At 40.9% G+C, this 67,286-nt stretch overlaps 2 protein-coding genes and 3 pseudogenes across 3 annotated transcripts in view; 2 read left to right on the forward strand and 3 right to left on the reverse strand.

Moving 5' to 3' along the window:
- Positions 1-19,185: 19,185 nt before the first annotated feature.
- On the forward strand, positions 19,186-20,060 carry LOC119058503 (tubulin alpha-1B chain-like; annotated as a pseudogene).
- Positions 20,061-36,478: 16,418 nt separating this feature from the next.
- Positions 36,479-36,578, reverse strand: LOC119058564 (uncharacterized; annotated as a pseudogene).
- A 500-nt stretch (positions 36,579-37,078) lies between these two features.
- Positions 37,079-37,887, reverse strand: LOC119058426 (transmembrane protein 243-like; annotated as a pseudogene).
- A 13,946-nt stretch (positions 37,888-51,833) lies between these two features.
- SAP18 (Sin3A associated protein 18) lies at positions 51,834-58,328 on the forward strand. Its single transcript, XM_037157740.2, has 4 exons — positions 51,834-51,983; positions 52,096-52,205; positions 57,443-57,565; positions 57,929-58,328. The coding sequence occupies exons 1-4, from the start codon at positions 51,912-51,914 to the stop codon at positions 58,083-58,085; spliced, it is 462 nt and encodes a 153-aa protein (XP_037013635.1). The 5' UTR covers positions 51,834-51,911; the 3' UTR covers positions 58,086-58,328.
- Positions 58,329-63,781: 5,453 nt separating this feature from the next.
- The window catches only part of SKA3 (spindle and kinetochore associated complex subunit 3), a 16,865-nt gene continuing 13,360 nt past the window's right edge, over positions 63,782-67,286 (reverse strand). For both annotated transcript variants that reach the window (XM_053663502.1, XM_037157753.2), the window contains 3 exons: positions 67,037-67,240; positions 65,476-65,603; positions 63,782-64,522 (listed from right to left, as the gene is read on the reverse strand). In XM_053663502.1, coding sequence (XP_053519477.1) covers positions 65,499-65,603; positions 67,037-67,240 — 309 coding nt within the window. In that variant the 3' untranslated portion in view covers positions 63,782-64,522; positions 65,476-65,498. The remainder of the gene's footprint in view (positions 64,523-65,475; positions 65,604-67,036; positions 67,241-67,286) is intronic.

The raw sequence follows: 67,286 nt of genomic DNA on the forward strand, positions 1-67,286 counted from the left end.
CATCATCAGTCCCCGTTACTCCCTTCTCCCTGGCTCCAAACTTGGCCACTGCTATTTAACATATCTATGAAACCAGTTAAAGGTTATAGATATGTTAAATAACCATTCCAGAGGTTAGCTGCAAAACTGTTGCTATGCAAAACAGCTCTCAATGGCCTGGCTCCATTCATTCCTTTCCCTTGGGGGGGGGGTGAGGACATCTTATATGTCTCTCCAATATTCCTATACACTTTGAATTCTGGACACCATTCCAAATCTTTTTTGGGGGGACCCCCTGGCTGCACCCTGTATCACTAGCTCAAATAATCCTTCTGCTGGTAAGTGTAGGGAGGTATTTTGAAGACATATTCAGCCCTATTTACATCTCCTCAGCCTCTTCATAAGAAGGGACGCCAGCACCTTGGTTTTCCTGAAAGATAATGACCTCCCCCATCAGACCGTTCCTGAGTGGAGGAATCCTGCAGTTCTTAAACTCCAGTATCATGATCATTACTGATTCTTACTTAGTACCTTCATTACAAAAAGCATTTTAGCCACTCAAATTTTTCTCTGAAAATAGCTAAAATGATTCAAGTGCCTTTCACCATGTATGGATATATAGACACTCCATTCATATTGCTGAATTAAATTAAAATTGCTAAATTTTCAATGTGGCCCATATTGAAATTAAATAAGAGAGGAAATTGAGATACAGTGTGTGTAATCAATAAGGCAGAAAAGAAACCATTCCCTCTGTGAAAATTTTTCCAACAAAGAGTGAACACAGGCTAAAATGTGTTCACTCTTAGAGGACACTCCGAGCTAAGATCATGTCTGGAGTCAGGACATATGGGCAAGCCAGCTGGCTCTGAGGGCTTAAGGAATCAGGAAATGAAGTAGGAATGTTTTTAAAATAGTAACCGCGTTTTTATTTTTTGTTTACTTATATTTCCTGATTTTTTTCTGTTGCCTTTGTTAATCAGAAAATATCAACAACAATAGCAATAAACTCTCATTTTGAGAAACTGGAAATGGACATAAGAAGCTGGAGGTTCAGGCTGCAAGGGCCACATGGGCCCTGGTCCTGAAAGCTCTGGGCTCCAGTTCATCCTCTGCCTTCTTAGTATGTTCACAGACTGCAGTGGCAGAAAAGGGTTGGGGAACTGCAAAGTCACGTGAGTGGAACCCTTTGTGTTTAATGAGGTAAAAAAAAATATGTAAATGGAGCCTCTTTAATGTGGAAACAGAGCTGCCATCCCAGAGCTGCACATCTTATGCCTCAACCCTTTGGAATGTCAAAACAGGGAAAAATAACCTTTGGACTGGGCCCAGGGCAACTTTGTGTCTCAGAGAACTGTTTGCAAAGATAAGAAAGCAGATATTATGACTACTGGACTGATGATTACCGACTGAAAATTAAAACCATTTTTTAGAATTAGCATCACTGCCTTGGCTGCTGTCACTCAGTTGGTTAGAGCATAGTCCTGTAAACCAAACGGCTGGGGCTTCGATTCCTGGTCAGGGCCCATACCTAGGTTTTGTGTTCAGTCCCCAGTTGGGGCAGGTATGGGAGACAACCCATCAATTGATGTTTCTCACATTGGTGTTTTTTTCTCTCTCTCTCCCTAATCAATAAGCATATTTAAAAAATATTTTTGTAGAATTAGGGTCACTATGTTAGCTTTTCTGCACCATAGCGATGCCTTGCTTCTATGGATGAAATTGTTCCCACCTTTGCCTTTGTGTCCTAATTGAACACTATTTGGGCAACTGCTTGAATCGGTTGGTCCCAAATAGCTATTTTTTAAAAAAATTAGTTCATTATTTTTTATCTTCAGGACATTTTTTTCATTGCTTCTAGAGACAGAGGAAGGGAGAAAGAAACATTGAGGCAAAGGCTGTCAATGTAACAAAAAAGTGTCCGGTGGATCCCCAGGCCCAGGGGAGTGACAGGAAAGGCCAAGCAGATGCCTCCCACTGTGTCAACTTCCTCAGCAAGTGATCTGAGTTCACACTCAAGTCAGACTAGCCAGCCACAGGAAGTGGGATTCCAAACCCTCCTAAATTTCAGAAAAAAGTTGCAGTGGAACATGTCTCCATCGTGCTAAGCAGGATTTTAAAATCACTTTCAAGCCATGAATCGCTTTAACAATCAGGAGACACCTGTGGACCTCTTCCCAGGATGTTTTCTAATGCTGAATAAAATACATATGACTGCAATGGAAACCAGTTTTATTAAAATAGTTATATGTTATTTTGAAAATCTGGTGCTATAGTAATACAGTATGTTTCTTTATTTGTGCATTAATATCTAATGGCAGCTCTGCCAGTTTCCTCAGTCTGTTGGAACATTATCTCATGCACCTAAAGGTTGTTGGTTCCATCCTGGCAGGGCACATACCTAGGTTGTGGGTTCGATTCCAAGTATAGGGAGGCAACCAATGGGTGTTTCTCTTTCACATTCATGTTTCTCTCTCTCTCTCCCTCCCTCTCTCTCCCTCTCTCCTCCACCCCACCTGGCTCCTCTCTCTCTAAAATCAATAAATATAACTTCAGGTGAGGATTTTAAAAAAAAGATCTAATGGCGGAACTAACAACTTCCATAGTTTTGAAGTAGGGGCACCCATAAACTGTGTTTCAAGAATAACTATAAGAATTGTAGAGAGATTTGAAAATACCTGTGATTTCTCTTGGAGACAGTGTCACAGGGATTGCTGCCTATGTTTAAAATGAAAGGAAATGTTAATTTCAGTTATGTTAGGGAAAGTGAAGAGGTAACTTTCCCCACCCAAGTTCACAAGCCCCTTGAGTTTTATCCACAGACTTGTGCGGGGATCTCTGATCCTTAGGTGATGCACCCTGGACTAGTACTCCCTACCCTCAAGGGCAGCCTGGTCAAAGGCTTAGTATAGAATTCAATACATCACATCTTTAGCTTTCCTTCTCTATGGAATAAATTTTCTGGAATAGTCAGTAAATGTCTTTCAGCCAGTACATATTTTCAAATTGGGGAAAAAGAAATCTAGCTAACAAAAGAAGGTTGTAAGAAGGCCTAACCAGAAATTTTAAAAAGTCCAAAATCTATGATTTCTCCACTATAATGAGTAATGAAGGAGAATTTCAAAGTCCTGGTGGTAAACAGTTGGACTTCTGGTGAGGTGACCTTATGAATCTTCCTGAACAAGTTGGGTACCTAATCCTCTGCCCTCTGCTGTATGAGAGACCTGAGTTAATTTGATCATGCACAGCTCTTCAGTTGACTCTGGCAGGTCACAGTAGCTGCCACAGAATTTGGAACTGGTTAGGTTTAGCTATATTCCCATGTCTCACCACTGGGTTTATAACGAAAGTGAGCCTTACCCTGGCTGCTGTGGCTCAGTGGATTGAGCACTCTCCCGCAAACCAAAGGGTCACTGCTTTGATTCCCAGTCAGATCACATGCCTGGGTGGTGGGCTGGGTCCCCAGTGGGGGGTGTGCAAGAGGCAACCACACCATGGGTTAATGTTTCTCTTTCTCTCTTTCTTGTTCTCTTCCCCTCTCTCTAAAAATAAATATATAAAATCTTTTTTTAAGTACACAATATATTTTTTAAAAGAAAGTAAGCCTCAAACTGAATTCAAACACACACAAGCATTTATTAAACATTTATTAGCAGAGCAAGCACAAAACGGTTTATACAACCTATTCTGAAAGCTCAGAGAAGTTCCACCTCTCTGCCCAGACACCACAGATGCAACATTCCTGAGATGCTGAGGCTTGAAAGGGTGGAGAGGCCATCAAACTTCAGGCCCAACCTTAAGGTCATGGGCTAGAGTTCTCCAAATTCTTAAACCTTGGTCTTGCAAGGGTGAAAAATGCCTAAATTGTTTTAACCAATCCATACTTGAGTACCCTTAATTTTACCAACAGGAGTCCATTTTTGGAATTTATCATGCTAAATAACAAGACCCCATTTTTACCCACTTTCAATAGCCAGTATGATTAGAGAAGCCTAGGTTGCTGATAAAGACATAAATAGCAGAAGGGCCAGCAATAACCATCCTGACAGAGTGCTCATTGAACACTCCTAGACTCTCCACTGCAACATTGTCTTATGAAAATGTTCAAACATACAGAAAACTTCGGAGAATTGTGCAATGAACACTCACATACAACCATCTCTATCAATGGCTCCAAATATCTGTGTGCATCAGAATCTCCTCCAGGGCTTGTTTAAATACACATGGATGGGCTTCACTCTCCTAATTTCTGATTCCAGGTGTCTGGCCTGAAAATCTGCATTTCTAACAAGTTTCTAGGTGGTACTGATTCTGCTGGTTTCTGCACATCACTTTAAAACCACAGACCAACTTCTGCCCAAGATGGAGGTGTAGGTAGACACACTGTGCCTCCTCACACAACCAAAAGAAGGACAACAACAAATATAAAAATGAAAACCAACCAGAACTGACAGAAAATCGAACTGTATGTAACCTGACAACCAAGGAGTTAAAGAAGAAACATTCATCCAGACTGGTAGGAGGGATGGAGATGAATGGCCAGGGGGAGAGGACTCGAGGCAAGGCGGTGGCTGGTGGACCAGGTGAGGCAGTGGCTTGTGGATTGGGCAGTCCCACATTTGCCTGCAGATAAACCAGGAGGAACAACTAGGGAGCGAGATAGACCCTGCAACCCAGGGTTCCAGTACCAGGAAATGAAGTCTCAAAGCCTCTCACTAAAAACACCTGTGGGGGTTGAAACAGCAGTGGGAGAAACTCTCAGCCTCACAGGAGAGTTCATTGGAGAGACCAACAGGGTCTTAGAATATATACAAATCTACCCACCCAGGAATCAGCACCAGAAAGGCCCAATTTGATTGTGGGTAACAGAGGAAGAGACTGAAAAACCAGCAGATAGCAGAGCAAGCAGCACTGTTCCTTCTTGGACACCTCCCCCACATCAGCATCACAATGCAGTGATGTGGCTTGCCTCACCCTGGTGCACACCTAAGGCTCTGCTCAATACTATGTAACAGATGCGCAGAGGCAAAAAAGAAGAAAAAAATGGCCCAATGAAAGAACAGATCAAAGCTCCAGAGAAAAAAATATAACTGAGTGATGAAGAGATAGCCAACCTATCAGGTGCACATTTTAAAACACTGGTAATTAGGATACTCACAGAATTGGTTGAATATGGTTGCAAATTAGATGAAAAAATGAAGGCTATGATAAGTGAAATAAAGGAAAATGTACGGGAAACCAACAGTAAAGGGAAGGAAACCAGGACTCAAACCAGTGGTTCAGATTAGAAGGAAGAAATAAACAGCCAACCACAGCAGAATGAAGAAACTAGAGTTCAACAAAATGAGGAAAGAAAGGCTTAGGAACCTCCAGGACATCTTTAAAGGTTCCAACATCTGAATCATAGGGGTGCCAGAAGGACAAGAGGAAAAGCAAGATACTGAAAATTTATTTGAAAACATAATAAAGGAGACCTTCTCCAATCTAGCAAAGGAAATAGACTTTCAGGAAGCCAGGAAGCTCAAAGAGTCCCAAAGAAGTTGGACCTGAGGAACACACCAATGAACATCATAATTACATTACCCAAGAGTAAAGAGAAGGAGAGAATCCTAGAAGCAGAAAGAGAAAATAAGACAGTTACCTACAAAGGAGTACCCATTAGACTGTCAGCTGATTTCTCAAAAGAAACCTTGCAGGTAAGTAGGGGCTGGAAAGAAGTATTCCAAGTTATGAAAGGCAAGGACCTACATCCAAGATTGCTCTATCCAGCAAAGCTATAATTTAGAATGGAAAGGCATATAAAGTGCTTCCCAGATAAGGTCCAGTTAAAGGAGATCATCAATACCCAGCCCTTATCATGTGAAACATTAAAAAGACTTACCTAAGAAGAAGATCAAAAACTATGAACTGTAAAATGACAACACACTCACAGTTATTAACTAAACCTAAAAAACAAACAAACTAAGCAAACAACTAGAACAGGAATAGAATCACAGAAATGGAGATCACATGCAGGGTTATCAGTGGGGGAGTGGGAGGGGGAGAGAGGGGGAAAAGGAACAGAGAATAAGCAGCATAAATGGTAGGTAGAAAATAGACAGGGGGAGGGCAAGAATAGTATGGGAAATGTAGAAGCTAAAGAACTTATGACACATGGGAGGACTTCCGCCAAGATGGAGGCATAGGTGGAAATTCCTTGCGTCCACGCACAACCAAATCTAAAAATAATAAAGTTTTAACAATAATAAACGCAACCAAACCACATAGAAAATCGACAATACGGGGTCCGAAAACAAAGAAATGCTCAGCTAAACCAGTAAGAGGGGCGAGGCCAGCAGCGGAGCAGGTTGGCTAAAAAGATCCCCGACTGGGTGGTGCACAAGCAGCCAAAGGCGTGGATCCCAGGTGTGGGCTAGCTATGGGCAGACACAGAGAAGAGGCGTGGCTGGCTGTCTACCGTGGGTCACGCATTTGCATACAGATAAACCAGTGAAGAGGCGAGCCTTGAGACCGCATGGTGCAGGGCGGCTGGCTCGCACATTTCCACTCAGATAAACAGGTGGGGGCGAGTGATGGGACGGACTGGGAGAGCGGAGAGGACTGCCAGCGCTCCCTCTCTGATCCCGCCCCCACATACAGCGTCACAAATAAGCGACCTAGGGGGCCCCGTCCTGGTAAACAACTAAGGCTCTGCTCCTCAGACTTAACAGGCACGAACAGACCAAAAATGGCTCAAGAACAACTCAGAGCCCCAGAGCCAATAAATCTAAGTGATGAAGAAATAACCAAACTTTCAGATGCATAGTTCAAAACACTGCTGATCAGGATCCTCACAGAACTGGTTGATTTTAGTCACAAATTAGAGAAACATATGAAAGCTAAACTAATTGAAATGAAGGGAAATGCACAGGAAACCAATAGTAATGGAAAGGAGACTGGGACTCAAATCAGGGGAGTAGACCAGAAGGAAGGAAAAAAATGACCAAACAGAAAAGGATGAAGAAACAAGAATTAAAAAAAATGAGGAGAGGCTTCGGAACCTCCAGGACATCTTTAAACGTTCCAACATTCGAATTATAGGGTTACCAGAAGGGGAAGAGGAACAGTCACCAGTGGAAACCTTATTTGAACAAATAATAAAAGAGAACTTTCCCATTCTGGCAAAGGAAATAGACTTCCAGGAAATCCAGGAAGCTCAGAGCGTACCAAAGAAGTTGGACCCAAGAAGGAACACACCAAGGCACATCATCATTACATCAGCCAAGATTAAAACGAAGGAGAGAATCCTAGAAGCAGCAAGAGAGAAGGGGACAGTCACCTACAAAGGAGTTCCCATCAGACTGTCAGCTGATTTCTCAAAAGACACCTTACAGACAAGAAGGGGCTGGAAAGAGGTATTCCAAGTCATGAAAACCGAAGACCTACATCCAAGATTGCTCTATCCAGCAAAGTTTTCATTTAGAATGGAAGGACAGATAAAGTGCTTCTCAGATAAGATCCAATTCAAGGAGTTCATCATCACCAAGCCCTTATTATAAGAAATGTTAAAGGGACTTACCTAAGAAAAAGAAGATAAAAAAAGATGAACAGTGAAAGGACAGCAAACTCACAGTTATCAACAACCACACCTCAAACAAAAGCAAATTAAGAGGACAGCTAGATCAGGAGTGAACCATAGAAATGAAGATCACGTGGAGGATTAGCAACAGGGGAGTGGGAGATGGAGAAGGGGGGAGAAGGTACAGAAAATAAGTAGCATAGACAGTAGATAGAAAATAGATGGGGGGAGGGTAAGAATAGTAGGGGAAATACAGAATCTAAAGAACTTGAGACACGTGGTCATGAACTAAAGGGGGGGAATGGTGGGGGAGGGGTGTGCAGGGTGGAGGGGAATGGAGGGGGGAAATAGAACAAATATAATGGCATAATCAATAAAAAATGTTAAAAAAAAGAACTTATGACACATGGACATGAACTAAAGGGGAGGAATGTGGGTGGGAGAGGGTGTGCAGGATGGATGGGAATGGGGGGGTGAAATGGGACAACTGTAATAGAATAACCAATACAATATATTTTTAAAAAAAGAGAAAAGTGAAACCACAGACCTTGGTTCTACCATTAATATTTTTCTACATTCACTTTATCACATATCCATCCATCCATCTATTCACCCATATATGTGGCTAGTGACTACTGTGTTGGATATCACAGGTATAGAAGTAACCATTAAGTAGGACCCTGTGCTGCAAAGGGAAAGGGTGGAGCTATTGATGATGATGTTGATGTTGATGAGAGCATGTTTTGGTGTACAAAGACTTTCACAGATGTTATCTCATATGGTCCTATAACAGCACTATGAGATAATTATTTTCACTATCATAATTTTTATTTTATTTTATTTTTAATATTTTATTTATTTATCTTTAGAGGGGAAGGGAAGGAGAGAGGGAGAGAAATATCAATGTATGGTTGCCTCTCGTGGGTCCCCCACTGGGAACTGGCCTGCAACTAGGAATCGAACCACAATTCTCTGGGTCACGGGCCCACACTCAACCCACTGAGCTACACCAGCCAGAGCTCACTACCATAATTTTTAAATCAGAAAATGAAGTCTCTTTGAAGAAATGTGGCTTACCCAGGAATATTCAGTGAGTATGTGACAGTGCCTGGTCTTTCTCCCCTAAAATGACTTATCCCCACAGGACCTCCCAGGAAGCAGAAATCCTACAATCTCAGTGTCAGTGTCACTGAGGACGGTGAAAGCAAGCAGGGTTAATCCTTACTCATTCCTAACGATGAATCCCCAGGGAAGAAGGTTAAAATGATAAAAGTGCTATAACTCCCATAAAAACTTCCTGAAGAGGGTTATTTAAAATGAAGATAAAATGGCTGGGCACTCACTTGCTTAGAGCATTGTCCTCATACACCAAGGTTGTAGGTTCAATCCCTAGTCAGGGCATACACAAAAATCAACCAATAAATGCATAAATAAGTGGAACAATGAATGGATGTCTGTCTGTCTGTCTCTCCCTCTCCCTCCCTCCCTTCTTCTCTTATTCTAAAAATTAATACATTAAACAAAAAGATACCTATACCCCAAATCCTGACACTCTTATTCAGGACAACTGAAGTTGGAACTCAAGTATTTTTATCAAGAGTCCCAGATGCTGATATAGGTGATCCTATGGCCTAGGAGTTTCCATAGGTGACCTAGAAGGATGTAGAGGACCATGAAATAAGAGTCCCACTTAGAAACTGAAATTCATGTGAAAGTTGTCTGAACTCAGGCAATGACAGGGCAAAATTGAATACTGAAAAAATATTAGTTATTAGGACACAGAAAACAATGTTATGTTGGGATGCTTGTTATACATTGCGTGAAAAAGGAGATCACTAGATTTGTGCATTTTTCTGTAGAATGTTATACTTGTCGGAAAGTTTTTACAAAGGAGATTAGCAAACAAATGTTACAGTGTTATTCCATATCTCTATCTATCTATCTATACATTTATATAGATATATACACAGATATTTACTTATAAAATAAATGAAAAATACCCAGATAGGACAGTGGTAATCAGTGTCAGGGTTATAGATCATTTAAAATTTTTCTCCTCTCACTCTGATGTTTTCTCTGATTTTTCTTTCTTTTTTTTTAAAGATTTTATTTATTTTATTTTCAGAGAGGGAAAGGGAAGGAGAAAGAAAGGTAGAGAAACATCAGCATGTTGTTGCCTCTCACATGCCTCCTTCTGAACCTGGCATGCAACCCAGGCATGTGTCCTGACTGGGAATTGAACTGGCGAGCCTTTGATTTGCATGCTGGAACTCAGCCCACTGAGCCACACAAGCCTGGGCTTTTTTCTGAATTTTCTACAAATAATATGTGCTAGTTTAATAATAAATAAGAACAAAATTAAAGAAATATAAAGAGAGGGCTTAAAAAATAAGTCCAACTAGTAATTATTCTATACATGAGATCTTAGGAAAATATGACATTTAGTATTTTTTTTTAATTCATGTTTTCTCATTTGAGGTATAAATGAATACCATTTGCGCTCAGTACACAAGCATAATCACTGTAAATGGGAAAGTTATATTTTGTCAGGTCCTCTTTCAGGCTGGATGCTTTTTTAAGGATCCTCTGTTTATTGGGCACTGACTAGATGCCAGGCACCTTGCATCTTGATGCCATAACTAGTGAGGGAGGCTCTGAGTCTTCAGGGACTGGAGGTGAGGGAGTGAGTGGCTACCTCCAGTTTATCTGACATCAAAACCCAAGGGGGCCTCCTGTGGCTCTAAGTATATTTTAAACCTAAGAGGTAACTAACGTGTGGATCCTAGTTTTCTCTGTTTAAGATGGACAATGTTAATGTTCATATATGGGCAATTTCAAGGATGACATCTATGTGTGCGTGTGTGTGTGTGTGTGTGTGTGTATGCGTGTGTGTCTGCAGAACAGGCCCTAAATGGTTCTATCCTGTCTGACAAGATACTGAGTTGTTTTTCAGAGGCGACAGACCAAAGCCACAAGTCATGTAGCAGAAGTATGCTCATTGGAAAGAATTTTGACCTCCAGCTGTACCTGGAACCAAAGCGTCACCCCACTCCCCACAGACACAAAGAACTAAACATGACCGGAACTTGAACACCAGAACTCCTTCAGAAGCTAAGGGTCTGTTGTCCAGAAAGATTTGCTGCTACCGCCACTTTACCACCAGCACTTCTGCCCGTGTTTCCCTAACCCCTTATAAACCCGTGGCCTGGACCAGAGAGCAAAATGGGTTTGAGGCCCATTAGTTCTCCCATCTTATTGGCCAGCACCTTCTCAATCATAAACCCTTCCTTACTCCAAACTCTTACGCTTTTTAAAAAAATATTTTATTTATTTATTTTTAGAGAGAGGGGAAGGGAAGGAGAAAGAGTGGGAGAGAAACATCAATGTGTGGTTGCCTCTCTTGAGTCCCCTGCTGGGAACTGGCCTGCAACCCAGGCATGTGCCCTGACTGGGAATCGAACCGCGATACTCTGGTTCACAGGCCCACGCTCAATCCACTGAGCTACGCCAGCCAAGGCCCAAACTCTTACACTTTAAGTGTTGGCTTTTCAAAGCACTGGGAACATGAACCAGAGTTCAGTAACATATATAGTGTATTTTCTAGAAAGTGAATGAATCTTTTAAAGGCATAAGAAAAAAGTGTGTTTCAGGCAGCCTTGCAGCTCTGGTTAGTGCCTGATACACACACCTTTAGATGAGCACTTCTCTTGCTGAGCATTCTCCTGAAGCCTGGCTTGGGGAACCCTAGTGCCCGGGGAGAGGCTGCGTTAGGGCTAGAGGGGAACCCAGCTCAGGCTGCCTGGCAAGCTGCTAAGCCCAGCTTGACTGGTAAAGTGTTTGTAAGAGTTCCAAGAAGAGCTGTGTCCTGGACACAATGCCAGGCCCTGCTCTCTGCACTGTGCCCCAGCGAGAAGTGCAGTGAGCCTCCAATTCTAAAAAACAGTGTCTATGTACCTAGTAAGGTTTTTGTGGGCCTTCCACAAAATAATCCATGTAACATGCTGAGTATAACACCTGGCTTCAAGGAAACTCACTGTTGTGGGAATGATGCTGCTGCTGGAAAACTGACTGTTATCAGTGAATAAATGAATAAAATTGAGGTATTTGGACAAAGGACTCTGCCAGGATGGGAAGGGAAAAGTACGTGAGCAGGTAGCCCACACCTCCCAGTTGGTTCCTTGAAATATCCCACCTGCATCTCCTCTGAGCCTCTTCCAGAAAACATCACTTATTCTGCCAATCTCACTGGCAGGCTCTGGCACCCTCCCTAAGTTTAGATTTTCTCCCCTTTTATTCTAATTTGTGTCCCACTCCCACCCCAACACCCACCTCCTGGGAAGGATTTGCTTCTAGATCAGAATCCAAGATGATGGGCAGAGGGCTCAGATGACTACAGGCAGCATCAAGACCTGTCTGGCAGGCAGTGTGGACAAGTGGGATGTGCACATGCCAACAGTGCTGGGCACACAGAACAAGGCATTCCCCCTCTCCTGCCACGGGGGGAGAGCTGGCAGAGCCCACAGTGCATCTCACAAAAACCAAGTCCCAGAATTAGCACAGCACAAGGAAGCATAAAAAGCACGAGATAATGATGTGAAAGAGAACAGACCAAAATTCTAGCTTTTCTGATTAAAAAAAAAAACCTAAACTATTCCTTCCACTCTTAATGGAGGATGGGAGTGCATTTCATTTAACAACAGGATACAAAAATGAACTTTAAAGAAAAAAAAAGATACCTCAGAATTAATAATGAGGCTGAGAACAATTCCAAATGAAGCCCCTCCTCCTGCAGTGCTGGGAGGCAATGGCTGAGGTAGATTCTGTTTGTGGGATACCAAGTTATCATCACGGAAGAGGTTTATTTTTTTTCAATTTTTTAATTGATTATGCTGTTACAGTTGTTCTATTCCCCCTTTCATTCCCCTCCACCCTACCCCCCAATCCCCACCATTACCCCCCCTTTAGTTTATGACCATGTGTCTCAAGTCCTTTAGATTCTATATTTCCCATGCTATTCTTGCCCCCCCATCTATTTTCTATCTACTGTCTATGCTACTTATTTTCCGTACCTTCTCCCCCCTTCTCCTCCTCCCACTCCCCTATTGCTAACCCTCCTTGAGATCTTCCTTTCTATGTTTCCACTCCTGATCTGGCTGTCCTTTTAGTTTGCTTTTGTTTTAGGTGTGGTTCTTAATAACTGTGAGTTTGTTGTCCTTTCACTGTTCATGTTTCTTTAACTTCTTTTTCTTAGATAAGTCCCTTTGACATTTCATATAATAAGGGCTTGGTGATGATGAACTCCTTGAACTGGACCTTATCTGAGAAGCACCTTATCTGTCCTTCCATTCTAAATGAAAGTTTTGCTGGATAGAGCAATCTTGGTTGTAGGTCTTTGGATTTCATGACTTGGAATACCTCTTTCCAGCCCCTTCTTGTCTGTAAGGTGTCTTTTGAGAAATCCGCTGACAGTCTGATGGGGACTCCTTTGTCGGTGACTGTTCCCTTATCTCTTGCTGCTTCTAGGATTCTCTCCTTCATTTTAATTTTGGCTAATATAATTATGATGTGCCTTGGTGTGTTCCTTCTTAGGTCCAACTTCTTTGGTACTCTCTGAACTTCCTGGATTTCCTGGAAGTCTATTTTCTTTGCCAGATTGGGGAAATTCTCCTTTATTATTTGTTCAAATAAGTTTTCCACTGGTGGCTGTGCCTTTCCCCCTTCTGGTACCCCTATAATTCGGATGTTGGAGCGTTTAAAGATGTCCTGGAGGTTCCTAAGACTCTCCTCATTTCCTTGAATTCTTGCTTCTTGACTCTTTTCTGTTTGGCCATTATTTGCTTTCTTCTGGTTCACTCCATTGATTTGAGTCCCAGTTTCCTTTTCATTGCTATTGGTGTCTTGTGCAATTCCATTCATTTCAATTAGTTTTGCCTTCATATATTTGTCTAATTTGTGGCTATAATCAACCAGTTCTGTGAGGATCCTGATGACCAGTGTTTTAAACTGTGTGTCTGAGAGTTTTGCTATTTCTTCATCGCTTAGATGTATGGGCTCTGGGGCTTTGAGATCTTCTTGCGACATTTTTGATCTGTTCGCGCCTTTTAAGTGTGAGAAGCGGTGCCTTGGACTCCCAGGTTGCTGGGTTGTGACGCTGTATGGGGGGCGTGGTCAGAGCGGGGAAGTAGTGACCACCTCTGCTGTTTCTCACAGCTGGGTGAGGAACAGCGCCTTAGGTGGTTCACCTCGGCCAGGCCACTCAGAGTCGCTGGGTTATGACGCTGTATGTGGAGGTGGGGTCAGAGCAGGGAAGTGGCGGTGCCCTCCACTGCCGCTTGCCACGGGGACCCGCCCGGCCCCGGTCCAACCGCCCACTCCCTCGCCTGTCCGCCCGCGCACAAAGGCGCGACCATAGTCAACACGTAGCACCGCTCCTCCCCTGTCTCCCCCGCGGTCGCTCCCCTGGTCGCTCGCTCGGTCGCTCACTAGGTCCAACCCTGCGCCTGGATTCCGCGCATCTGGATTCTGCGCCTGAGTCCGTCCGACCGAGTCCTCCTGTGCAACCTTGCTTCACCAGTCGCTGGTTTCGCCCCTTACCGGTTAGGCTGAAGAATTTGTTGTTAACGGACTTCCGAAAAGTTCAATTTTCCGTGTTCTGGCTGTGTTTTCTGTTGCTAATATTTAGTTGTCCCTAAACTTGGTTGTGTGAGAAGGTACATGGCACATCCACCTATGCCTCCATCTTGCCGGAAGTCCCCAGGAGAGGAGGTTTAAAATTCCACATGTTTCTGACATTGTATTTCAGAAATTCATCATTTTTTCTTTGTTTAAGGAAATACTTCTGTTATGGGTTACTTGTCTTCCGAAAAAGATCTGTTGGAGACCTAACCCCCAGAACCTTAGAATATGACTAAATAAGAAAACAGGGTTGTTGGGAACTGCCCTGTCTGGTTTCAGAAGCTGTAATCTCCTATGACTAAGGCTGAGTAAAGGACCTTGGGACCATAAACCACTTAGGAGACAAAGCTTATTTTTCTTGTAGGGGCACTACCTCTGTCCCTTCTTTTCACCATGCTTGGCCCTGGGTGGATGACTGGTTAGCCAAAGACAGGTAAGATTTCTCAAAAGAGGGACAACCTAAGACAGGCAGGGTCACAAAGGGGCCCTCAGGGAAGGACTTGAGGGGCTATAGAAAAAGGGGGTGATGGACCCTGGCATCTCAGCTTTGACATAGCCTGAGTCCTCAGTCTGTCTGAAAGAAGTCTTCTAAACTCTTGGCTGCCTTACTTCCCCTGCCTAACTGAAGCCTGAAACAATACCTTAAGCCTGAAACAATGCCGGTGGTGAGTGCAGCCCTGTGGCTGGAAAGAGCAGGTTCCCTAGGGTTATCAGGCCTAAGAAAGAATATATAAAATCCTATAAAACCTGCTTTGCTAATACCCTCAATTTAAATGATAAGGGTCCAAGCATTAAATGAGTTTGTTCCCCAAAGCTTTATGGCCCTTTAACTATCTGACCCTGACTTAGAATAAGCCTTCAGAGTTCTTTGAATGTTGTCTATTGTTTAATCATTTTTGCCGGACAATGATTGATGAGCTATACGTATACACCCTGTATTCCTGTGCAAATTGAACCCAATAAAAGCTTGTCAAGGCAAGGATAGGGGCACTCTCCCCTTGAGAAACTGGCCATGACATCCCTTTTGCTCCACAGGACTTGGTAGTTCTTGTAAATTTGCCTAGTCTCATCCATAACATGGTAGACACTGTGGTCCGGTGTCTGCATCACAGGGTCTTTACAGAGTGGGTGCAGTTACAGTGAAGACACTAGGGTGGGCCCTAATCCAAGATGGCTGACACTCCTTATAAAAGGGGAAATTTGGACACAGACACACACAAGCGGAGAATGTGGGAATATGAAGACAGAGTTTGGGGTGATGTTGCTACAAGCCAAGAAACATCAAAGATGGCTGAAAACTACCAGACTCTTGGGGAGAGGCTGGAACAGAGTCTCCTCATAGCCTCAGAAGGAACCAACCTTCTGGACACCTTCATCTCAGATTTCCAGCCTTCAGGACTATGAGATGAGAAATGTCTGCTGTTTACTCAGTCTGTGATGGTGCTACTTTGTTATTGCAGCCTTAGGAAATTCATACAAACTTTGTTTAATGTTCTTGTTGTAATGGTATTATATGTCCATTGTAAAACATGTCAGAAAATGCAAAAAAGTAAAGGGAAAAAAATTAATGTTACCAGTGAGCCTGTGACCAGAGATTTTTTTCCCACATCTTCTTAACATTTATTCATTCAGGACATCATCACTGGTACAGCAGGTGCTGTGCTGTACCCAAGGGAAGGGTGCGGAGCAGACAGACAAAGCCTTGGCCCTTATTAATAGGCAAGCAGTAAAAACTCAGGAAGAGGTAAAAACTGGGAAGACAATGGAGCAGGTGAGGGAGCAATATCTTGGATATGGGCAGTAGGGTTTAGGGAAGTTGGGAAGGGTTTCTCTGAGGAGATAATACTTGAAGGAAGAAACTTGAAGGAAAGGAGAGGATGAGCCATGTGAACATTTGGGGGGAAAACATCTGCCTGGTGTGTTCAAGGAACAGCAAGAGGCTCTTGCCCTGGGAATAACAGAGGAAAAGTGAGAGAGGTAGGTGAGGTCACATATTATTCTATATGTGATGGGACATCATTGGAGGGTGAGAAAGGGATGGAGGGGTCCAAGCTGCCAAGGTTCTCTCTGGCTGCTAGGTGATAACAAGACTGGAGGGGCCAAGGGAGGCTCCAAGACGTGCCAGAAAGCTCCTGTGACAATCCAGGTCAGATGCCCACAGTGCTCACAAACACACAGAGTCTGACAACAAATTTAGTGGAGGGGAGGTGACACCCTTAATACCTTAATGTTTCTAAACAGTCTTCCAAAAGTATATATTTTTAAATGTATTTTTTTAAATAAAAATCGGTTTCTACCTATGTATAATTATGTTACATGGTTTCCTGATTAAAGGATTTATGAACCAGGGAGCACTTCATCTAGTAACTAGAAAGGTATTCCTAGGAATTGTACAAAATGGAAGGTTTTCATAGGTAGAAAGAGTGGGACTAAGAAATTAAGAATGAATTATTTCAGGCTAGGTCACCTTTTCATAGTAGAGGACAGAGGGTCTTTATCAGGCAGATGACCTCACTACTACTGACCAGGGAATTCCAGACTGGCTTAAAATTCCACTCCTGGGAGGAGCTGAAACTGCATTACATTAGGCATGGAGACTTGTTTTGGTGATTTGGCTGAACACATGACCTCATTTTGGTTGGTTGTTTCTTTCTCTCTTTTAAAATAACCGCTTAAACTTAAAAATATGTCATAAATGTGTCCCCATGTCAAGCAATGTAGATCTGCAAAATTACTTATATTTTTATTCTGTATTCCATTCCATTTTATGGAATGTTCCATAACATTTTAAACTAGTGTTAAGTGTAAATCTTTTCCAGTTTTTAGAGTTTATAAATAACCCTGTAGTGGCTGTTGTCATAGATATGTCTTATCTCATTTGTCCAATTATTCCCTATAGTATGTAGGGTTGCTGAATCAAGGGAATGTATAGTTTTTTTAAAAACAGAAATTTCTGCTGTTTACTCAGTCTATGATGGTGCTACTTTGTTATTGCAGCCTTAGGAAAGTAATACAAACTTTGTTTAATTTTCTTGTTAGGGTATTATATGTCCTAATGACTTCTCAGAAAGGTCATCTGAATTCACCCTCCTGATAGCTTTCTATGCTTGTGCCCACTTCCCCACACCTGTGCCAGCATGAGGTTCCAGAAGTCCATCTATACCAGTCTTATTTTCACTGGTACAGCTCAATAATTTTTATTTTATTTTTTTAAAAGAACCAAACATTTACTGCCCTGGCTGGTGTTGCTCAGTGGATTGAGCACGGGCCTGTGAAGCAAAGGGTCGTTGGTTCGATTCCCAGTCAGGGCATATAGCTGGGTTGCAGGCCAGGTCCCCAGTAGGGGACACATGAGGGGCAACCACACATTGATGTTTCTCTCCCACTCTTTCTCTTTCCCAACCCTGCTCTCTAAAAATAAGTAAAATATTTAAAAATTTTTATTTATTTTTAAAGGGTATTTATTTATTTAAAATTTTTTTCAAAGATTTTATTTATTTATGTTTTGAGGGAAAGGGAAGGAGAGAGAGAGAGAGAGAGAGAAACATCAATGTATGGTTGCCTCTCATAGGTCCCCTGCTGGGAACTGGCCTGCAACCCAGGCATGTGCCCTGACTGGGAATCAAACCGTGATCCTTTGGTTCACAGGCCCCCGCTCAATCCACTGAGCTACAGGAATATTTATTTTTAAAATATTTTAACTAAAGTAAATATAAATTACAACATTTATTTTTTTAAATATTTATTTTAAAAGTTTATTTATTTAAAAATATGTATTTATTTTTTTAGGGAGAGGGGAAGGGAGGGAGGAAGAGGGAGAGAAATATCAATCAGTTGCCTCTTTTACAGGGACCACACCCTCAGTGAGGGTTTGTTGAGCATGTGCTCTGACAGGGAAATGAACTGGCCACCTTCACTTTTCGGGACAACGCCCAACCAAATGAGCCACACCAGTCAGAGCCAAGTCAATGTACTTTATAAAGGAGGTTTGAGAACATTTGGAAAAGAGACTCCCAGGCAGGTTAAGGAAGAGAAATGAATTGGTATAGTCACTCCCAGGTTGAAGGACTGACAGTGATAGTAGTTTGTTTTGTCGAAGTTCACAAAGTGCCTTTATACACTGAAGCTGGCATCATTATCCTTATTATTATTATTGTTCTTCCTGCTATTTTAAAAAGATTTTATTTATTTATTTAAAATAGAAGGCAAGGGAAGGAGAAAGAGAGGAAGAGAAACACTGATGTGAAAGAGTAACATTGATTGGTTGTCTCTGACTGACTGAACCCTGACTGAAATCAAACTGGCAGCCTTTCTCTTTGCCACACTGGTCAGGGCTTTTTCTGCTATTTCTATCCTCAAAGCACAAATGGGAAAAAAAATTTAAAAGTAACACAGAGAGGCCCTGGCTGGTGTAGCTCAGTGGATTGAGCGCGGGCCTGCAAACAAAAGGATTGCAGTTCAATTCCCAGTCAGGGCACATGCCTGGGTCGCAGGCCAGTTCCCAGCATGGGATGCAGAACAGGCAACCATACATTGATGTTTCTCGCATTCTCTCCTTCCCTTCCCCTCTAAAGATAAATAAATTTTAAAAATTTTAAAAAAAGTAACACAGAGAATCAGAGTTTACCAATTGTCTAAAATAAAATACTCAGCAGGTGACGAAGTCAGGACTTAAACCTGTACTCTGACTCCTGTTCTAGTTCTTTTTCCAATTAAACTGCTTTTTTGTTTTTTGGTCATTTTATTTGTTTGTTTATTTTGTGTGTTGATTCTTAGCTTGTCAGGGACAGTAACTGGGACCCAGTGTCTAGTTCTGTTGCCTGAGCCTGCTAACTCACAGCCATATGTGAGTTCATTTCCATCCATGTCATCTAGCCTGATGGTCGAATGCCAAGTGACAATACCATTGGTGGAGGAGATGGCTCCTTCAGCACCTTCTTCAGTGAGACAGCCTCTGGCAATCATGTGGAGGAATTGGTTCTTGGTCCATCTCCCTGGTAATGGAACGTCTCTCTGTCAGTTATGGCAAAAAGTCCAAGCTGGAGTTCTCCATTTACCCAGCCCCCCAGGTTTCCACAGCTGTAGTGGAGTCCTACAACTCCATCTTCACCTCCCACACCACCCTGGAGCACTCTGATTGTGCCTTCATGGTTGACAAGGAGACCATCTACAACATTTGTCATAGAAATCTCGATACTGAGAGCCCAACTTACACTACTGTTCACCACCTGATAAGCCAGATTGTGTCCTTCATCACTGCTTCCTCCAGGTTTGATGGAGCCCTGAATATTGATCTGGTCAAATTCCAGACTAAACTGGTGTCGTATCCCTGTATCCAATTCCCTCTGGCCACATACTCTGCTTTCATATCTGCTGAGAAAGCCCACCATCTGCTTTCTGTAGCAGAGATCAGCCAACCAGATGGTGAAGTGGGACCCTTGCCATGGTAACTAGATACATCATGGCTTGCTGTCTGTTGTACCATTGTGATGTGGTTCCCAAAGATGTCAATGCTGCCATTGCCACCATCAAGACTAAGTGCAGCATCCACTGGCTTCAAAGTTGTCATTAATTACCAGCCTCCTACTGTGGTACCTGGTGGAGACCTGGCCAAAGTATAGTAAGTTATGTGTGTCCTGAGCAACACCACAGCTATTGCTGAGGCCTAGGGTTACCTGGCCTTGTATATGCCAAGCGTGCCTTTGTCTACTGATACATGGGTGATAGCATGGAGGAAAGAGAGTTTTCTGAAGCCCCTGAGGACATAGCTGCCCTTGAGAAAGATTATGAAGAGGTTGGTGTGGATTCTCTTGTAAGAGAGGATGAGGAAGAAGGAGAGGAATACTAACCATTCCTTTCAGTCCTGCAACATGTCATACTCAGAACTTCAGGTTCAACAGCTGCTTTCTGGTTAGATTTTCTTTGCTTTTACCTGTGATCATGTCTGTCTTTTTCATGTGTACCTATAAGATTTTCCCCTCATGTTTCAAAGTAAGGCATTGTGACGGAAAAAAACTAATTAAGAAACATACTAACCAGGAGCTCTTTACATCCTGACTTTTTTAAAAATGAAAGTTTTATAAGATAATTGAAAATTTGAACACTACCCATTTAATATTAAGAATGTAACATTTTTTAAATGTAGGTGTAATAATGGTATTGTGGTTATATATTTTTAAAAAATCTTATGTTTTAGGAATACTGAAAAATGTATGGATGGAACAATATTTCTGGAATTTGCTTCAGACCATCTGGGATAGAAGAGTAGGTGGGGCATAAACAGAACAAGACCTGCCCCTAGTTGAGCACTAGTGCAGCTGGATGGGATCCTGGGGGAGTCACAGCACTATTCTGTCTACTTTTACATATATTTGAAAATTTCCAGGATAAAAACTTTCTAAAAATCCGTATTTAAATATTAAGTAGGTAAAAGAACACTGATTATTTATTCAACATAGTTTAAGATTTTATTAAAAAATTAGAAACAACTGAGCCCTGGACAGGTAACTAAGATGGTTGAAATGTCATCGTGTGCACCAAGGAGTTTCAGGATTGATTTCCAGTCAGGGCCTATTTGGGAAGCAAGCAATCAATGTCTCTCTCTCACATCAATGTTTCTCTCTCTCTCTCTCTTCCTCTCTCTCTCTAAAATTAATTTAAAAAACATATCCTTGGGTGAGGATTAAAAAAATCAGAGCCCTGGCTGGTGTAGCTCATTGGATTGAGTGTGGGCTGTGAACCAAAGGGTCCCCAGTTGGATTCCCAGTCAGGGCAGGTGCCTGGGTTACAGGCCAGGTCCCTAGTGGGGGCCACATGAGAGGAAACCACACATTGATGTTTCTCTCCCTCTCTTTCTCCCTCCCTTCCCCTCTCTCTAGAGGTAAATAAGTAAGATTAAAAAAAAAATTAGAGACAACTGAAATGCAGGTAAACTAATATTTTTGGTACATCCTGTTACAAATATGTTTTATATGAAAAATGTATCTTTTAGTTCAGTTAAAACATTATAAAGTTATTTACATGTCTATTATTTAAAAAAACTGTAATAATACATAAGAGAGTAAGGTATACTCTTCTTCTCTCTCAATTCCTCCTTCCTGTGTATTTTTCGTAGGCATTTAATGGTCTCATATAAATGTTTAGACATTACTGCTTGTAACTTAACAATGTAGGAATGCTTTTCCACATCAGTTAAAGTTATCTTATTCTTTTTAACAACTGTACAAAATTTCATTTATGGATATAACATTTTAAACCAGTCCCTAATAACGGACCCTTAGGTGATCTCTGATTTTTGCTACTTTTAAAAATGTTGTAAAACATATCTATAGGATACATTCCTAAAAATGGAATACTGTGATACAACCCCATGTTATTGTAAAGATGTGTTTGTGTGTTTGTTCGGTGTGTATGTACAAGATTAGTATTTTGACAGATGAGTATAAACTTATTATTATTAGTTCCGTTTTACCTCACATCCTTTCCACCGTGAAATCTGGACCCTGAGACATGCTTACCACTTTCGAGAGGGCTACAACACAGAGTAAGAAATGAGTCATAAAAAAATAGAATTTTGATTCTCATGACAGAGACAGAAGCTTTAAGAGAAAATATTTTTTAAAGAGATTTTATTTATTTTTAGACAAAGGGGAATGGAGGGAGAAAGTGAGGGAGAAAAACATCAATGTGTGGTTGCCTCTTGTGCAACCCCACCACTGGGGATTTGGCCCACAACCCATGTTGTGCCTGAATGGGAATCCAACCAGCAACCCTTTGGTTCGCACGCTAGCTCTCAATCCACTGAGCCACACCAGCCAGGGCAGGAAATATTTTTGAGTTACCAAAACCTAGTCTGATTGCCAAACTCTATAATTTTATACCATAAACAATTGATTCAGGAAAATTTCATGATGATGAAAAGCATCATCATGATGCTTTAAGAACACATTGTTCTACCCAAGAGGAGATTTAAAGTCACTGGGAAGGATGAAGAATTTCAAGGAACCCTGGCTAATGTGGCTCAGTGGATTGAGTGCCAGACTATGAAGAAAAGAGTCACCAGTTTGATTCCCAAATAGGGCAAATTAATTAATTTTAACATCAGTGTGTGGTTTGTCCCCCTTCCTTTCTCCCTCCTTTCCCTTCTCTCTAAAAAATTAATTAAATCTTTTTTAAAAATCAAGGACTTCAGGGTAGAATGAGAATCATGGAATTATAGACTGATGGTATCTCTGAAAACCAACCTGTCTCAGCCTGGAAAAGACTCAGGAATCCCATAGCTCAAGGACACAAAAGGCCCTCTGAAGAGCCCTGAGCCCTGCAAAGCAAGAGTTGTATAGCAGACTGGCTGGGTAGGTCTCCTGGGAAGGTGGTATAAGTACAACCTTATGCAGTTCTGAGAGAAGTGGGAGAGAAGGGGACCAGAAAGACTCAGAAAACACTAAAATTTGCCCATAATATCCAAAAATAAGAATACTTACAATTCAATAGTAAAACAGTCAAACAATCAAACTAAAAAATGGATAAGATCTGAAAAGACTATTTTCCAAAGAAGATATACAGATGGCCAACAGGTATGTGAAAAAATGCCGAACATCATTAGCTGTGAGGGAAATTCAAATCAAACCCACAATGAGACAATACCTCACACCAGTCAGAATGGCTATTATCAAAAACACATGACAAGTGTTGAGGAGGTTTGGAGAAAAGGTCAGCCTTGTCTACTGTTGGTTAAAATTTGCATTGGCACAGCCACTAAGTAAAACAGTATGGAAGATCCTCATAAAATTAAGAATAGATCCAGCATATGATCCAGTAATCCTTCTTCTGGGTATTTATATAACAGAAACAAAAACACTAATTTGAAAAGGTATCTGCATTCTTGTGTTCACCGTAGCATTATTTACAACAGTGAGGCTATAGAAGCAACCTAACTGTCCATCAGTGGATGAATGGATAAAGAAAATGTGGTATACAAATATATTGAAATATTATTCAGCCATTAAAAATGAATGATTTTTTTTTGTTTTGTTCATTAGTTTACACTTACAGGTGAGATCATATGGTATTTGTCTTTCACCACCTAGTTTATTTCACTTGGCATAATGCTCTTCAGATCATGCTCTTCATGCTCTTGCAATGCTCTTCATGCTTTTGCAATGGGTAGGAGCTCCTTCTTTTTGCTGCATAGTATTCCATTGTGTAGATGTACCATAGTTTTTTGCTCCATTCATTTACTGATGGGCACTTAAGTTGCTTCCAGCACTTAGCTATTGTAAATTGGGCTGCTATGAAAAAAAAAAAGAATTAATTTTGTCATTTTTGACAACATGAATGGACTTTGTAGACATTAATGCTAAGTGAAATAAGTCATAGAGAATGAAAAATATTATATGATCCTGCCCTACTTGGTGTGGCTCAGTGGACTGAGAACTGAAAGGTCACCAGTTCTATTCCCAGTCGGGGCACATGCCTCGGCCGCAACCAGGTCCCCCACTGGGGACATATGAAAGGCACCCAATTGATGAACCTCTCAGACATTAATGTTTCTCTCCCTCTCTTTCTCCTTCCATTCCCCCCTCTCTAAAAAAATTAAAAATAAATAAAGTCTTAGAAAAATAATATTGTATGACCCTTCTTTTTTTATATAATTCTTATATGTGGAATCTAAGAAAGAAAAAAAACAACCACAAGCTCATACATACAGAGAACAGATTGGTGGTTTCCAGAGATGAGAAATGTAAGAAGGGCAGCAAAGGGTAATTAAAAATAATAATTATGCCCACAATTAATTTAGTTAAGCATTAATGTCAATTAATATGCCTATACGTATGTTTGAATACACACACACACACACACACACACACAAAATACTTGCAGGTAAAAGATCCAACCATTTTACAAACAAACACATGCAAAAAAAATAAATAACCAGCACTGGTGAGAATCTGGAGAACTTGAAACCCTTGTTCATGATTGATGGGAATGCAAAATTGTACAGCCATTATGGAAAAGAGTGTGGTGGTTTGTCAAATCTCATTTTTGCATTATCTGGATTTAGAAAGTGAACTTATGAGAATTCATAGACTAAGGATCTGAAAAATGCTATGCTCAGCATTTTCTGTCACTGCCATGTCACTGAACTTCCTGTTTGGGGAGCAACGCCCCTTCCACAAAACATCTTTTTTTTACTGGATGAGCCTCATCATGCTTAAAGGCAGAAAATTCCAGGACTACTGGTCAAGATGGAGGTGTAGGTAGACATGCTTCAGCTCCTCACACAACCACAAAAATAATTACAACTAAATCTCAAATCAAATAACACCAGAACTATCAGAAAATTGAATTGTATGGAAGCCCGACAACGAAGATTTAAAGAAGCCACATTCATCCAGACAGGTAGTAGGGACAGAGACACAGAGATGTCAGCTGCAGTGGAATGGGCACAGGCAGTCCCACATTCATGTGTGGTAGATAAAAATTGGGAGGGATATTTTGGGAGCAAGTGAACCCAGCCCTAGGCCAGACCGCAGAGCTCAGGGTTCTAGTTCTGGGAAGATAAATCCTGGCTGTAAAAATCAGTGGAGGTTGGGGTGGCAGGAGAAACTGCCAGATTTTCAGGAAACTCCCTTTAAAGGGCCCATGTGGTCTTAAAATTGGACACAAACCCACCCACTCTGGGATTCAACACCAGGGCAGCAGATGGAAGGGCCAGTCACATATGGGGAGTTGGTGCAGTGACAGGAAATGGGGAGAGTGCTGGGCAAATCCCCAGAAGCCAGGCAGTGGCACAGTCCTCTCTCCAAGCCTTCACGCCACACAGAGCCACAAAGCAGTGAAGCAGGTTGCCCCACCCTGGAGATTACCTAATTCTCCAACCCATTCAATTTACAGAGAGTCAAACCAACTCTACCTAACATACAGAAACAAACACAGGGAGGCTGCCAAATTGAGGAGAAAAAGAAATATGGCCCAGTGAAAGACCAGAACAAGAGCTCAGAAAAAGAATTAAACAAAATGGAGATAACCAACCTGTTAGATGCAGAGTTCAAAATACTGGTGATCAGGATGCTCAAAAAACTAACTGAGTATGGCAACAACATAAAGGAAGAAATTAAGGTTGCACGAAACATTAAAGAAAAATTTATTTTCTTAACAGGGAACCAACAGTGAAGGGAGGGAAGCCAGGATTAAAATCAACAATTTGGAACATAAAGAAGAAATAAACATTCAACCAGAACAGAAAGAAGAAACAAGAATTCCAAAAATGAGGATAGTATAAGAAGACTCTGAAACTTCCTCCAAGATGGAAGCATAGGTGGAAGCACTTCACCTTCTCACACAACCAAATTTAAAAACAACAAAATTTTAGCAACAAAAATGCAGCCAACCCACAGAAAATTGAACTACACGGAAGTCGGACAACAACAAACCCTTCAGCCAAACTGGTAAGAGGGGCAGAGCTAGCAGCAGAGCAGGGTCGGGCAGGAAAGATCCCCCGGACCGACCCCAGCATGTGCCCCAGGTGCACCAGCAGCCGTGGGCGGGTCCCAGGTGTGGAAAAGCGGGCGGACCCACTGAGGGCGGACCTTGGTCACACATTTGCGCACAGATAAACTGGTGAAGGAACTAGCGGTGGTGAGACGGACCGCACAGGCCCCAGCAGCAGAAAGCAGCAGAGGGAACCGCCATTGTCCTCTCTGACCCCGCCCCCACATACAGTGTCACAAACCAGCGCCCTGGGTGGCCCCACCCTGGTGAACATCTAAGGCACCTCTCCTCATATGTAACAGGCATGAACAGATCAAAACATGGCTCAAGAACAACTCAGAGCCCCAGAGCCAATAAATCTAAGTGATGAAGAAATAGCCAACCTATCAGATGCACAGTTCAAAACACTGGTGATCAGGATGCTCACAGAACTGGTGGATTTTGGTCACAAATTAGAGGAACATATGAAGGCTAAATTAATTGAAATGAAGGGAAATGCACAGGAAACCAATAGTAATGGAAAGGAAACTGGGACTCAAATCAAAGAAGTGGACCAGAAGGAGGAAAAAAATGACCAAACAGAAAAGGATGAAGAAACAAGAATTCAAAAAAATGAGGAGAGGCTTAGGAACCTTCAGGACATCTTTAAACGTTCCAACATCCAAATTATAAGGGTACCAGAAGGGGAAGAGGAACAGCCACAAGTGGAAAACTTATTGGAACAAATAATAAAGGAGAACTTCCCCAATCTGGCAAAGGAAATAGAATTCCAGGAAATCCAGGAAGCTCAGAGAGTCCCAAAGAAGTTAGACCTAAGAAGGAACACACCAAGGCACATCATAATTACATTAACCAAGAATAAAATGAAGGAGAGAATCCTAGAAGCAGCAAGAGATAAGGGGACAGTCACCTTCAAAGGAGTTCCCATCAGACTGCCAGCAGATTTCTCAAAAGACACCTTACAGGCAAGAAGGGGCTGGAAAGAGGTATTCCAAGTCATGAAATCCAAAGACCTACATCCAAGATTGATCTATCCAGCAAAGCTTTCATTTAGAATGGAAGAGCAGATAAAGTGCTTCTCAGATAAGGTCCAGTTCAAGGAGTTCATCATCACCAAGCCCTTATTATATGAAATGTTAAAAGGACTTATCTAAGAAAAAGAAGAGAAAAAAGATAAACATTGAAAGGACAGCAAACTCACAGTTATTAAGAACCACACCTAAAACAAAATCAAACTAAGAGGACAGCTAAATCAGGAGCAGACCCATAGAAATGAAGATCACATGGAGGGTTAGCAATGGGGGAGTGGGAGGAGGGGAAGGAAGGAAAAGGTACAGAAAATAAATAGCATAGATGGTAGGTAGAAAATAGATAGGGGGGAGGGCAAGAATAGTATGGGAAATACAGAATCTAAAGAACTTGAGACACGTGGTCATAAACTAAAGGGGGGAAATGGTGGGAGGGGTGTGCAGGGTGGAGGGGAATGAAGGGGGAAACAGAACAACTGTAATGGCATAATTAATAAAATACATTAAAAAATAAATTTTGGACCTTCTTAAAAAAATAAATAAATTTGTCAGAGGAAAAAAAAAAAGAAGACTCTGAGACATCTCCAAACATGCCAACATCCAAATCATATGGATGCCAGAAGGAGAAGAAAAAGAGCAAGAAATTGAAAACCTACTTGAAAAAATAATGAAAGAAAACTTTCCTAATTTGGTGAAGGAAATAGACATACACATGTAGGAAGCACAGAGAATCCCATCCAAATTGGACCCAAAGAGTACTACACCAAAACGTAACATAATTAAAATGCAAAAGAATAAAGAGAAAGAAAGAATCTTAAAAGCAGCAAGAGAAAAGCAGAGAGTTAGTTACAAAGGAACTCCCATAAGACTATCAGCTGCTTTCTCAAAATAAACTTTGCAGGTAAGAAGGGGCTGGGAAGAAGTAGTCCAAGTCATGAAAGGCAAGGACCTACATGCAAGATTAGTCTATCCAGCAAAGCTGTCATTTAGAGTGGAAGGGCAAATAAAATATTTCCTAAACAAGGCAAAGCTAAAGGAGTTCATCATCACCAAGCTATTATTACATGAAATGTTTAAGGAACTTATTTAAGAAAAAGAAGACAAAGAACTATGAACATTAAAAAGTCAACAAATTCACAACTATCAACAACTGAATCCAAAAAACAAACTAACTAACTAACTAAGCAAACAACAAGAACAAGAACAGAATCATAGGTATGGAGATCATTTGGAGAGTTATCAGCTGGAGGGGGATAGGGGAGAATGGGAGAAAAGATACAGGGAATAAGAAGCATATTTGATAGGTACAAAATAGACAGGCAGGATGTTAAGAATAGTATAGAAAATGGAGAAGCCAAAACACTTAGGTGCACAATTCATGCACATGAAGTAAGGGGGAAATTGCTGGAGGGAAGGGGGGTACCAGGTGGAGGGGGGCAAAGGGGGAAAATTGGGACAACTATAACAACATAATCAAAATATACATAAACAAACAAACAAACAGGTTTTTCTGCGCACATGTGCGCACGCACACACACACACATACGCACACACATACGCACACACAATAAAGCCCAGGAATTCCAGCTTTACCCCTATCTCCTGATAAGCCACTGAGAACCACCCTAGACTGAAGTCAAGACTGTCTAATGATAGTGAATATTTGTCATTACTGCTTGTCCCTGTAACTACCCTTTTAAGTGATGTCCAGGAAACTAGAGTATCTATTGTAGTAAATTCAAATCTAAAGTAGCATTGAGAGACAGGTCAGTAAGCTAGGACAAGTGGAATAGGGAAACTGAGACGGAGATGAACAAACCGGCTAAGCAATTTGCAGCCAGATACAGGTCACCTCTCTAGAGGTAGCATCTAGGCCTCAGTGGTATTTGAGCCCAAGGCCCAGGAAAGCAACAAAACCAGGTTGGCAATGTGAGGACCAGCTGCAATGACTAAAACCCCTTCCCTGGTGCTGACCTATCAGTAGAGACCATGACCCTAAAAGAGCACACCTGGAAAACTGACAAATATTTTACTAAAACCCTCCTGTGAGACCTCCCCTAAGATTCCTGCCTGCAAGAGAGAGATAAAAGCCTCAAGACAAAGCAATCAGCATGCACACTCTCCCTCTGGGGAGCAGCCTATGCCATTCCCTTCCTTTCTTCTTTTCTCACATTTCCCCACAGGCAAACATCTCCTAAACTCTAAGGCACCCCACAAGAATTGTGACCAGGGAGCAATGGGTAGCAGCAGCTCATCCCAGGCTAATCCCCTGAAACTGTCCCCAAGGTCCCCTTTGCTGTGACTTTCCAGTCGGCTAAGGCAGCCCAGCCTATACTCTCCCATTGTTTCTTCTATGCTAAGCCCGTCCCTGTTTCACTGTCCCCAGCTTTAATAAACATACCCTAATATTCACTTGGACTTGTGTTATGAATTTTTTTCCTACACAAGAACCCACATACTGTTACTGTTGGTAGTTAACTATTAATAAAGGGAAGAGAGCAAAGGGACTTAGACACTAGGCTTAATAAACTGGGGAGCATAAGCCTGTTTGCTTTACCAGGAAGCTATAAACTGTACACCCCAGGAGATTATAGTATTGCTCTGACAAGGGGATTAATAGTCCTCCCTTCCTGCCTTCTTATCAGATTGTCTGGTCAGAGCAGGGGAAAGCAGGCATGTGCAACAGAAGTCAAAATGGTGCAAGGTGAGGAGCTTGGCTATAGATACTTATCAGTCTAACTAGGAAGTGGATCTATTAAAAATATGTAGAAACTTGGGAAGTTCATTGGACAATTTGAAAAATCACCCAGTCTATCTCAAACCCAAGTTGAACAATCCCAAGGGAACAGGGCTCTCTCTCTCTCTCTCTCTCTCTCTCTCTCTCCTTGTAACACACTCACCCCATGTACTAGCATATCCTCTCTCCGTAGCCATGTGGTCTTAGCAGTTGATGGCTGTGCTAACTCCTCATACAAGCTCCAGGAGAGAGCCTGAATACCTCAGCACAGCAAAGGATTGCAGCAGACACAAGCTGAGATAGCTGATGATGAGAAAAACTGGCCAGAACTAGCCTTGGCATGGCACAGGATCTCTGGACATTGACCCCATTTCTGGCCCTGATTTTCTATGGTGGGATGGATGGAGATGGGAAGTTGGGAACACCAGGGGCAGCTTCTGTTTCTACACACAAAAAAAAACATTTTGCCACACCACAATCTCCTATGCATGGATCCTTGGAATGCTTGCCTCATGATCCCATGGAAGACCCTAATTTCCACTGACAACAACACTACTGGCTGGCCCTGGGCAGACCTACTCAGGGTCAGGTCACCCGTCTGGTAACAGAAACTCAGAGATTCCCACTAGAGATCATTCTATTTAAAACTTTATGAGGAAGTTTCCCTCTATTCTTAGTTTGCTAAGGGTTTTTATCATAAGTGGGTATTTGATTTTGGCAAATGCTTTTATTGCATTTATTGATATTATATGATCATTTTTTAGTCTGTTAATATGATGGATTATATTAATTTCTTAATGTTGAACCAGTTTGCTTACCAGAGATAAATCCCTCTTGGTAATAGTATAAAACTTTTTTTATACATTCTTCATTGTGACTTGCTAATACTTATCAAGGATTTTTACATCTATATTCATGAGAAAATATTGCTATGTAGTTTTACTTCCTTATAACATCCTTTTTTTTTTTCAGTTTGGGTATTAGGCTAATTCTGGCCTCAGTATGAGTTAAAAAGTGTTCTCTCTGCTTCTGTTCTCTGAAAGAAATTGTAGAGAATTAGTATAATTTCTTCCATGACTGTTTGGTAGAATTCATCAGTGAACCGATCTGGGCTTGGTACTTCCAGTTTTGAGAGATTATTAATTATTGATTTGATTCCTGTAATAAATATGGATATGTATTTATGTCATCCATTCCTTTTTTAATTTTTTAGTTTTAAATTATTGATGTATATAGTAATTATTTCAGGTGTACAATATTATTGACTATATTCCCTATGCTGTACTTAACATCCCCATAACTATTTGGTAACAACCAATTTCTAATTATTTTTTTTTAATTTTTAAAAAAGATTTTATTTATTTATCTTTAGAGAGGAAGGGAAGGAGAGAAATATCAATGTATGGTTGCCTCTCGTGAGTCCCCTGCTGGGAACTGGCCTGCAGCCCAGGCATGTGCTTTGACTGGGAATCGAACCGTGATCCTGTGGTTCACAGGCCTGTACTCAATCCACTGAGCTGCACCAGCCAGGGCCAAATTTGTAATTCTTAAAATGTTCAACTTTTTCACCCATCCTTCTGATGCCCCTCCCATCTGGCAAGCACCAAAATTCTCTCTGTATCTATGCGTCTGTTCCTGTTCTGCTTGTTCATTTATTTTGATTATTAGATTCCTCATATAAGTGTAATCATATGGCATTTGTCTTTCTCTGTTTGGCCTGTTTCACTCAGCACAGTTCGCTGTAGGTTCATCCATGTTTTTGCAGATGGCATAACTTCATTCTGCGCTATGGCTGAGTCATGTTCCATTTTATATGTGCACCACTTCTTTATCCATTCGTCTACTGATGGACACTTAGGTGGCTTCCATACCTTGGCTATTATAAATAATGCTGAAATGAACATATGGATGCATATGTCTTTTCAATTTAGTGTGTTGGGCTTCTTTGGATAAATACCCAGAGTAGAATGCCTGGGTCCTTCTTTGTTTCTTATTAAGACTTTGTTCTAAAGTGTATTTTGTCTGGTATAAGTATTGCTACCCCACCTTTTTTTCATTTCCATTTTCATGAAATATCTTATTGCATCCCTTTAGTTTCAGTCTGTGTTTTTTATTTTTTTATTTTATTGATTATGCCATTACAGTTCTTCTATTCCCTCCCCTTCATTCCCCTCCACCCTGCACACCCCTCCCACCATTCCCCCCCTTTAGTTTATGGCCACGTGTCTCAAGTTCTTTAGATTCTATATTTCCCATACTATTCTTACCCTCCCCCCTATCTATTTTCTATCTATGGTCTATGCTACTTATTTTCTCTACCTTCTCCCCCATTCTCCTCCTCCCACTCCCCTGTTGCTAACCCTTCATGTGATCTTCATTTCTATGGTTCTGCTCCTGATCTAGCTGTCCTATTAGTTTGCTTTTGTTTTAGGTGTGGTTCTTAATAACTGTGAGTTTGATGTCCTTTCACTGTTCATGTTTTTTTAACTTCTTTTTCTTAGATAAGTCCCTTTAACATTTCATATAATAAGGGCTTGGTGATGAGGAACTCCTTGAACTGGACCTTATCTGAGAAGCACTGTATCTGTCCTTCCATTCTAAATAAAAACTTGGCTGGATAGAGCAATCTTTAATGCATTTCTTTGGATTTTTGGTCTTTGGATTTCATGACTTGGAATACCTCTTTCCAGCCCCTTCTTGCCTGTAAGGTCTCTTTTGAGAAATCTGCTGACAGTCTGATGGGAACTCCTTTGTAGGTGACTGTCCCCTTCTCTCTTGCTGCTTCTAGGATTCTCTCCTTCATTTTAATCTTGGTTAATATAATGATGATGTGCCTTTGTGTGTTCCTTCTTGGGTCCAACTTCTTTGGGACTCTCTGAGCTTCCTGGATTTCCTGGAAGTCTATTTCCTTTGCCAGATTGGGCAAGTTCTCATTTATTACTTGTTCAAATAAGGTTTCCACTTGTGACTGTTCCTCTTCTCCTCTGGTACTCCTATAATTTGGATGTTGGAGCATATAAAGATGTCCTGAAGGTTCCTAAGCCTCTCCTCATTTTTTTGAATTCTTGTTTCTTCATCCTTTTCTGTTTGGTCATTTTTTTTCCTCCTTCTGGTCCACTCCTTTGATTTGAGTCCCAGTTTCCTTTCCATTACTATTGGTTTCCTGTGCATTTCCCTTCATTTCAATTAATTTAGCCTTCATATGTTCCTCTAATTTGTGACTAAAATCCACCAGTTCTGTGAGCATCCTGATCACCAGTGTTTTGAACTGTGCCTCTGATAGATTGGCAATTTCTCGTTTGCTTAGATTTATGGTCTCTAGTGCTCTGAGTTCTACTTGAGCCATGTTTTTATTTGTTTGCCTGTTACATATGAGGAGAGGAGCCTTAGTTGTTCACCAGGGCAGGGCCACCCAGGTCGCTGGGTTGTGATGCTGTATGTGGGGGTGGGGTCAGAGAGGGAGCAATAGGGGTTCTCTCTGCCGCTGGGGCCTTCACGGTCTGTCTCACTGCTCACTCCTTCACCAGTTTATCTGTGCGCAAATGTGTGATGGTGGTCAGCCAGCTTTCACCTTCACTGTGTCCACTGGTCGCTACCCCACACCTGGGATTTGCCCTTGGCTGCCTGGGTTGGGGGATGTTTTTTGCCCGATCCACTCCGCTGCTGGCTCTGCCCCTTTTACCAGTCTAGCTGAGTGGTTCGTTCTTGTCAGACTCTGTATTGTTCAATTTTCTGTGGCTTGTTTGCGTTTATTGTTACTAAAACTTTATTGTTTTTAGATTTGGTTGTACGAGAAGGTAAAGTGTTTCCACCTACACCTCCCTCTTGGCAGAAGTCCTCAGTCTGTTTTTTTTTTTTTTATCTGAAATGAGTCTCTTGTAGACAGCATATATAAGGATTTTGTTTTATTACCATTCAGCCACCGTAGGTCTTTTGATTGTAGCATTTAATCCTTTTGCATTTAAAGTAATGTGGATGGATATGTACATACTGTCATATTATTATTCACATTTTTATTCCCCTCTCCCTCTTGCCCTCCTCTCCCTCCTCCTTCTTCTTCTCCAAGACCCTTGCTGTGGCCATGTAGCTCAGCTGGTAGAGCTTCGTCCTGATATACCAAGCTTGTGAGTCCAATCTCCAATCAGGGCACATACAAGAATCAACCAATGAATGCATAAATAAGTGAAACAACCGATTGCTGTTTTTCTCTTTCTCCCTCTTTTCTGTATATAAAGTCAATTTAAAAAAGATTCTCTGCATTTAAGCTTTAGCATTATAATTATGATGTGTCTTAGTGTGGGCCTTTTTTGGTTTTGTTGTTTGGGACTCTCTGCACTTGCTGGACTTCTATACCTATTTTCATTACCATCATTATTTTTTCATATAGGTTTTCAATTCCTTGCTCTCTGTCTTCTACTTCTGGGCACCCCAATAATGTGAGCATTGGTACACTTGAAGTAGTCCCAGAGACTCCTTAAACTATCCTCATTTTGGATTCTATTTTTTAAAGATTTTACTTATTTATCTTTAGAAGGGAAGGGAAGGAGGAAGGGAGAGAAATATCAACGTATGATTGCCTTTCATGAGTCCCCTGCTGGGAAGAACTGAGACCCGTTTGCAGCCCGCGCAGACGCGTTTAAAAGTTTAAAGAAATTGGAAAAAAGAGAAAAAGATAAATGGGAACTGGCCTGCAACCCAGGCATGTGCCCTGAGGGAAATCAAACTGAGGACCCTTTGGCTTGCAGCCTGGTGCTCAATCCACTGAGACACACTAGCCAGGCTGGATGGGTCTTTTTGTTTGTTTGTTTGTTTGTTTTTGCTGTTCTGATTGGGTGTTTTCTACTTCCTTATCCTCCTAATTGCTGATTGATTCTCTGCTTCATCTACTCTACTGTTGATTCCCTGTAATGAATTCTTCATTTCAGTTAATGTATTCTTTATTTCTGACTGGTTCCTTTTTATGTTTTCTTTCTGTATTGTTGTGTTTTCTATCTCTTTCTTGAAGTTCTCCCTACATTCATCTACTCTTCCTCTAAGGTCACTTAGCATCCTTATCAGCACTGTTTTGAACTCTGCATCTGGTAGGTTGCTTGTCTCCATTTTATTTCATTCCTTTTCTGAGGTTTTGTTCTGTTCTTTCATTTGGGAGGTTTGTCTCCTTATTTTGGCTGCTCCTGTGTTTGTTCCTATGTATTAGGTAGAGCTGCTATGTCTCCCATACTTGATAGAATGGCCTTATGTAGCAGGTGTCCTGAAGGGCCCAGTGGTGCAGCCTTCTGAATCATCAGAGCTGGACACTCAGGTGTATCCCTGTGTGGGCCGCCTGGACCCTCCCATTAAGTTTAGCTTTGATTACTGTTGACGTCAATGGGTAGGATTTACCCCCGGGCCAATATGCTGTGAGGAGTGGCTGTGATCACAGTGAAGAATCTGCTGTGCAGGAACTGAGCTGCAGAGCCGAACTCGCTTCTGCAGGGTTCTGGTACCTCACGAGTCTGCCCCTTGCAATGCGGCCTTTCTGGAGGCGGTACCTTGATGCTCCAGCATGGTCTGCACTGTCCACTGAGTGTTTTGGCTCTGGGGCCTCCCAGGATGTTCAGGCCAAGGTCAGCTACCGCTTGTGCCCTGCCCAGGGCCACCAACAGGAGCTACAATCTGAACTGCAGATGGTGCTGTTTGTGCTGGGCTTGGAGGTACCCAGGAGAGGCCAAGCTTCAGACGAAGGCTGCTTGCCACTAGTGCCAGACCTTGGGCCACTTAGCAAGGAATATAGGGCATGCTGTGGCCAGATGCTACTTTTTTAGTGTTTGTGAACTTCTGAGAGCTTTAGAAAAGTCCACAGCATGAGCCAAGAGTGCTATTTGTATGAAAAGCCTACTGGAAAAAGCTTGGATGGGCCGACAAGTTGGGTGGCGTAGAAGGGTCTCAGGGAATGAGCAGGATGGGATGAACCCTATTAGCCAGGTTGATGGACACTCAGACATGGTGCCTGCCTGCCAATTCTGATGGGGGCAGGGCTCAGTAAAGAAACAATGGCTTCTGCCAGCATTTCTCTGGGGGAGAAAGCTCCCCCTCCAGCCTTCACACTGAAGCCAAACAATTTGTTCCCTCCCTACGTGTCCCTGTATGGCACCTTTTGAGATGCTATGCCAGTGCTGGAGCTCAGAGGGAGTGACTCCTGGTAAATCTGTGTGCGGGCTCTATAAGAGGACAACCTGAGACACTAGGAGCCCTTGGTCCCACAATCCCCATCTGTTTGCACAGCCAGAAGTTATGGGGACTTCTCTTTCCAGCACTGGAAATGTGGACTGGGGGTTCTGAACTGGGGCTGAGATTATCACTCATTAGGGGGGATCTCTGCAGCCGACATACCTCTACCAATTTTTGACCACCATATCTGGGTGTGGAACCAGCCCATTCCCCATCTCTGCCCCTCCTATCAGTCTTGAAGTGGCTTCTCTTCTTTATGTTCTTAGTTAGGATTTCTGTTCAGCCAGATTTCAGATCCATATGATGGTTTTTCTGTAGTGTAGTTATAATTTTGTTGTGGTTGTGGTAGTAGTACTTTAAAAGGGTTATTCCATCAATTTCTTCTTGTGTGTTTTTGTAGACAGTTACTTTTTTTAAAAAGATTTTATATATTTATTTTAAGAGGGAGGAGATGGAGAGAATGGGAGAGGAACATCGGTGTGTGGTTGCCTCTCTCATGTCCCCTACTGGGGATCTGGCCCACAACCCAGGCATGTGCTCTGACGAGAATTGAACTGTCAGAGCACCTTTTAGTTTGCAGGCTGGCACTCAATCCACTGAGCCACACTAGCCGGGGTAAGATTTACTTTTTAAAACATTACTTTTACTTTCTAATTTCTAAGAGTAAACATATAGTCAAGAAAATGTGAAAAATACAAAAAGACGTAAATAACTATTTTTTATTAATTTTCAACAAAGGAAACTGTAAATATACTTGAATATTTCATTCCAGGATATTCATATGCATATGCGTACATCCTTTTTTAAATGAAATACTTCATGAATTTTCATATCATCCTTGTGCAGCTCCCATGCTAATCTCTGTATCATTCTAGTTGTAGTATATGTGCTGCTGAAGCAGGCAATGTGTACATGTTTTTTAATATATAAGTTATTTTATTTATTATTGTAATTAGATCTTCACAATCAAAGTTGTCTTTTCACCATCTGTGTTTTGTTAACATGAAATGAAATTGTAGTTATGAGCAAGTTTGTTGCCTAGGGAACAATAATTGTACATTCAGTTTAACAGAAATAAATGAATATTTGTCTTAAAATGGAAGATTGTTACCTAGCCTTTTGCCATGCAATTGCATTATAAAAAATTTTTATTTCAAAAGTGAAAATTACTTGTGCTGTTTGAACTTTAAGGGTTAGAATGTTTAAATGCCATATCGGCTCCTTAAAAAGAAAAACAAAGTGATCTATGATGTCTTCCCTTGCAAGAAATTTATATGTACAATTAACATGAAAATCATGTATCAGACTTCTGCAGTCAATTCTTCAACATACCTTATCCAGCTTTTATTCATAATCCTAATATATAGTTTTGAAGAGACCCGGTATTTTCTCCTTGTAGCCTCACTTTCCCACATTATGGAAGTACAATTTCACACATACAGACACATAACATGATGATAGACAATAAGATAGTAAATTAGATTTTTAAATTTCAGTTCTAAGTCTCCTTGTCAATACCAGTAGATAAGTATGCAGGCAGTAATACTATTAAAAGAGATGAAGACAGCAAAAAATATATTCAGTGGTTTTGGAGGTGGTTGAGGGAAAACACAAGCACTGATCAGCATTTACTAGAATCAGTAAGGATGTTAAACTGCCAACATCTAAATTGATAATCCAATACTTGGCAGAAGTCTCTCCAAACAAAAGTTGTTGTCCAGACCACTGATGCCTTAGGTTCTGGTAGAAAAGTCCTCCACTTTGAGGTTTCTTCGACTCCCCCCAAACTCACTCAAAACCAAGCCTGCATTCCTTCCCAAAGTCTCAGGTCCAGGGTTCCCCACGAGCCTGATTACCAATCAGGCAGAGCTGAACACCGGGCGCATCCCTCCGGCAGGTTTGGGCGGTGGTGAGCGCTCAGACCCGAGGGACGCGACTGCTCCGCCCAAGCCCCACTCCCCTCCTTGTTTTGAGCAGCAGGGTGTCCCCAGCCAACAGCAAGCTGAGGAGTATTGGAAGCGCTGGGGACCGTGAGTCCCAGGTCCACACCCTTGCTGAAATTTGGCTGGGAGTTTCGGGACACTGGCAAGAAAGAGATCTTTTGTGGCGAAGGGAGCAGGAGGGGGGGGGGTGCGGCAGAGAGCCGGTGCACGATGGAGTTCCGGCTCGGGTCCCCCAAGGGGACCCGCGGCCACTGTCGCTGTGTACATGTTTTGATAACATAATTGAATTACTTTATGTATACTTTTCCTTTTTTTAATTAAATATTCTATTAGTATAGTTTTACTCATTAAAATCTCTTAATAAACATTTCCCTCATTAGAAATGTTGAGTTACAAAACATCTCTGGCCCTGGCTGGTGTGCTTCAGTGAATTGAGCACTGGCCAATGAATCAAAGGGTCACCGGTTTGGTTCTGGGTCAACTCCCCAGTGCGGGGGGGGGGGGGGGAATGCAAGAGGCAACCACACATTCAGACATTGATGTTTCTCTCCCTCTCTTTCTCCTTCCCTTCCCCTCTCTCTAAAAACTTATTCTTAAAAATAAATTTCAAAAATCAGTGTTTCTGTTTACTTGTTTGACTAATAGGTTGAAGAGTATACATATGTCAGGAGGCTTGTGTAAATTAAATGAAATAATGTAGTAGTGCCCAGTATGTGGACTGAAAAATAATAGGCATAAATTTCCATCATTCCTGTGTGCATGCCTTTTGTACTGTGCTTTAGCTGCCACTCTGACCAAATTGAAGCCCATTTCCTCACTTCCTTGATTCTTACCACAGCCTCCTGACTTATTTTGAACAATTGAAAGTGGCAAAATGAAGTTATGTAGCAAATGAGTGAAGTTTTAAAGATGCCTTGCAGCTTCTGCTTTTGCTCTATCAGAACGCTGAGACTACAATTTGAAGAAGACTGGATTGGCCTGTTAGAGACACATGGCCCAGCTGAGAGCCAGCAACATCACTAGACAGGCAGGTGAAGTTATCTTAGACCATTTAATCCCAACCCCCAAATTGAATTTAGAGATAAGTACAGATGTAGGAGAAAAGCATGTTGAGACCAGAACTGCCTAGCTGAGACCAGCAAAAATAAAGAAATGTCTTAAGCTTCTCTGTTTTCTAGGTGTTTGTTGTGCAGCAATATAAAATAACTAATACAGCGATCAGTACATATTAACTCATTACCATGTAAATCTGAAAAGTGAGACTGTGACACTGAGATTGTTTCTAAGCACTTGAATAGTTTTAATTTATTATTGATTTTAATGAGAGAGAAGGAGAAAGAGAGATCAATTTTTTGCTCCACTTATTTATGCATCTATCAGTTGCTTCTGGTACATGCCCTGATGGGAGTTAAAACCTGCAACCTTGACATATGGGGACTATGCTCTAGCCACCTGACCAGGGCTTTTCCTAAGCACTTTAAAATGTTAATCACTTAACATATATTTTAGTGTCAGGTATATATAAATGAGGGCCTTTAATCTTATTCATGCCACAGTGGATATCAAAACCAAAGTCCCAGTCCAGCCAACATGGAGGTGTAGGCAGAAATGCTTCACTTCTTCACACAACCAAAAGAAGGATGTCAGGAGGGTTGTGTAAATTAAATGAGATAAACAACCAATTTAAAAGCAATAAACAACCAGAAATGCCAGAAAAAATGAACTGCATGGAACTCTGACAACCAAGGAGTTAAAGAAATATTCATCCAGACCAGTAGGACGGGGTGGAGACAGGCAGCAGGGCAGGCAAAGAGGAACCTCATGGGCAAGGAGGGGCTGGCTACCAGGAAACTAAAGACTCACAACCTCTAGCGGTGAAATACTGTGGGTGTTGAGAAGGCAGGAGAAACTCCCAGTCTCACAGAAGAGTTTGTTGGAAAGTTGGACTAGAGTTGAGCAAGCAAGCAGCATTGCTCCTCTCTGAACCCTCCTCCATAGGCAGCACCACAACCCAGGCAAGAGGGTTTCCCTGCCTTGGTGAATACCTCAGTTTCTGCCCCCTTACAACTTAGCGGATGTGCGAGACAAAGAAATACAGCCCAAATGAAAGAACAGATCAAAACTCCAGAAAAAGAGCTAAGCAATGAGGGAATAGACAACCTATCAGATGCACAGTTCAAAACACTGGTAATCAGGATGCTCACAGAATTGACTGAGCTCGGTCGCAAAATAAAGGAAGAGAGGAAGGCTACCCAAAGTGAAATAAAGCAAAATATACAAGGAACCAACAGTGAAAGGAAGAAAACCGAGACTCAAATCAACAATTTGGAACAAAAGGAAGAAATAAATATCCAACTAGATCAGAATGAAGAAACAAGAATTCAAAAAAAAAAAAAAAAAAGGAGAGGCTTTGGAACCTCTGGGATAACTTTAAGTGCTCCAACATATGAATCATAGGGGTGCCAGAAGGAGAAGAACAAGAGCAAGAAATTGAAAGATTATTTGAACAAATAATGAAGGAAAACTGCCCCAATCTGGGGAAGGAAATATACTTCCAGCAAGTCCAGGAAGCCTATAGAGTCCCAAAGAAATTGGATCCAAGGAGGAACACACCAAGGCACATCATAATTAAGTTACCCAAGATTAAAGATAAGGACAGAATCTTAAAAACAGCAAGAGGAAAAGGGAGAGTTACCTACAAAGGAGAGCCCATAAGATTGTCAGCTGATTTCTCAAAAGAAACCTTGCAGGTAAGAAGAGGCTGGAAAGAAGTATTCCAAGTCTTGAAAGACAAGGACCTACATTCAGGATTACTCTATCCAGCAAAGCTATCATATAGAATGGAAAGGCATATAAAGTGCTTCCCAGATAAGGTCAAGTTAAAGGAGTTTATCATCATCAAGGTCTTATTATATGAAATGTTAAAGGGACTTATCCAAGAAATAGAAGAAGATAAAAAAAACTATGAACAGTAAAATGACAACATTCATGATTATCAACAACTAAACCTAAAAAACAAAAACAAAAATTAAGTAAACAACTAGAACAGGAACAGAATCACAGAAATGAAGATCATATGGAGGGTTATCAGTGGGGAGGTGGATGGAGAGAATTGGGGGGAAAAGGTACAGGGAATAATAAGCATAATTACCAGGCACAAAATAGACAGGGGGAGGTTAAGAATAGTATAAGCAATAGAAAAGCCAAAGAACTTATATGTACAACCTATGGATTTAAACTAAGTGGGGAATGCAGGCAGGTGGGAGGTGCAGGGCTGAGGAGGGATAAAGGGGAGGAAAAAACTAGAACCATTGTAATAGCATAATCAATAAAATATACTTGAAAAAACTACAAAGTCATCTATTCACGTACATTTCCTAATCCCAAAAAACTAATAAATTATTGAAATTTTCCCTTCATATGGAGCCTTAGAATCAGGGCCAGAAGAGCCACTCCAGGTCTTCCAAGAAAGTATTCTATACAGGACTTCCAGTCAAGATGGTTGATCATCCTCCCACAACGTCAAATTACAACTAAACTATAGAACAACTATCAGTCACAACCATCAGAAATTGGGCTGAATTCAAGTCCTACAACTGTGAATTAAAGAAGAAACCACATCAAGACTGGTAGGAGGCCAAAGCAATATACAGATTCAATGCAATACCTATTAAAGTATCAATGCCGTATTTCACAGACATAGAACAAACACTTCAAAAATTTATATGGAATCATAAACGAGCCCGAATAGCAGCTACTCTTTTGAGAAAGAAGAACAAAGTAGGAGGGATCACAGTACCTGATATCAAACTGTATTACAAAGCCACTGTAATCAAAACAGCCTGGTACTGGCATAAAAACAGGCACATAGACCAATGGAACAGAACAGAGAGCCCAGAAATCAACCCAACCCTCTATAGTCAATTAATATTCGACAAAGGGGGCAGTAACATAAAATGGAGTAAAGATAGCCTCTTCAGCAAATGGTGTTGGGAGAACTGAACAGCTACGTGCAAAAAAATGAAACTTGAGCACCAACTTACACCATACACCAAAATAAATTCAAGGTGGATAAAAGACTTAAATATAAGCCATGACACCATTAAAGTCCTAGAGGAGAACATTGGCAAGAAAATCTCAGATATTCCACACAGCAACATTTTTACGGATATGTCCCCTAGAGCAAGGAATATAAAGGAAAGAATAAACAAATGGGATCTCATCAAAATAAAAAGCTTCTGCGTGGCTAAGGAAAACAGTATTAAAGTAGCAAGACAACCAACTGTATGGGAAAACATATTTGCCAATGATACCTCAGACAAAGGTTTAATCTCCAAAATATACAAAGAACTTACACGACTCCACTCTAAGAAGACAACCAACCCAATTAAAAAATGGGAAAAGGACTTGAACAGACACTTCTCCAAGGAAGACATACAGATCATCCAGAGACACATGAAGAGATGCTCAATATCGTTAGCTATCAGAGAGATGCAAATTAAAACCACAATGAGATACCACTTTACACCAGTCAGGATGGCTATAATAGACAAAGCAACAAACAACAAATGTTGGAGAGGGTGTGGGGAAAAGGGGACCTTAGTTCACTGTTGGTGGGATTGCAGACTGGTACAACCATTATGGAAAACAGTATGGAATTTTCTCAGAAAAATAAAAATTGACCTGCCTTTTGACCCAGCAATTCCAGTGCTAGGATTATACCCCAAGAATCCTAAAACATCAATTTCAAAGAACCTATGCACCACAATGTTCATAGCAGCACAATTTACAATAGCCAAGAGTTGGAAGCAACCTAGGTGCCCATCAGTAAATGAATGGATCCAAAAATTGTGGTACATATACACCATGGAATTCTATGCAGCAGAGAGAAAGAAGGAGCTACTACCTTTTGCAACAACATGGATGGAACTGGAAAGCATTATGCTGAGTGAAATAGGCCAGGCATTGAAGGACAAATACCATATGATCTCACCTTTGACAGGAAGCTAAAGAATAAAACAAACAAGCAAACAGAATAAAAACAAAGACACTGAAATAGAGAACAAGTGGGCAGCGACCAGAGGGGAGAGGGAAGGGAACTTAAGGGAAAAAAGGGGGGGAGGGATTTTGAGGAACAAGTATGAAAGACACAGGGATGAGGACTGGGAGGGGGAATGGGAGGGAGGGGGGAGACCGGGCGGGGGTGGGGTGGGATGGGAGAAATAGATTAAAAAAAAATGTACTTGAAAAGTAACTAAATAAAATTTAATATTAAAAAAAAAAAGACTGGTAGGAGGGATGTAGACATAGAATGGGCTGGTCTCACACCCAAGTGTAGCAGATAAAAATCAAGAGGGATATCTCAGGAGCAAAGGGTCCTAGTCCCACACCAGGCCCCACAGCCCAGGTTCCAGTGTCAGGAAGAGAAGTCACCCTAACTTCTGGCTGTAGAAACTAGTGGGAATTGAGACTGTAGAAAACAGAAACTCTGGACTCACTGGCAGTTCCTCTTAAAGGGCTCACACACAGACTTACTCCTTCTGTGCTACAGCATGGAGGCAGCAGGTTGAAAGGCACCAGAGAAATACGGGGAGGAACTGAATTTTCTGGCATCGGCACAAGAGCTGAGGGGTAACTTTCTTCCAGACTGAAGTGCTGGCAGAGGTCATTGTCCCTATTCTGAGCCCTTCCTCCACAGAGGCACAGAGCCTGCAGGCAGGCACCGTATCCAAGACTCCTTCACCCTGGCTCACATTGTTTGCCCCACTCTGGGGATTTCCTGAGGTCCAGCTCTGCCCAACTTTTGGGGCCAACCCAAGCTGTTTCCCGTAGCTTTTCCATATGAATGACTTATCCTGACCCGTGCTTCAGATTTTCCTAAATTCTCTCAAACAGGCAGCATCTAGCTTCAGTGAGCACTGTACATCTTGCTAAGTTAACCCAGGCACGGTACAAGCAGCCACTGGCCTTGGTTCACAGCTTGGCCTTGCCTGGGCACTTCCATGCCAAGCACAAGTAGCAATCATATGCAGATCACTTTGTAGCTTATATTGTATGACCCTGGACAGAACGCAAGTGGTGGCTGACCTCGGACATACCCAAAGCAATCAAGGCTCAACTAAAACAGGAGGGTGTACACAGTCCACATGGTGGGCACACCTGGAATACGCAGCATTACCTGATAGGGCAGTCTGTGCCACTGGACCCTTACATTAGGCCACTCTACCAAGTCTGGGAGACATAGTAGTTCTACCTAATACATATAAACAAACACAAGGAAGTTGCCAAAATTAGGAAACAAAGAAACATGGCCCAAATGAAAGAACAGAACAAACCTCCAGAAAAAAAAAACAACTAAACTAAATTGAAATAAGCTACTAGATGTAGAGTTAAAAGCATTGATTATAAGGAGGTACTCAGGGGACTTGGTGAGACCTTCAACAGTATAAAGATCCAGTCAGAAAGAAGGATACACTATTTAAATAAACAACTTATAGGGAATTAACACTAGAGTGGATGAAGCTGAGAATCAGATCAGTGATTTGGAATATAAGGAAGGAAAAAACAACCAACTGAGAACAGCAAGAAAAATAATCCCTGTAGTAGACCGCTCTGCCTGATTTTAGGAATTGTATCTCTACCCCTTGTGGCTAAGGGTGAGAGACCACCTTTGGATTGCCAGTCACAGGAGACAAAGCCTGTCTCTGGTAGCAAACGCTGCCTCAGTTCCTCTCCCTGCCCCCAGAGCTTGGTCAGAAGTCAATGACAGGTAAGACCCCTCACAGCGGGGGGCACCCTAAGCCAAACTCAATCACCTGGGAGGCCTTCATGGAAGGACTGGGGGGGCGGCAACAAAGAGCAACGGACTCTCGCCCCCAAGGTTTGTCAAAGCTTGAGTCCCCATGTTCTCTGGGAGAAGTGCTTCCTGGCTTTAATCCCCTTAAGCCTGAATACCTGATGGGGAGGGGTGCAGCTCCTTGCCTTGCTAGACCGTGTCCTGGGGGAAAATCTGGCACCACAAAGACTTGCTGATAAACCTGTGAAATCTGCTCTGCTAAGAGTGCTTTCATTCATATGATAAGGGTTTGAGAGGAAATGAGTATGTCTCCCAAAGTTTCTGCAACTCTCTTCCTGACAGACATTCACTCAGACTGAAACCCTCAGACCTTTGTAATGTTATCTACTGTTTGATCCTTGCTGCCCTGTATTCCTGTGTATCACAACCCAATAAAAAGGCTATGGAAAAAGGTGCTCAGGACCTTTTTCTCCTCGGAGAAACTGGCCGCTGTTGGCCTCTTTCTCCCCAGAGAAACTGGCCACAGCTCACTCCTCCATCCCCAAACAGAACTCATCGCTTCTCGGCCATATTTATTCACTCACGCGTGTCTGTGGCACCGGGGGGCCTCTCGAAAGTGTTCACTCCCACAAATCCCCACCCCAAAAGTGAGGACAGTGTAAGAAGTCTGTGGGAAAACTTTAAGCATACCAACCTTTGCATCATGAGGGTGCCAGAAGGAGAAAAGGAAGAGCAAGAAATTAGACATTTATTTGAAAAAATAATGCCAGAAAACTTCCTAACTTGGTGAAGGATATAGACATACAAATCCAAGATGTACAGAGTTCCAAACAAGATGAACCTGAAGAGGCCCACACCCAGACACATCATAATTAAAATGCCAAAGGTTAAAGACAAAGAGAGAATCTTAAAAGCAGCAATAGTAAGGCAGTTAATTACCTACATGGGAAATTCTCATAAGACTGACAGTTCATTTCTTAAAAGAAATTTTGTGGGTAAGAAGGGACTCTCAAGAAGTATTCAACACGATGAAAAGCAAGGACCTACAACCTAGATTACTCTACCCAGTGAAGCTATCATTTAGAATTGAAGATCAGTTAAAGAGCTTTCCAGACAAGAAAAAGCTAAAGGAGTTCATCACCAGCAAACCAGTATTATATGAAATGTTACATGGTCTTCTTTAAGAAGAAAAAGGAGATTAAAAATAACAATAAAATGGCAATAACCACATATCTATCAACAATTGAAACTAAAAAACAAAATAAACAAACAAGCAGAATGGAAACAAAATCATATACACAGAAACAGATACAAAGAATGTTTTGATGGCTGCCAGGTGGGAGGGATCAGGAGGATGGGCCAAAAAGATGAAGGGATTAAGAAGCACAAGTTGGTAGTTACAGAATAATCATGGGGATGTAAAGTATGGCATAGGAAATATAGTGGCCGAAGAACATATATGCATGTTCCATGGACAAGAACAACAGTGCAGGAATTGCCCGAGGGAATGTGTGTGTATGTAGTGGGTGGATTGGGTGGAGGAGGGTAAAAGGGGAAAATTGGGACAACCGCAATAGCATAATCAACAGGACATAATTTTTAAAAAAGTACTCTATAGACATCTGATGGTTAAATACCTACCCAAATAATTCCCACGTCTGCTTTTTTAAAAACTGAATAAACATGCTGTTAGTATTTTGGAATGGTTGAAAGTTAGCACATCTTTATATAAATGTGCACAAAGAATTGAGAAAGATTTATAATTAAATAATTATGACAGCCATTCTATTTTTTAATAAAGTTTTCATGGGATCAGCAACCTGTGGATAATTAGCCTCTAAATTTGCCCCCTTTGCCTAAGTGCAAAATGATGTGGAATCTACATGGCAATGATGATTAAAATGGCTCACAGTTGCTGAGTGCCTAGGATGTGGCAGACACTAAGTCAACTATTTTAGATGCATTTATTTCTTTTTTTGTCTTTGTTGGATGCATTTATTTCTCATAAGATGCTATTTGGTATTTTACTATGATAATTTATGGACCAGGAATCTGTGACTCAGGGCAGTTAAATGATTCAAGATTAACCAGCTAGCAAATGACTAAGCTAATGTTTACATTTAAGGTCTATTTAACTTTACAGAGTAAACTTTTTAAACCATTAATTAATCCTTTTAGTTGCCCTCTACAACTTGCTTCTTGTATGTTGTTGACACTCTGCAGACTCTTGAGGAAAAGGATGTGTTTAAAAAAACATTTAATCTAATCATTCAAATGATTAAAATAGGGGGTAAAGTGAGAGATATTTCAACTCTGTGACAAGTAAATGTAACACCTCATTCTGTTCTACTGGCTTGAGATGGCTCTCAGAACAACCCGAGAAGTAAAATACTCATATGTGTGAGTTGTAAAGAGAAAGAAGAAGGATGCATATACTTATATATTATTCTTTGTGTTCAAAGCAGGGCCTAGAACATCAGGTAGGTGGATTGAGGGATTGCTGAAAAGCTACCGTAGGTATTCTGAAATAAAGCTGCAGTTCACTGCCACAAAAAATTGGGAAATTCCGAGGACTTCTGCCAAGATGGAGGCGTAGGTGGAAACACTGCTTCCTCACACAACCAAATCTAAAAATAACAAAGTTTTAACAACAATAAATGTAACCAAACCACAGACAATTGAACAATATGGAGTCCAAAAATAACGAACAGCTCAGCTAACCCAGTGAGAGGGGCAAAGCCAGCAGCAGAGCAGGTTGGGCAAAAAAGATTCCCTGACCCAGGCTGCACGCAGGCAGCCAAGGGCGCAGATCCCAGGTGCTGGGCAGCTACGGGCGGTCCCAGGGAAGGCGCAGCATGGCTGGCTGTATTCTGTCACGCATTTGTGCGCAGATAAACCAGTGAAGAAACAGTATTGAGACAGACCGTGCAGGCCCCAGCGCAGGGCTGCAGACTCGCACATTTGCACTCAGATAAACAGGCGGGAGCTAGCAGAGAGGACCATTGCTCCCTCTCTGACCCCGCCCCCACATACAGCATCACAAACCAGTGACCTTGGTGGCCCCGCCTTGGTGAACATCTAAGGTGCCTCTCCTCAAATGTGACAGGCACAAACAGATCAAAACATGGCTCAAGAACAACTCAGAGCCCTAGAGCCAATAAATCTAAGTGATGAAGAAATAGTCAAACTTTCAGATGCACAGTTCAAAACACTGGTGATCAGGATGCTCACAGAACTGGTTGATTTTAGTCTCAAATTAGAGGAAAAAATGAAGGCTAAACTAATTGAAATGAATGGAAATGCACAGGAAAGCAATAGTAATGGAAAGGAAATAGACTCAAATCAAGGGAGTAGACCAGAAGGAAGAAAAAAATGACCGAACAGAAAAATATGAAGAAATAAGAATTCAAAAAAATGAAGAGAGGCTTACAAACCTCCAGGACATCTTTAAACGCTCCAACATCTGAATTATAGGAGTACCAGAAGGGGAAGAGGAACAGCCACGAGTGGAAACCTTATTTGAACAAGTAATAAATGAGAACTTCCCCAATCTGGCAAAGGAAATAGAATTCCAAGAAATCCAGGAAGCTCTGAGAGTCCCAAAAAAGTTGGACCCAAGAAGGAACACACCAAGGCACATCATAATTATATTAGCCAAGATGAAAATGAAGGAGAGAATCCTAGAAGCAGCAAGAGCTAAGGGGACAGTCACCTACAAAGGAGTTCCCATCAGACTGTCAGCTGATTTCTCAAAAGACACCTTACAGGCAAGAAGGGGCTGGAAAGAGGTATTCCAAGGCATGAAAGCCAGAGACCTACAACCAAGATTGCTCTATCCAGCAAAGCTTTCATTTAGAATGGAAGGACAGATAAAGTGCTTCTCAGATAAGATCAAATTCAAAGAGTTCATCATCACCAAGCCCTTATTATATGAAATGTTAAAGGGACTTACCTAAGAAAAAGAAGATAAAAAAAGATGAACAGTGAAAGGACAACAAACTCACAGTTATTAACAACCGCACCTAAAGCAAAAGCAAATTAAGAGGACAGCTAAATCAGGAGCAAACCATAGAAATGAAGATCACATGGAGGGATAGCAACAGGGGAGTGGGAGAAGGAGAAGGGGGGAGAAGGTACAGAAAATAAGTAGCATAGACCGTAGATAGAAAGTAGATAGGGGGGAGGGTAAGAATAGTAGGGAAAATATAAAATCTAAAGAACTTGAGACATGTGTTCATGCACTAAAGGGGGGGAATGGTGGGGGTGGAGGGGAAAGAAGGGGGGAAACAGAACAACTGTAATGGCATAATCAATAAAATAAATAATATATTAAAAATAAAAAGTATATAAATAAATAAAAAGAAAAAATTTGGGAAATTCCATTTTGGTAAGACCTTGTTATTTGGAAAGGTCCTAAATAAGAGCTTATATCTAAACAACTAAACTTCCCAATAGCACCAGTGAGAGGTTAGTAGGTTCTTGATTTGCACAGTTCCAAGGTTTTCCCTTTCATTGATTAGAGTGCCCACATGTGTCTGTATTTTTATATTATGGAAATATTTTTTGTTTTGTTTATTTTTATTTTATATACTATGGAGGTTTTGAAAAGGATTTAATAATACAATAATAGAACTGGGCAGGACATTTAAATATCTTTTAGAAAAGAACTGAATATTGACTGCTTTCAAAGTTCCATTCCTAAGAAGTTAAACAATATTTTAAATATTGATCTGGGTCACACACACACACACACACGAGTATCTAACAAGTATAGCTAAAAGTGGAGAATGAAAACCCACTTCCCTCTAGTGAGAAATGCATTAGTAGTATTTGAGAAGCTCTCTGTATGTCCTTCATAAATTTTATCACCCCAGCTTACGAATTTTGTGTTAACCATCCTCATGCTTCTTTTTAAAGTTTTACCTGTTGTTTGTTTCCCCAAACGGTATTTTTTAGTGTGGGGGGGGGCGGTGTTTCTATGTTTGAACTCTGCAAAAGTTGAATCCTATTGTATGTATTTTTCTGTCACTTCTTTTATTCTACCTTTTAAAAAAGCATATTGACTCATTCATTTACTTTCAAGTCTATGGTACTCCATTTTATAATTATACACTTGGTAGACATTCAGACCCTGTCTAGTTATTTGAACAGTATTCAACATGTTACCTGGTACTCGTGTTTAACAATTTATCTGAGGGGCACAAATAGAAATGGAATAGCTGGGTCTTATCATGTACTCACATCCAATTTTTCTAGGTGACACCAGTTTTTACAAAGTAGATGAGAGTAGCATATAAAAATTCTCCATTCTTCATCTCCTTGCCATCACTGGGTTATCAAACTTTTATATTTTGGTTAGTCTAGTAGAGTGAAGTGTTAGCTCATGGGATTTAAATGTGCATTTCTATAATTATTCATGAGGTTGGGCATTTTTTCATATTTACATGTGATTTGTGGGGTTTTTTTTGAGAGGCTTATATGCCTTTTGCTCATTTTTCTGTTGGATGGATTGTCTTTCTTATCTATTTACAGACATTCTGTTTTTCTTTGGGGGGGCTATTTTAAAAAATAGCAACATATAGCAATCATACAAAAGAGTATGTGAAACATAAATGTAGTATGTAATCATAGTACATTTAAATAAAATAAAAAACTATGTAATCATCACCTAGTTAAAAAAGGACTGAATATTGTTAACACTCCAGAAGCACCTCCTTTGCCCCTCCCTGATCACAATCCTCTCCCCCCCCAAATAAGTCATTTTTTTTCTCAGAGGTAATTAGCATTCTGACTTTGTTGTAATCACTGCTTTTCTTTTTATTGTTTTATGACTTGGGGATGCAACCTGAACAATATAGTATTGCCTGCATTTTTTTAAATTAAAAAATTTATTTATTTATCTTTAGAGGGGAAAGGAAGGAGACAGGGAGAGAAATATCAATGTATGGTTGCTTCTTGTGTGTCCCTTGCTGGGAACTGGTCTGCAACCCAGGCATGTGCCCTGACTGGGAATTGAACCTCGATCCTTTGCTTTGCAGGCCTGAGCTCAATCCACTGAGCTACACCAGCCAGGTACTGCCTGCTTTTAAATGTGATAAAAACAGATCCCAATAGTATATATTCTTTTGTGTTTGGCTTTTTAAACCCACAATTATGCTTATAAAATTTATGTAACTATAGTTTGTTCATTGTTATTCATGTATTATGTTCCATTTTCCAATGATGTTTAATAGTTTTGTGCTATATATATACCGCAGTTTTTTGAAGTATTATAATGTTGATACACACTTGGTTATTCAAACTTTTTGTTCTTATAAACAATACTTCTAGGAACATTCTTGTAATGTCTCTGGATTCAGCTGAGCAAGATTTTCTCTGGGGGTAAATGCCAGTGAAATAGTTAGAACTAAAGTATATCTTCAAATTTATCAAATAATTCTAAATTACTTTCCAAAGGAGCATACCAGTTGACATTCTCACCACCCCACTAGAGAATTCCCATAAGTCTACCAACAACTGTCAGAATTTCTCATTTTTACCAAGCTATTGCATGTAATTCCTTTAAAACCAATCAATGAACGCCAATCACTATGATTTTAATGCATTTCCTGATTAGCAATGAGCTTGAGCACCGTATGTATATATTGGCCGTTTGGATTTCTCTTTTAAAAGCAACCGTTCAATAGTTTTACCCACGTTTCTTATTGGGATGTCTGTCTTTTGCCTTAGTTCTTACATATCCTGACACTACCGTTGTCAGTCATATGGACTCATTATGACATATTTTGAAGGTCAGGCTGGGTGTTCTTTTTAAAAAAAATTTTTAATGTAATCAAATCTGTCAATCTCTCTCGTTAGTGCTTTTTGTCATCTATTCCTACCCATTGGCCATGAAGATGATCTATTGTGTTATTTCCGAAACCTTTGGTTTTGTTTCCCGCTCAGATCTTCGATCCACCAGAAATTGTGGGTGTGCGGACAGGGAAAGAGTCTTTCTTTCTCTCCGTACAGATCACGCTCATCTTCCCCTCAGCTTTGAATGCTTCACGGGGCACGGACCCCCGTGTCCTGGTTGGAGTCCTTTTCACGGCATGCTATCTATCCTCCACCGAAAAGAAGAGCTCCATATTTTGCTAATTTCAAGCATATTTTTTACTTATGTACTGTCCTTAAGGGTTCTGTATTAAGGTTTTATCATATCGTGCGAAAATGCCTTTGAGAGTTTCCTTGGCCAATACAATCCGGCATTGCTCACTAGATTTCCCGCCGGACGGCGCCAAGTGGCCCCTCCTACCCAACTGCGTACCCCGCCGGGGTGGCCGACCCGGGCCTGCGCAATGCGCAAAGAAGTGCGCCTGCGTGGAGGAACGCCCCGCCCCTCCCCACCTCCGGTCCCCTTAAAAGCCTGGAACTGTCGCGAGACGCTCGTCTTCCGGTTCGGTCCGCTCTGTAAGTCGGAAGTCAGAGCGGAGGTCTTGGGGGCTACTGGAGGAAGATGGCGGTGGAGTCGCGTGTCACCCAGGAGGAAATTAAGAAGGAACCAGAGAAGCCAATCGACCGGGAGAAGGTAAGTGGTCGGGTCGAGGTGGCGAAAGGCTGGCAGAGCGCAGAGCGGAGTCTGTAGGAGGTTCAAACCCCGCGCTGGCTGCCCTGCTCATTTCCTGCCTTCCCACCCGCAGACTTGCCCTCTGCTGCTCCGCGTCTTCACCACCAACAACGGGCGCCACCACCGCATGGATGAGTTCTCTCGCGGGAACGTGCCTTCCAGTGAGCTGCAGATCTACACCTGGTGAGCGGGCGCGCGCGGGCGGCGGAGGCCGGTCTCCGCGGAGAGGGGTTGGGGAGCCGCCGCCCCTGGGGCTGGGGGCACCGCCTCGCACAGTGAGGGGGCTGGTGGGCGAAAGGATTGGCCCGTCTTGTAACGCTTCTGCGTTTAATGGTGAGCCTTTTGCGTTGTAGAGACTTGCGGTTGCTTCGCACGAAATTGGTGTGTAAACCTTTAAAACGCAGTAGAAACTTTGGAGAGGGGCTCCTGGTCGAGTAATTGGTGCTGGGGTAGCAGGGTCAAGGGAGCCATGCCGTCCAGGGATAGCATCCTCAAGGAGCATTTCACATGATGTTGAATCTTAGATGCCCTAACATCCTGAAAAACTCATCACAACCGGAGTAATTGATTTGTTGCCGAATGGAAAAGCCCCTGATACGTGTTCATTGTAGAACTATCTGCCGTCCAGTGTTTATCCCTTTATGTATCTTACCTCCGAATCGTATTCTTCAGACTGTCTACTGTCTGAATTCCTTGGTTTGGTGTCATAGTGGTCTTTTAAAAAAAATCCTCATTTGAGGATATGTTTATTGATTGGGGGGGCAGAGAAATCGATTTGAGAAACAATCCTCGATCGCCTCCGTGCTCGGCGCTGACTGGGGATCAAACTCAACCGAGGTATGTGCCCCTACCGGGAATAGAACCCGTGCAACCTTTTGGTGCACGGTGGGGGCGGGGCGGCGACGCTCGAACCGATTGAGCCACCCGGCAAGGGCCCATAGTGGCTATGTAGTGACAGTAAAGGGCGTATAATTATTTAAAATTGGTTGTTATTCCAACATTTGACGTTTCAACTCTTTTTAAGGATACAATTTGGTGGCATTAAATATTCACATTGTGCAACAGTTACCTTTATCGGTTTCCAAAACTTTATTTCCTCCAACATGAATTCTGTAGCCATTAAGCAATACCTACCCATTATTCCCTTCTCCCAGCCCCCAGTAGACACTAATGTACTTTGTATATATGAATTTGCCTATTTTAGGCATTTCATATAAGTGGACTTAAATAATGTTTGTTCTTTTATGTCTGGCTTCCACATACCATAATGTTTTCAGTATTCATCTGTGTTGTAGCAGATAACGGAACTTCATTCCTCTTTATGGCTGATTAAGATTTCATTGTATTGATATGCCACATTTTGTTCGTCTGTTTATTAATGGGCATTTCGGGGACTGTTTCTGCCTTTTAGCCATTGTGAATGCTGCTGCTATGAGCATGGGAGTACAAGTCTCTGAGTCCCTGCTTACAGTTCTTTTGGGTATATACCCAGAGGTGGGGTTTGCTGGATCATGTGGTCATTCTGTGTTTAACTTTTTGAGGAACTGCCAAACTATTTCACACAGCAGTTTACATTTCTCAATTTTGCACTGTAAGACCAGGGTACTAGAACTCAGTTCTTTAAAAATTGGGGTCTTGTCTTTGTTAAATTTATGTAATAGTATTCCAGTTTAGTTTCATTCCAGAATAAAGTCCTGGGAAGGTTGATTTAACTTAACAGGGGAGAACAGTTATTAATGGGTTGATGAAAACTTTTGTTTAGAGATTAAAGTGTTTATTTTCTCCAACAAGTAAGATTTCCAATTTACCAGGTGCTGTGCTTAGACCTTGAGGGTGTAAATTAAAGGTATAGTAAGTAACTCAATCTCCATATAGTAAAGGGAATGGAGAGTTCAGTCTAGTGAGTTTACAAGAGCACATGAGAACTCAGTGAAGATGACAGGGTGAGATTGTTTAACAGACCCTTAACTCCCAATCAAGTAGAAAGATTACACAAAAAATTCTGTCCTAAGCTATCCTGTCCGTTAAAATTCGGAGACATCCTTATCTTATACCTCAAGAAAAGAAAAGACAAGATATCCTTATCTTATACCTCAAAATGGTACCCAAGTAAGATAGAGAGCCTTGATAGTTGGTATAAGGTAGCACAAAGCTCTGCCCCCATTTCCAGAGCAGTAATGAGGGAGATTAGTTAACAAAGTTTTGGAATTCTCAGTTTGTAGAAGGGGACTGAAGAACTATTAAGTAGGCAGCCCTAAGACAAGTCAAGGAAAAGGAATGGAAGTCAAGAAGTAAGGCTTGCTGAAGTCCAAGTCACTCTGGAGTTGGGGGAACAAGTCAAATGCCACAAAAGTGGTATCTCTCCCATACTTGAATGTTTTTCAAACAGGTTATTGAGAGAGAATTGCATAGGTCACTGTATCAGGGTTCAACCAGGAAAACAACCAGTAGGAGCTATATATTATTAGGAAATTTATTGCAAATTGGCTTAAATTGTGCTTAGGCTCCTCAATTCCTAATCTGTGGAACAGGTTATCAGGGAGGGCTGGCTGGAACTCACAAACAGTAGCTAAAAAGCTGTAGTTGCTACCTGATAAGGCCCTTCCAACTGATTGAATCAGGTATAATCATATTATATAGAATAATCTCTTTAAAATTCAACTGAGGATAGACTTTAGTTCCATCTACAAAATACAGATGCTCCTTGACCTATCATGGGGTTGTGTCCCAATAAGCCCATTATAAGTTGGAAATATTATAAGTTGAAAATATATTTAATATAATTACACTGTAAAGTAATGGTTGTTTACCCTTGTGGTCACATTATGTAAGTCAGGGACCATCTCTGGCTTACATAGCACATGCATTTATATTTGAATAACTGAGCTTCAGCTTTATGACATTGACATGTGAAAGTTATCCTCATAGTCACCCAGCAAAGACTAAAGCCCCAAGGGGACTCTTGCATTCTGCACCCCTGTATTCAAGCTTTTTATTTATGTACTTACTTATCCATCTATCTGTCTATCTAGTTATGTATTTATTTATTTGAAAGAACAGCTTTTAAAAAAATCCTCACCTGAGGATATGTGGATATGTTTATTGATTTGAGAGAGAGGAAGGGGAGTAACAAACTCTCTGAAGTTTTATAGTTCAATTTGATGTCAGGGTTTTGTTTTTTTTTTTTCTGTTAATTTCAAGTTAAACTTAATTTGCTGAAAAATATGTATAGTGTCTCATGAGTTTTATTTGTGTTACTACCTCAGTGTATATAATATGCTTGATAATATTAAATTCTTTTTCTGTAGCATTGTGTATATGCTGTAGGAAGGCATAAAAAAGATGCCTCCCTAGAATGATGTTAATCCACTATTTGTAGTTGGTGAGTTTGGGCTATAATTTATTGTATTCTTGCATGTGGCTTTTTCCCCCTTCTTCAATAATGAGCATGTATCAAGTTGGGAAAGGCAGTCTTGCCCAGCATTTTACCCTTTGCAGAGGCTGCAGAAAAGTAGCCTTGGGCCCAGAGTGTTTCCTCGTAAAGACATAAAGAGCCCTCACAGCCTGTGCTGGGCATGTCTCTGTGGGAGTTTCTTTTCCTGTTCTGGGCTTGATGTGTTCTTTGTTCCGCTTAAGTGTCATGGTACTTGATCAACCCTGCTGCTGTATGCTGGGTCCTCCACCTGCAGCACAAAAGGGATATATGCAGACCACCTCTCTGTGCTGGTTACAGAGTGAGACCTGCTGGCAGTGGGGTGCCCCCGTGCACTCACTATTGAAGTTGATCTTGCTTGTCTTTGTGGGCATACAGTGTTGTCCATGCTTTTCTTGGCAACCTGGCACCTGCATACCATGGAGTAGGATGCTGTCCTGGGATGCTGCTTATGGTGGTAGATGTTACATTCTTTGCTGCCCTCCCAACAATGGGATTCCTCCCCAAAGACAGGAACAGGTGTTGCTTGCTTGACATACATACTATACAAAAACAAACTTTAGAAAACTGAGAGGGGAGTAGAAGTCGCCAAAGAGATAATGAATGAGAGGTTGAAGTAAAACAGTAATGGTAGTCAAGGAGAAAAAAATAGATTTGACCTGTATTTAGGAGGTAGATACAACAGAATAGAGATGGGAGGAATTGAACAGTGCTTATTATGTGTATGACCTGGGCTGCTAAGTAGGGGATGGTAGTTTTGATGGTAGTATGAGAGGAAGGGCATGTTTTCGGTGGAGGGACTCCTGCTTTGTTCTGTTATGGACATATGAGAAAGAGTCAGCCTCAGTAGAGAATGGAGATGCCGTCATCCTGGATATTTTTAGAGCCATGGTTTTACTTGAATGTGATGTAGTATGGAGATTTGTAAATAGGATGCAAAGTTAAAACCAAATGACCTCCTGGGCATATGACCCCTGCTTGATGAGGTATTTTAGAGTTCTTATTCTTCATCAATGCCTGGTATTGTTGTGTCATTTGTTGCACCTTATGGCAATGCTGTTTGAAGTTTTAGGTCATTCATTTTCATTTTCCTAGTTGCAATTAAAAAAGTATTAAAGTTTATATTGAATTATTACTGTTTCCAAGATGCTTATATTTTATTTATTTATTTTTAGAGAGAAGGGAAGGAGAAAGAGTGGAAGAGAAACATCAATGTATGGTTCCTTTTCATGTGTCCCCTACTGGGGACCTGGCCTGCAACCCAGGCATGTGCCCTGACTGGGAACCGAACCGGTGACCCTTTGCTTCACAGGACTGTGCTCAATGCACTGAGCTACACCAGCCAGGGCGCAAGATGCTTGTATTTTAAAAGATTGTGCCATGTTAAATTCTGAGTTTGAAGTAAAATATGTTCAGGACAAGAATATACATTGTGAAAGGAGCCCGTGCTTTGTCGTGAAATTTTCATGTTTCATTTGCTTTTGGACTCTATCTGTTGTAAAACATGCCTAAAATTCCTTAGGAAAAAAGTACTGCATGTATTTATGAAAATGCTTTCCTTTCACATTTGTTCCAAGGTGCATTCCAATTTCAGAGATGCTAAATGTGGGAAAGTTTATTTCTGAGAAATAATAAAGCATAATTGTTTAAATGTTTGGATTAATTTGGACTAGTTACCTTTAAAGGGTAAAGCACTAAGCCAGTGAGATTATATAGCAGCAAAAGATAGCACATATAATAACTCTGTTAGCAATGACATTCAGGCTTTAATTCATCAAAATTTCAAACATTTAGGCTGGTAAAGGGGAGTGTTTGGGGGGCACATATAGTATTATTAGATGCTTTAAAACTGATTTATAAAACCTTGACAGTTTTTGACATCACAATTCAGACACATTTAATTAACTCTTTTTATGTCTATATTCTTGTTATATTGTTGCTGATTAATCAAACACTATGTCTTTTTTTTTTTTTTTTTTTAATTCAGGATGGACGCCACCTTGAAAGAGCTGACTAGTTTAGTAAAAGAAGTCTACCCAGAAGCCAGGAAGAAGGGCACACACTTCAATTTTGCAATTGTTTTTACGGATATTAAAAGACCTGGCTATCGGTAGGTAACATTTTATTTTTAATTTCTATAATGTCTTTTTGGTTTTGACATATTTTAAAAACTTTTTACTTATTTTCAGTTTATTTTAGAGAAACATTGATTTTGTTGTTTTCACCTATTTATGTATTTGTTGGTTGACTCCTGTATTTGCCTTGACCATTGAACCTGCATTGGTTTTGATGTTTTAAACTGATAGGGGTAACACCTTTAGTGAATCTCATGGCGGGAGGGATATAGATTTGTACTGTTAATATCTAGTTTATTGTGCTGTAAGATAATGGAGCAGATAAAGTGCTGTGTTCACTGTAGTATGTATGGAGCTGCATGATTTGTGCTACATTAACAGTTGGTTTTCTTCTGCAGAGTGAAGGAGATTGGCAGCACCATGTCTGGGAGAAAGGGGACTGATGATTCCATGACCCTGCAGTCGCAGAAATTTCAGATAGGAGATTATCTGGACATAGCAATCACTCCTCCGAATCGGGCACCACCTCCTTCAGGGCGCATGAGGCCATATTAAATTTTGTTGACTATTTCTTTACTTTTTATTCATTTATGTAAAATAAATTTATGCTTTCCCTCCCCTCATTATTGCCATTAAGCCTTTAAGCTCTGAACAAATTGCAATGCATTTATTTAGGAGTTAGGTTTGGCTGCACTATGGTAGGAATTTTAATAGAAGTCCATGTTTCAAGTCCTATAAAATAAGAAGTGCTCTTAGCATTCTGTGTAAAACTGTTGTTAAATATACATGTACAATCAACCTGAGTGTGAAAGTTAATGGATGCATGGGAACTGGGTTTAAGTATTTGGGGTTTGTTCTGAGAAGTGGAGGTTGGTGTATTTAATGCCATGTAGGCAGAACAAGAAAGCCATGGGATTTTATTAATTAAACAGCATGAGTGTGATGTAGACAGTGCTGTGGACTTAGAAAAAGGACCTGTGTGACTGAGCATGGCAACAGAGGCATTTTGGAGTAGTTTGAACTAAGGCAACTTGAAGAACCTATCAGTGACTGAAGAAATTGGCCAGCCTGGATCATGGTACAATCAAAAAAACAACTCTTCAAAAAGTTAGAGGAAAGGAGAACTGGTGCCATAGTGAAGGCTTTTTGTGTTTTAAAGATGGGAAGGAAAGGAAGCAGTATAGATGAAACAAGGGCTAGAACTTAAGGAAGGAAAGGTTTACCTTGAAGAAAATTTGAAAATGGAGGGAGGGATGGAAGAGGAATCAAGAAGAGCCCGGGATAAGGTCAAGTTGAGTGAGGATATTCAAACGTCCTTGTGTGACTATAGTTAGAGTATCCTCCAAGACTCCTTAAAATAGATAGTACTGAACCTGATGTATATTGTCTTTTTCTATTCATCTGTACCTGTGATAATGTTTAATTCATAAACTAGGGACAGTAAGAGATCGACAACTGTAACTAATCAGTAGAATTATAAAAACTGAGAGGGCTATTAAGTAACTGGCAGGTGGGTAGCATAAAGTGTGGATACCCTGGACAAAGGGCAGCCTTTTAAAAATCTGGTCATTACATGGAATTAGTGTGTCTACTGCAGTCAGTCAACAGGTGGCAGAGGCAAGCCAGGAACTGGATCTAGTGCCTCTTATACTTTACCCCAAACCCCGATTCTTTATTCATTCACACTAGATAGATTTGAGTACTATGAGCCACACCTTTAATTTCAACCTAATTTTTTGGAGAAGAACCATGATTGCTTCCTGTTTGTGGTCCCTGATTTCTTATGCAAATGAAGGCAGGAACTAAGGCATCTGCAGGCCAGTTTTTCAGTGTTATGAAGTTCCTACAATTAGGGCTTGCTTTTAATTCTCGGTTATTCTCTCACTAGCTTAAAATAATGTGGGATAAAATTCCTTGGATCCAATAAGGAATTTTCCCTTCAAGGATTTCAGTCTACTAAAAGTACAGTTAACACCTAGTGAAATTAATTGAATATAATGCCAAGAATCCAGACTTGTATTTAGTCCTTGTTATCTCTGGCTTTGGTAAGCATATGGCTTTTGAGTAACTGAACTGTCCTCAAATGTAAAGTAGGAGATTAATGGTCACTGTAAGTGCACCTTGCTCAGTGCTTTAAGTGTTCTGGCTGCTTCACTTGTTTGTAATGTATTTTGGAGTATCTTTTCTGTTTGGACTGTTGAGTTCTACCATGTGCATTGTCTGCAGTACCTTCTGTTTTCTCAGGGTGTACGTGAACTCAGATTTTCAGTTATTTACCAGGTCCTTCATTGGAAATCTTGATGATAATGTTATACTTAAGTTTTACAAAATGTAGCTGGGACTGTTACTTACTTACCAGAGTAAGCATTAGCTCAGGTGATGTTCCATATATTGTGTATGTGTGTGTGTATGAGAAGCAGGTGAGGGGAAGAGAAAGCTATTAAACTGCTAGGCAAGGTTTAAAATTCTCTACACTTTTTTAAAAAGTATATTTTTAAATATATATTTAAGATATTTATTTTTAGAGGGGAAGGGAAGGAGAAAGACAGAAACATCAATGTGTGGTTGTCTCTCACATGCTCCCCACTGGGGATCTGGCCTGCAGCCCAGGCATGTGCCCTGACTGGGAACCGAACCAGTGACTCTTTAATTCACAGGCCTGCGTTCAATCCACTGAGCTGCACCAACCAGGGCTAAAGTATATTTTATTAATTATGCTATTACAGTTGTCCCATTTTTTTTTTCCCTTTGCCCTTCTCTTCCTGGCATCGCCTTCCCTGCAGTGCAGAAATCCCACTACCCTCTCAGTTCATGTCTATGGGTCAGGCAGGTAAGATCTTTTGTGTCTTCCTTTCCTGTATTATTATTCACACCCTCCTGTCTACTTCATTTCTACCAATTAATGCTTCTTGATGCCTATACCATTTCCCTCATTCTCCCTCTTCTAGCTGATCCCCATGCCTGTTACTGTTTCTGTTCTGGTGGTTGGCTTAATTTTTTAGATTCAGTTGTTGATAGTTGTTAATGTTCATAGTTTTGATCACCGTTTTCTTAAGTCCCTTTAATATTTCATTTTAATAATGGCTTGTTGGTGATGAACTTCTGTAGCCTTACCTTATCTGGGAAGCATTTTATCTTCCCAATCTAAATGATAGCTTTGCTGGATAGAGTAATCTTGCTTGTATGTCCTTGCTTTTTATCACTTTGAATACTTCTTTGCAGCCCCTTCTAGCCTACAGGGGTTTTTTTTGTTTTTTGTTTTTTTTTTTAAAAGAAATCAGCTGACAATCTTATGGAGACTCCTTTGTAGGTAGTAGGTAACTGCTTTTCTCCTGCTGCTTGTAGAAAATTTTTTTCTTTAACCCTTAGCATCTTAGGATGTGTGGTCCTTTTTGGATCCAACTTGATTGGGACTCTCTGTGCTTCCTGGACTTGAATGTCTATTTCCTTTGCCAAATTTTTCTTTCATTATTTTTTCAAGTAGATTTTCAATTACTTGCTCTTTCTGTTCTCCTTTTGGCATTCTTATGATGTGACAGTTGGATCTCTTGAAGTTGTCCCAGAGGCTGCTTATACTATCCTCATTTTTTGGAACTTTTAATTCTTGTTCTGATTGGTGGTTTTTTTACTTTATGTTCCAAATCATAGATTTGATTCTTGGCTCCATCCACTCTACTGTTGTTTCCCTGTAAATTGTTCATTTCAGTTAGTGAATCAATTTCTGACTGGGTCTTTATGCTGTTGAGGTCCTCACTGAGTTCCTTGAGAATCCTTATAAGCAGTGTTTTGAACTGTGCATCTGATAGATTGCTTTCCTTCATTTTGTTTAGCCCTTTTTCTGGAGTTACGATCCGTTCTTTCATTTGGGCCATTTCTGTCTCATTTTGGCAGCCTTCCTGTGTTTGCTTCTATATATTAGTAGGTGGGGCTGCTTTGACTCTGTGTCTTGGTAGTGTGGCCTAATGTGGTAGATGTCCTTTAGGGTCCAGTGGCACAATCTCTTCTATCACCCAACCTGGGTATTTGAGGTACACCTTTTGTGTGGGCTGTGTATACCCCCTTCTTGTAGTTGAGCCTTGATTGCTATTGGCAGATCACTGGGAGGGATTTACTGAGGTCAATCAACTGCAGATTGGCTTTGACTGGTTACTACCAACCTTGGCCATCCATGGAGGATCAGTTGTGCTGGGCCAGGGTGGTGGTGTTGGTGCTTTGATGTGGTCTGTAGCTGTCCACTTGGTAAGCCAGCCTTTGGGTTTTTCAGGTGGTGCAGGTCAAGTTCAGCCCCCACTTGTGTTTTGCCCAGAGCACCCTGCCTGAACTTTTAATCTAAGATGGCTGCTACTAGTATCTGGGCTGGGAGATTCCCAGCCCAGGCAAAGCCAAACTGAAACTAATCTGGCTGCTGCTAGTGGGGGGCCTGGAGCTCACTGAGGCCAGCTGTTGCTTTTTTACTAGGATTTAGGAAGTTGTGAAGCAAGAAACAAGACCAGCAATTCATATGGAAAAGCAGCTTGGGTATGCCTGCAAATTGGGTGGGGGAGTCTCTGGGGATCTCCTCCAAGGCAGGTCAAAGTGTTAGCCAGGTTGATGGAGTCTCAAATATAGCCCTGGCCTGCAGGCTCTGTGGCTGTTAGGGGAGGGCTCAGAAAAGGGACAGTGACCTTTGCTCACACACTTCACCTTCTCCCAATATGCTGCTGGTTGCCTTTGAGGTGCCTGGTGCTAGAGCTGTGATGGAGTGTGTTTGTGTAGGGGTGTGTGTGCATTTTTAAAGAGGAACTGCTTGGGACTCTAGCAGCTTCTTCACTGACACAATCCCTGCTGGTTTTTGCAGTTAGAAGTTGTGGGGACTTGATAGCAGTGGAACCCTGGTGTGGGACTCCTCACTCCTAAATTTTTGAATGTATGGTACAAGAAATATTATGTAACAATTAGAAAACACAACAGTAGATACAAGGTTTTTCAGAGAATTTGGGCAAAAAATGCACATTATACACAGGAAAATACGTTATAGTTTAAGTGCTTTGCTGTCAGATTCTGTGCTAAGGAACTCATACTGCATTATCTCATTTGTCTACACTGAGCTACAATGACTAGTTTCCATATGCAGGTGAAATTAAGACCTACTTTAAGTAACAGGCCAACAATAAATTAGTTGAACCTATATTTGCAAAGTGTTGTTTCATAGTTTCTTTGATTCTCAATTCATTGCAATATGGATCCCACATGTCCCACTGCAGTGATACTGCTTCTGTTGGGAAGTTATCCTTTGCATTCTGAATTGCTGCCAATTGCTGGAGTTGTGCATCTGTTTCAGTTTTTACACAAAACAGAACATCTTTTTTTAAAAATTGATTTTTAGAGAAAAACATCAATTGGTTGTTCCCCTTATGCATTCATTGGTTGCTGCTTACATGTGCTTTGACGGAATTGAACCCACTTTTAAAGAAATGTGGTCATAGTTCCCAGTTTGAGCAGCCAAGTGAGGTCCATGTTCTTGTCTTTTATTGCTTAGATACAGATAGTTTTGCCAACAGGTGTAATTTCTTGGAGTTTGCAATGGAACAAGCTTGAAGGAGGAATGTTTATTCTGTTAGAAAGGATTAGTCATGACCAGGCAGCTATGAAGACAAAGTCACAGATTCCACCTGCCCATGCACATTCTGGGCAGACAGCATACTTACAGGGGAGGGAGAAGTTAATGTAGGGTCAAACTTGAGTGTAATTTTCACAGGATTGGAAAGAGAATTTTCAGCAGAGAGAGAAGCTTGAAAGATGCTCAAATTTGAAGCTTGATAAACTGGAAGCATCATTAATTCTAAGTAACAGAAACTGATCACAGGAGGATCAGGGGAAGAGAAACTTTGGACAAATTAAATTTGAGGGGCTATCACAGAACAAGTGGAGACACCAGGCAGGCATCAGAAATGCTTAATAATGAATCATTTCCATCTTAGACATTTTCTCCTTATGCCCCTCTAACTGCTGTACCACTTCTCATCAAAAGGGATCTCAGTCCACCATGTTTCCTCACCCTATTCCCTCTTTAGTCCTCCAGCACCCAATCAAAATTAATCATTGTCATCAATATCCATTTTGCCACCAAGTCCAATGGTCAATCCTGTCTCCTTTTTACTTGGATTCTCAGCAATAATGACCTTGAAATCCTTTCTTCTACTTACTGACCTCAAACTCTGCTTGATGGTCTACCAGGTTCAGTCCTAGGATGCTGGACCCTCCCTCCACAGTCCACCCATCCCATGCATTTCTATGGATGCAAGCTGTAGTAATGGTGAAAAGGTTGGTAGAAATTTACATATTTAACAAAAATTACAACTACACAGTAATTCCTAGAACACAGAATAAATCAAATTTTGTTTTAATGACAATTTTCTGACAAAATGAAGAGATCAGTTTTTACCTTTGACTTTCAAGGCATAGTTACAGAAGAGGGTACTCTTGTGATAAACCTATGAAGCATCTTGTTATGATACTTGTCAGCTGTTTCTTCTCAAATTCTAAAATGGTCTTCACAATATGCTAGGTTCTTATTTTCCCACTGGCTATAATCTGAGACATTTGCTGAAGTACTTTCATGAACTTAGGTAAAATTACTATTCAGTTGTACTTATACTGGAAGGTGTGAGGCTATCAGATGGTTCTAGATGCAGTCTTTTGGTTCTTGTGGCCACAGCTGACAGTCTGGAGAAGGGCACTTGGCCCAGGAAGAGGCATCAGAATCTTCAGAGAGAGTGTGGCCTCAGGGCCTGGGTAGCCACTGGAGGGGAACTTGGAGAGGCCAGTACCATGTGTGGGAAGAGCTGAGCTGACCTGATGAAATGGACACCAAGTACATTTGGGAGTAAAAAGGAAATACATCCTGACAGCAGGTGAGTCCCCGATTCCAATATCTGAGACCTACTACAGTGCAGTTATCCTGGCCTGTAAATTCTTCTTTTCCTAAGTGAAGCTGTCGATTGTAAACAACTCTGTTTTAAAAGAGAAATGTTGAAATAAAAGGTGTAAGAGGCTTGGGGACAATCATGGAGGGGACAAGGGAAGGGCAGAATTAGGGTTAAGGGAGAAGCGGTGTCTAGCAGACAACGGTAACTTATCTAGCTCGGAGAAGAGTGGAGGTGACCTTATTTGAGCTGTAAACAATGACACTTAAATTTGAAAAATTGAGCCCACTTCCTAGAAGTATTACTTAATCCATTCTTAGATTAGGTATGGTAAATCCGAAATTTGTGGAAATAATAATATTATTTAAAAACTGGATTAGTGAGCTGTAGCTCAACAATATTGAGGTTAAACTAAATCAAAACTTAATACAAAATGCATTATGACATCAGTGTCCAGGCCCATCTTTGATACAGGTTGGTTTTTAGATGAGACATGGGAATGTGAAAAAGTAAGTCCAGCTTTGCTTTCAACTCATTCTATTCAGTTTCTATGATAGATGGATCAATTAGAATTTCTGCAAAAGGACACAAATAAAAAAATCAGGTATAATTAATAACCATCAACAAATGCCGTAACACTGGTTATATAGTTTTACACTTTCTGTAAAAAAATTGGATAGATTCCCAATGATGATATCAATCAAACTTGCTACTGTGGGAGTAAGATTTAGAGATTACAAATTTTACACATAGAGAGACATAGGCTAGACTAACCCAAACTGCCAAATATCAAAAATTATTTTTACAACCATTCAAATGCTAATTTTTAGATATTCTCAAATGACAAGTACCATATTTTGCTGTATATAATGCACACCCACGTTTTCGTGTACATTATACAAGAGGTTATTATACTCATGATATGTAACCATTATAACCATGTATAATGCACATCCTTGTTTTTCCCTGAAAAATTGGGGCAAAGAGTGTGCATTATACACAGCAAAATACATTTTCTTTAGAATGGTAAACATACTCACTTTCATTTTTTGTTGCCAACATCTCAGCTGTTTTGTCCTTTGCATCTACTGAGGAATGGTTTGCTGGGAGGCATGGCCTTAACTGCTACTGGAGTAGTAGCTAGATTTGGGTTGTATTTTGATAAAATCTAAAAAAACCAAGCAAAATAGTTTTTATTAAGTCATATAAACAACATAAATTTGGAAGGTGTTATAAAACATTCAAGAAACCCAAGGAAAACTTGAAGGTATGGGTTGTTTGAAACAGTAAGAATCTATTATCAGCACAGCTCAACACCACAGAAATGATGGCAATATTGGAGATTTAACTTGCCTGTGGAGGCTTGATAAAGCCTTCTAAAATGTACACCGGGGATAATGGAAATAAGCAGCAGTGTGTCCATGTGAACAAATTAAGCCTTTACAAAGATATTAGGGAAAACATAAACAGGAATGAGGCAAAATAAATGCTCAAAAGAAAGATTGCTAGTTACATAGATTATAAAAAGTGTGAAATATCAGCTATGATTGACAAGGTTTCCCTCTTTTAACATAGAAATAAAAAGGGAAATGGAACTGTATATAATGCCTTATAGACAGAAGCTGCTCCTTACTCAATTTATTATAATGCCCAGAAAAAAAAGAAAAGATAGAAAAAGGAGGGTAATAAACCCTTTACTATTATCTTAGGATGAGTCTGTTCTAACTGCATTTGGATATTTTGCCAAGTAGTTTTATCTCTCATACTTCCCATAAGCTAGGAAGGTTGCTAGAATGATTATTATAATTGTCTGACACTGCAGCTCCTATGGGGGGAGGAGGAGAAAGCTCAAAGAATCAGAATGGTGGTTATTTAGTAATTTGTCAGTTGTTATAAGTTAGCAGTTGACTAGCAGTAAATGAGCTTATACTAAAGAGTTGGAGATTCTAACATTTAAATCAGTGTTTTTCAAACTGAGGTCTAAGACATCTGAAGTTCAAGAAACACTAATGTAAGTTACTCATAATACCCCCCCGGAGAACTGTAAGATAAATGACATTCCTGACTTGGCCAGCAACACCTCCCATGGAAACAATGGTCAATAGACCACCACAGCTGAGCAACTATTAGAAAATATATAAGAATACATTTCTTGCCCTGGCTGGCGTAGCTCAGTGGATTGAGCGCGGGCCTGCAAACCGAAGGATCACAGTTCCATTCCCAGTCAGAGCACATGCCTGAGTTGCAGGCCAGTTCCCAGCAGGGGACACACAAAAGGCAACCACACATTAATATTTCTCTCGCTCTCTCCTTCCCTTCCCCTCTAAAGATAAATAAAATCTTTTAAAGAATACATTTCTGAATATGAAGTTAAAGAGAAAATGCCCTGATAGCATACAAGTATGAGGACAGCACTAGCTTTTGTTCAGTTCAGAGGAATCTTAGCCAGGTAGTGTAAGAAAGGCCTAGGATCCCAGAATTTAGATTTTTTCAATACCCAAACCAGTACATAGCCCAGTGATAAATCATAGTTTACACTAGAGATTATATAAATATCTAACTTTGAAGTAAATGTATCATAAAAAAAGCCTGGAAAATAACCTGGAGAACATCTTCTGGAATTGTAGTTACTTTTGGAGGTGTGGGTGTTCTGAGCAGATTCTCACAAGACAAAATCACAGGGGAAGAAGAAGCGACACAATTCTCAAAGCACTTGTCCGAATTTAAAATTAATGATGTACAGTCTTTCATTTCCAAATCATCTGATGAACTGTTTGTTCCTGATATTTGATAACTTGTGGATACCTAATGAATAAAAAATAAATAATTAAATTATGGTGCTATAAAGTAA

The sequence above is a fragment of the Artibeus jamaicensis genome, unplaced genomic scaffold (genome assembly GCF_021234435.1).
Source record: "Artibeus jamaicensis isolate MK-2021 breed Jamaican fruit bat unplaced genomic scaffold, CSHL_Jam_final contig_3188, whole genome shotgun sequence".
Classification (NCBI taxonomy): domain Eukaryota; kingdom Metazoa; phylum Chordata; class Mammalia; order Chiroptera; family Phyllostomidae; genus Artibeus; species Artibeus jamaicensis.

Bases quoted from the DNA above. Each gene is read 5' to 3' on its own strand.
- SAP18 (XM_037157740.2), top strand. From the start codon at position 51,912: ATGGCGGTGGAGTCGCGTGTCACCCAGGAGGAAATTAAGAAGGAACCA. The intron at 51,984-52,095 runs GTAAGTGGTCGG...TCCCACCCGCAG, and splicing joins AGCCAATCGACCGGGAGAAG to ACTTGCCCTCTGCTGCTCCG. The intron at 52,206-57,442 runs GTGAGCGGGCGC...TTTTTAATTCAG, and splicing joins GAGCTGCAGATCTACACCTG to GATGGACGCCACCTTGAAAG.